Here is a 71,713-nt window from a genome sequence, read left to right as displayed (position 1 = left end):
CAAAATATTCAAAAGGATTAACTGTCAAGTGTAATGAAGATCTTCATAAGTAATTGCTAAGCATGACGATTAAATGCTTACCAGCTAGTTTTCATCTTTGAAATTTTGTTTTCATATGATCAATGTCTTTCTATTTTCGCAAAAGTTAACAAATTGTTCGTCAAATGAAAATAATTGTTTTTTCTTCCGTTTTAGAGAACCGACAATCACCACTAAAACTCACACATAATTGTGAGGTCTTAGATTTAAATTCAAAAAAAGGTGTCTGATGTGACAATATCGACTTTTGTCAATTAAGATAGAAATGACAGATAAAATAATTTTTTACTCGAAGTGAAAATAATTGGGAAAATAGTCATTTTGATCCCTTAATATGTAATTCACTGTCATTTTGGTTTCTCACTAATGAAAAACTACTAAATAGTCCCTGAATCTGCATTCCGTTAGTCAGTTTAGTCCCTGCCATTAAGTTTACCCGTTAACTCAACAAAAACGCTGACGTGACATTTTTTTGGGCACACGTCAGCTTGCCAAGTTGACACTAGGGACGGGGAAACAACCATTTTGGTCCCTGAATGTGCAACTCTCTATCATTATGGTCCCTAATGTTAAAAATTGTCATTAACTTTATATAAAAAAAAAAAAACTTATGTAACATTTTTTAGTGACACGTGACACACAGAGTTAACGGTCAAACTTAATAACAGAGATCAAACTGACTAACGAAATGCAGATTCAGGGACTATTCAATAGTTTTCCTCAGTGGGGGAGCAAAATGACAGCGAATTACACATTGAGGGACTAAAATGACTATTTTTCCGAAAATAATTGTTGAAGGTCCATAAATTTATTAGTTTTTTTTTTCTTTATTTTGGGCCGGTGAAATATGGATTGTATATAAAAGGCACATGGGCTAAACACAGGCTGAAGGCAAAAAGAGGAGAGTTTTGCTTTTCACAACCCCTAAATTGCTTACGCACCCTTTGAAATTATCATACTAACTCCTTGCTTTCTAGGACGCAAGCACTTTTCGCATTCTATGTAGCGAGTGACAATATTTTTAACTCAAAAAAGCGTATGTGTCCCCCTAGAAGAAAAAAATCATGAAAAAAACGAGTTTCGCATTCTAAAAAGTGAACTATATAGTAGAATAGTTAGTAGAATAAAAAATTGTACGAAGGTTTTTTAGAGGTGCTAAATCAGTACAATGAAGGTTTAGGAATAACCTAAGCTTCACTTATAGAGATATATAAGTAACATATGTCAGAAAAATACAAAGCCTACCTCCCAATTTGTGTTCCAGAAAGATTCAACTGAGATATCCCACACCCATTTTTTTATACATTTCAGATTCTTTGGAACTGAATTAAAAGTTTTTTAAAAAAATCTTTTTTACTTTTTGTTCTACCTATAAGCGTTCTCGAAATTTACGATTGAAGCTATGTTTATTTGGGGGGCCAGGAAGCATATAGGGGGTGTAATGAGCAATTTTCCAGAAAGAGATATGTAGTGTCTAAGAATAAGACAAACAATGAAGAATAAAAATATCGGTGTTTTTTTTTACGCCATGTGTTTCTCCTGCACGATGCTATACTTAAGTAGCGGATGAATCAAATTGAGAAATTTGAGAAAAAAAAGAAAAATGTTGAGAAACTTCGCGGGCACCAAAAGAAACACCCAAAAAATATTGAATATTGGATGGTTATTCTTTGCCACCTGAATTGCTCACACTAAAAAAAATGCTACCGAAAGATATCTCCTGGTAAGATTTATACTAGCGGAAGATATTTTCTGATAAGATTTATACTAGCAGAAGACATCTTTTCGGTAAGATTTATACTATCAAAAGATCTATTCCGGTAGATAAGAGACGCATCATCAGAGATTCTAACATCATCGGAGCTTCTAATGAATCAGAATCTCCGATCATGTTATCTTATCTACCGGATGAGATCTTTTGATAAAAAGCAACCATAAAAAAATTGACAACTTTTTCCAACTCTATGGTTCTGTTTTTTTTTTACAACAACCTTTATCATTCTAATTTACTCCTTCAAAAAAAGAACAGAAAAAATATCATTTTTTTTAATTCATCCTGGACGAGAGAAAAAATATTTTCTTTTCCTTTTCGGGGGTGTGATTTTTAAGAAATAACATTTTTCTTTTCCTAAATCCGACGTGTATGTCAATGTCACCCCCATTCCTTGTTAGCATACAGATTAATGGGTATTTCTTAAAAACCTATAATTTCTACACGTCGGAAATAGATTCTTCTTATCCTAAACATTTTTTTATCAAGTCTACTTTACCTTTTTGTTAATAGGTTCATTGTATTTTCTACATTACTCTACAATTTTATTTTGTTTTGCACAGTATGTTTAGGATAATTTCTGAACCCGTCTCCCAAAAATGCGGGGGCTTACCATAACCGTATTTTCAGTACTTCTGTCATTCGATAACTAAACACCCAAAAATATTGTAGCTTAACATCAAGTACTATAACATCACTATACTATAACAATGTAGCTTGACACCCAATATTCTATCATATAATCAGTATATTTATCCCATATTTTGTACCGGAGGAATTTTATTCTTGAAGAAGACGTTCAAGCCGAAAGGTTTTTGGAGATAAACATCACTGATAGTCATGTAAATGGGAAAAATATCTTGGTAACAATATAGTTTTTTTTTTTTAACATTTGTCAAATTGTTATATTTAAAAAATCTTATGTCATTATTTAAATATATAAGCTATTTGTCGCCCGTTGATGGCGAATTCAGCAAGTGTACTGAATCGTGCAAGTAATATATTTAAAACGGTAAGACCGAGTGTCGAACTCAAGGATCGCGTTATAATGTTGAATTGTGATTTTTACTCGATTGAACAAAAGGTTTTAGTTTAATTGGTTGCAATAGCAATAATAATAATGACAACGAAAATTCCTTTGTATTTGATAATAATAAAAATGTCAGGGATGAGTTTCACTAGACTCCTATTTTGAGTTTCTGACTTGACTATAACAATTGAATCTATTTATCAAATTATTACCGAATTCTCTAAATTATTCGTGCCCTAATTCCTTAGTGACAGAATCGTTAATTCTAAAATAACCCCTAATTCCTTAGTGAATTTAAGATTAGAATTAAGCATGAGTGAACAAGAATTCTTAATTGGTTTCAAGGGTTTGCATCTATTCCTAGACTACAAAGGCAAGAATTTCTTATCTCAAAGCATTCATAAATTCAACTCCCGTATCACAATATGAACCACAAATCAATTTAACGGCGGCCAAGCGATAAAAGCATTAAGCGCGGAGATAAGTAAAATAATTCAATAAACTTCTTCAATAATCATAAATCAAATCATAGAACAAGAATAGTCATCTAGATTTACTCATCCCTAACAATGGAAAATTAGCTACTCATAACAATCAAAAGAGGAATTAAGAATTACACAATTGCACTTGAATGGTCGAAAGAATTGTTCTCCAAAGTGCAAGTAGATTCTCCTCTCTTTCTCGTCCTGTGCTGCCTTCTCTTCTCTCAGTCTGTGCGTGGATCCCCTTAGGTTCCTGTACTCGTCCCTTATATATCAACACAAGTAGCCAAGACCTATATTTTTCTCTCCAGTTCCGTGTAGTGCTTTTTTTCAATAATCAACCCAATGTTTTTCACTTTGTGACATGGGCCAGGCTCACATTTTCTATTCTCACCCCACAAAGACTTTGCACTTATGATATATACTTGTTTTGTACAAAATTATGGGACTTTAAATTGACTATTTTTTCATTCAAACTTTCTTACCTGCTGACAATTCAAATAAAACACTAAACTTTGGCGGATTAGAGATCAGTCTAAAGAAAACATATATAAATCACACAAATATTTCAAAACCACAATTTATTCAAATTTCCCTTAAATTAATTATTAAACTAATAACAATAAACTAAAACTTAATTAAAAAGACTCTAAAAACTACATTTGACGAGACGTAATCACAACCCCAAACTTATTCTGTTACTTGTCCTCAAGGAACAAAACTTCAAAAAGTGAGTGTGCAATTAAACTTCAAACACGTGATCAAACTTTCCTGTCAATCTATCTTCATAATCAATATTAGCAAACATGTCAGCAAACAAAAATATCATACTCAAGATCACTTTCATCCACAAACAATCGATCAGGAACGCAATGCAATTCATTCAACACTTATCCATCAAACTCATATCTCTCTCTTCACACAATCTCACAAAATTCTCTCAAGTGTTTAAGGGTTAAGAATATCACTCAAATCCTAGATCATGCATCCGCCTACCATAAGCTTGAAAAAATTCTATACAGCAATCACAAAATAATTATGCATACACTTTTAGAGGACTTTTCAGGTTATAACGGGGCTTAGGTGAAGGTGGGATATATATTTTTGGATAGTAGGCTAAAGACTTGGAGTTAGATAGACTATCTCAATATGTCCACTTGTTACAATTCACACCAAAACCTTTAATAAGATAAAACTTGAGAGCTTAGAGAATTGTTGTCTAATCACAACCTTTAGCACAAAAATTTAAATGCATATTTTTGGCTTTTGATTTTCTTTTCTTTTTTTTTTCTTCCAATTTTTCTTTCTTTCTTTCATTTTTTTTTTCAATTCTCTTTTTTTTCTTTCTCTTTCACAGTTCTTCAATTTTTTTGTGTTTGCTCTCTTTTCCCCAAAATCATTCATTCTTCTTTCAATTGTCACCCCAAACTTAAAGGTTGCTATCCCATGAGCAACCCCAAACTTAAAATTTTACCAAGACTCAATGAGAAGTCCCTAATTAACTCCAAGTAAGGTGGGTATTTTTTTTTTTCGGTCTTTGGCTTGTAATGTGGCTCAGTAACACAATAAAAGGGTATCAGGCTCAAAGGGGTTTAGCAAAGGATAATATTATTCATAGGGTGGTCAGAAAAGGCTCAAGGTACCAAACAACATGCCTCAGTGTAATGCAAAAATCATATGCAATGCCGTTAAGAATAAATGCAAGTTCTGAAGGAAAAACACATGTCTGGACAATTCACACATCAAGAAAAAAAATTCAAGTGTTTAGGCTCAAAAGCTTACAGTTGGGATAATAGAGAGAAATAAGAGCATTTGGCATTATGTCAAACAAAAGATATTATTCCATCAAAATCATCGGCAGACTAGTATAATCAAAAAGCAATCAATTGTGCAAGCTAACAGTTTTTTCTAAGATAGAGACAAACTAACAGTTCAATCAAGTCAAGTGTTCAAAATCAAACCACACAAGAAAATTAATATTTCAAACAGATCAAATTCGGGACGTGACTAATTCTCTCAAAAGTATTTATTCAGACTCAACAGGAAGTTTTAGAACTAACATAAACAAGAAAATAAAATTGAAATTAAAGCTAAGTTACCTCTCATGGGTTGCCTCCCATGCAGCGCTTCTTTAATGTCATTAGCTTGACACATCAACCACTATTAAGGTGGCATATATGACACAAAGAACACATCATCCTTCTTCTTCATTTTGTTGGGTAGGAACTCCATGAACTTGAGATATAGATGATGTTTCTTCCATAACTTTTTCAAGTGGAAATTAATGAACAAAGCATAAATGACATCCAAAACTTCATCAATCTCCTCTCTTTTCTCTACCTTGTTGCTAAAAACAATTTGAGGAATGTTTTTATGTTGAGAAATTTCTTGGTCGACATATTCACTACTCAAAAGTTGAGACTTTTGAGTTTCCACTAGATTATCCTCAACTTTTATTAATTCTTCCTCCTCATCTTTCTTTTTCACATCAATGAGGTCATCTCCAATCTTGAACTTCTCATTCATCTTTTCAAATTCCACTATTTGTTCATATAACCTTTCGCATTGGCTTTCAAATTTGTCAATTGAACCTTGATTAATATTCATGAATTCAATCAAAACATCTTTGATGTGAGAGTTCTTGTCATATAAATCTTTCGGTAACACTTGAGGAGGTAACATTTGTTCCCAATTGATCTTTTTCATGTAACACTCCTCCTCTTCTTGTGGTAGGACATTATAATCAACAATATCATCCCTATATTCTTCATCATAAAAATCATCCTTAACAAATCGCACCTGGAGAAGCTCTTGTTCAAGTTCATCTCTCGTGATTTGTCCCTCAAGTATACGACATTGAGCAGTTAGAAGACAAGTATCAAGCTCTTCCAATATTTGTCGTAGGACAGAATCATCAAAGTCTTTCATGCTATATGGTGGATAATTATCTCAAACAAAAGAAAAAACACCACTAGCACACAACATTAGTAAACTCAACAAATAAAAAAATAAATATAAAAATCAAAGAAAAACTAGAATTTTGTTGCAGAGCAAAAAATTTCAATTAAGCAAAAACAAAAATTCAACAATGATTTGGCAATCCCCGGCAACGGCGCCAAAAACTTGATGGCGAATTCAGCAAGTGTACTGAATCGTGCAAGTAATATATTTAAAACGGTAAGACCGAGTGTCGAACTCAAGGATCGCGTTATAATGTTGAATTGTGATTTTTACTCGATTGAACAAAAGGTTTTAGTTTAATTGGTTGCAATAGCAATAATAATAATGACAACGAAAATTCCTTTGTATTTGATAATAATAAAAATGTCAGGGATGAGTTTCACTAGACTCCTATTTTGAGTTTCTGACTTGACTATAACAATTGAATCTATTTATCAAATTATTACCGAATTCTCTAAATTATTCGTGCCCTAATTCCTTAGTGACAGAATCGTTAATTCTAAAATAACCCCTAATTCCTTAGTGAATTTAAGATTAGAATTAAGCATGAGTGAACAAGAATTCTTAATTGGTTTCAAGGGTTTGCATCTATTCCTAGACTACAAAGGCAAGAATTTCTTATCTCAAAGCATTCATAAATTCAACTCCCGTATCACAATATGAACCACAAATCAATTTAACGGCGGCCAAGCGATAAAAGCATTAAGCGCGGAGATAAGTAAAATAATTCAATAAACTTCTTCAATAATCATAAATCAAATCATAGAACAAGAATAGTCATCTAGATTTACTCATCCCTAACAATGGAAAATTAGCTACTCATAACAATCAAAAGAGGAATTAAGAATTACACAATTGCACTTGAATGGTCGAAAGAATTGTTCTCCAAAGTGCAAGTAGATTCTCCTCTCTTTCTCGTCCTGTGCTGCCTTCTCTTCTCTCAGTCTGTGCGTGGATCCCCTTAGGTTCCTGTACTCGTCCCTTATATATCAACACAAGTAGCCAAGACCTATATTTTTCTCTCCAGTTCCGTGTAGTGCTTTTTTTCAATAATCAACCCAATGTTTTTCACTTTGTGACATGGGCCAGGCTCACATTTTCTATTCTCACCCCACAAAGACTTTGCACTTATGATATATACTTGTTTTGTACAAAATTATGGGACTTTAAATTGACTATTTTTTCATTCAAACTTTCTTACCTGCTGACAATTCAAATAAAACACTAAACTTTGGCGGATTAGAGATCAGTCTAAAGAAAACATATATAAATCACACAAATATTTCAAAACCACAATTTATTCAAATTTCCCTTAAATTAATTATTAAACTAATAACAATAAACTAAAACTTAATTAAAAAGACTCTAAAAACTACATTTGACGAGACGTAATCACCCGTGCATTGCACGGGTCCGATTACTAGTAAATTTCACACACGAACACAAATAACTGATTTTATTTTGTTGAATTCAACTATAACTAACCGGTTAGTTTCACATTGACTATAAAAAGACAAAATGTTAAATTTTCCGAACTCTCTAAGATCTTTAGAAAGAAAGGCATAACCACTATTTAGTCACTTACAATCAATCTGAATTTCCACTACAATATTCTTCAAATATACAACAATGATATCTTAGGATAAAAATCATCATCTAGCCTCCAATAATGTAATTGTTATTTCATTTGTGGAACTTAGCAGTTGCTTACTTGTGGATGACTCTCCTTCACTTGAATCTTTCAAAAAGAATCCTGGCTGTTTTGGTTCAGGCAATTCAAAATCACTTACCAACATTAGAATCACACATGACATTATAGGTCTATCCTCTGGATTTTGTTGAACACACAAGAGACTAACATGAATGCAATGTAATATTTGTGATATAAAACAAGAGTCTCCTATGTTTTTATCAATCAATTTTAATGGTCTTCCTTCTTTCCAAAGTTTCCATGCCTGAAAAAATTAAATTAAAATTGCTTGTAATACAAGAAACAATTTTTATGATACATTTGAAATTAGCAAAAGCAAAAACAAAATTTTAGATACTTACATAGCCTATGAGATTGTGACTTTGGTTTTGATTATAGTATCCTCTGCTTCGGTTCCCCGATATAATCTCCATCAACAAAACACCGAAGCTGAAGACATCTGACTTCACTGAAAATAAACCATCTGTAGCATATTCTGGTGCCATGTAACCACTACACAACACATTTTAAAACGAAACTTTTAAGCCTTAACTAGGAGAACATTTGTACTATGAATTCAACACGAATGAAAAATAACTGATTTACTTACTATGTTCCAACTATTCTCCTGGTGTTTCCTTCATTTTGATCTCCTCCGAAAATTCTAGCCATGCCAAAATCTGAAATTTTGGGATTCATTTCCTTATCTAGTAAAACATTACTCAACTTTAGATCTCTGTGAATAATCCTTAGTCTCGAATCCTGATGAAGATAGACAAGTCCCCTAGCAATTCCACATATAATGTCGAAACGCTTTGACCAATCGAGTAATTCACTTTTCTGCTTATCTACAAGATTCCCATCAGAACAAGAAAAGAAGAAGAAAAAAAAATGTTAAGAGATACTGAAAATCATTTAACAACATTTAACAATCTAAATAGACAATTTATTATATGCATACCAAAAATAAAGGAGTCCAAGCTACTATTAGGCATGTATTCATAAACCAACATTTTTTCTTCTCCTTCAAGGCAACAACCAAGAAGCTTTACAAGATTTCGATGTTGAAGTTTCGCAATCAATTTTACTTCGTTTTTAAACTCATTCAACCCTTGGCCTGAGCTTGTTGAAAGCCTTTTCACAGCAATTTCCACTCCATCAGTTAGAATTCCCTAAAATTCAAAAATTTCAATTGTTAGAAAATGCTCATTTTTCTATTTCAACTTCTCAATTCTTAATGTCATTAACCCATTAATAATCTATAAGCTATTTACCTTGTATACAGGTCCAAAACCACCTTCTCCAATTTTGTTACTGATTGTAAAGTTGTTAGTGGCTTTTGCTATTGTTGACAAGTTAAAGACTGGTAAATCTCCATCATCCACCTGCATCCCACTGTTTTGATGATCTTCTTTGATACTGAAATCTGATTTATCTAAGACATTACAGTAAATGATTTTAGATTAAGCATGTCAGCGTATATATATCCTCCATAGCACCGACACTTATTATTACATTTAATTAATCCATTTATCAAATTATTTTCATTGTCAACGTGTTAGTGTCGTGTCCGTGTCAGTGCTTCATAGTATATACTAGTACTATATATCTTGCTGCAACAATTTCTTCTAAGTTTTGAAAGAACTAAAACTTTATATTTTATTAAATAAAAAACTCCCTAATCAAAGAAATTGAACCACATTAGCACCTATATAGTAGTCAAACTGTATGCATACTTATAATGTGATTAATTCTGTGAACATGAACACAACAACTTAGACTTAAAATTTTATTTTTGAGAATAGAAACTATACCTTTTACATAAGTGCTTGATTTCTGTCTATAACACCAACCAAGTATGAGTATACCACAAAATATTGCTATGGCAAGAGAAACTATTACTGCCACTATAACTCCTTTCTTCTTGTGACCCACATTGACATGTTCTAATTCAATTGCATCACCAAACAAAAAACCATAGTTAAAATCAAGGGTTAAATGGTGTTTACCCCTATAATGTTAGCGAATTTTGATTTACCACTCTAATATATATAAGTTTTTTTCGATTACCACTGTAATGTCAAAATTCTGTCCTTTTAACGGCTCATTAATACATTGGCTTAAGATTCCGTATTTTTGCCTCCTAGAAGTTTGGTTTACCCCCTTACTAAACATGTCACGTCATCATTTTTGAGGAATCTTTAGCCAACATATTCAATAAGGGGCTAAAAGGACGGAATCTTGACATTACAGAGGTTAATAAGGAAGCTAAACACTATTTTACTCTAAATCAAATCACAAATTCATAAAGGGAATGTAAATATTCAAAGATTAACATAAATATATCATAAGCTAAGTTCATAATCATACCTAATTCTGAAGAATCCATTCTAACATACAAGTCTTGCCCTCCAGCTGCAAACTGTCTAATATCAGTTAAATCACCAAACCACAAAGCACAACCACTTCCTTCACCTCTTACATCTGAATTTGCATATGCCATACAAGAACAATTATCCAAACACTTCACTCTACATTCCTCCAAACCAATTGTTTGATCCAACCAACTATTTGTAGTGTCAGGCCCTTTCATACCACTTAACTTCACAAATCCATCCTTGTTTTTCTCCTCGCAAAGCAACGCCTTATTTCGTACGCATCCATTAGACCAATCCATCGCATACCATGCTTGCGGCGACTTAGGTTTAAAACCTTTCATACATTGACACACAGGTGAATCAGAAATAACACAACTTGAATAAGCTCCACATAGTGCATAACTATCACATAAATCCAATGGTACCGACGTGTAGATTTCCCATCTTTTCGCCGATTCAATCCACACATAACGATAACGAACAGACGCAGTTGCATTTAAAACTAACCGCGTGACAGCAGACGAGTTTTTTAGGCTATAAGTGTAGTAAAGTTCATCCTTATTGTAAACAAACCTGTAATCATAAATTGGATTCGGCCTAACTTGTGGCGAACCACTTGAATGCAAACCATTCCATGGTCCACTTCTGTAGAACTTTTTATCACCCTTCATCATATATGCATCAGGATTGTTATGTGGAACCATACCGAAAGAAAAATCACTCGGTGATGGATCATCGGGACTTTTCCAAGCAGTTAAACGTCGATTAAGACCGGTTTTGAAGTCCAAACCAAACTTCATTTCTGGTAAGAAAGTATCTGTTGGATAATCAAAACTCTGCCACAAGAAAGATTCTTTGTTTTCTTCATTCTCATCGATTAGCACAAGATTTCCGGTATCTAAAAGAAATGCTACTACCGGTTTCTCTTGTTTTTTCCGAAGAGAATTCGATGTTGTAGACCAAACAACAGAACCATTATTCTTAGTGAGGATAAGGTTTCCAGTGATGTTGTTTAATGATAATGTTCCTGATGAATCATTGATTGGATTGTTTCTGTTTGCAACCCAAACAACTGTTTGAATTGGAATTTTCTTGTACCAAATTCCAAGATAACGTTTGTTGGAATTTCCTGGTGTGAAGAATCCAAGTTCATAGATTCCACCTTTGGAAACTAAGGTGTTTCCATCATCTATTAAGGAAATGGATTGAGATATTGAGTTAATTGCTAGAGAAATTTGAGAAAAATATATAAGTATATGATAAACATGGAAAATTATACTCATTATGATTAAAGACATAATGTTACATGAAGTTTAGCTTGATGCATATATGGTGTGATTGATGGACTAAGGAAAAAGAAACATAAAAATGAAATTAAGAATTTTTTTTAGTGTAAATATGTTTTTAACCTGCAAAGTAGACGACTTTTGGTTTATCCTTTGCAAAATGAATTTTTTGGATTATCTCCTGTAATGTGAAGATTCTCTGGTTTACCCCTCATAAAAAATTTTGACCTAAGATTCCACAAAAATGATGACGTGGCACGATCAGTCAGGGGATAAACCAAAACTCGCTAACATTACAGGGAGCAAAATAACGGAATCTGAAGTCAACATTTTTCATGAGAAGGGTTAACCAGAGAATCTTCACATTATAGGGGAAATCAATTTATTTATTTTTGCAAGACGGTAAATTAAAACTCACCTACTTTGCGGGTAAAAAACTATTTTCGGGTAAAAAACTATTTTTTTATTTTATTTTTATTTAGTTGGTTGTTGTGTTAAGTGTGAACATTGGACTTGACTTGACCATGATGTTTTCCTCTGTGTGGGGGAGCATTTTGGGTGTTTATATGATCCACACATTAAAAAAAGTTGGGAAATCATGTCTAGTATTTGTGATAATTACTTTAACAATTTAATATAAATGTTGAGTTTTACAAATTTATAATATAGATAAATTGAAGCTTATGTAAGTTGAATGGACATTAAACTTTAGAAAGAAAGTACTCCCTCCGGTCCTTTTTATAAGGAACACTTTGAAAAAATCACACAGACCAATGAAGCACATTTAACATAGTTATTTTCATTTAACACTCTTATAAATTTAAATTTATTCCATGTATACCCTTATTTAATTACTCTTTATTCAACTAACTTACTTATTTTTAAATTCTCTCTCATAATAAATAAGGGCATAAGTGAAATTGAACATTTAAAACATTTGAAAATTGGTCAAAGTTTCTTATAAAAAGGACCAAATTTTTTGCCCTAAGTGTTCCTTATAAAAAGGACCGGAGGGAGTATAATATAATGTGTCAATATTACCTTGTGCAAGTGGATCCCACCAAAAGAAAAGACTCATTCAGTAGTAAGCCTTCAATGCAAATAGTGAGGTTTGGTTGTGGAAAATTATGGTTTGCTTTAAATCACAAGCAGTGCTATGTTGGGGTGGTTGGGAGTCTGTCCCGATAATATCAGCAATATACTTTCGGTTAGAATCTAGAGTTCGGTCTAATTTAAATATATAAATTTTGGTTTATACTTTTTCAAAAAAAAATAAAAAAATTTTTGTTTATGTCAACTCACACTCCCTCCAATTTAGTAACAATTTATTTTTAGAAAATGCTAAACAATGTCTTGGAATAATAGTTAAGAAAACAAAAATAGTAATATAATCTTGAAACTACTGCATTCAATTCAATGTTTTGAAATTTTAAAAAAAGAATTTTTTTTCTATTTAAAATTGTCACTTTTGTTTTCATTTTGTTTTCTTAACTATGTCCTAGAGACACTGTTTGACAAGACCTTTTATTTTTATATTCATTAAAAATTTGATATATATATATATATATATATATATATATATATATATATATATATATATATATATATATATATATATAATTTATATTATATTGATGAATGCATTAATTATTTAATAAATTTAAAAAGTAAATTATGCAAAATTATGAGGAGTTTTTGAGGCTAGCTGTGAGGGGTATGCTGGAATGGGTCTCTTGGAGAATATTCACAGGATTCCAAATTTGGATCAGGAGGTTCAGGTTAGTCATGCTTATCGGGAGGCTAACAGTTGTGCGGATGCAATAACAATATATGGTTTGCGAATGTGGTATCACTTTGATTTTGTATATTGTCCTTTTAAGATTAGTTTTTTTTTTTAATGACGTTATTAGTATTTCGACTCCGCGAGTTGTAATGCGGTAGCTTGTTTCCTCTTTTGGACTTCAACCCACATGTTATAAAAAAGAAAAGAAAAAAAAAAAGAATTATTGTTTATATGAAACCGGGAGAGTAATTAATAAACAAGGTATCCAAACATTTCTACTGGAGAAGAAAGAAAAAAGAGTTGGATGAAAAACACTTTTAGGTAGAAGTAGTGGGAGTGGGAAAGAACATTTTGCAAAGGTCTTTTACTGTTGAAATATTGCTTAAGCAAAAGTCCAGTGATTGGAAATTTCAGACTACTAAGTCAAAATTTAAACCTAAACGCAATCCTATATTATATCATATGGGGAAGATTTTTCTAATGACCAAGACTTTTTTCACAAAACTTTACCTTCAATTATTTATTTATTTATTAATTACAATACATTTATCAACGATTTTTAAAATTATATTTTTTTATAAGTAAAACCGATGTTTACTCAAGAGTGATTAGATGTGATGAAACAAGTCTCTTTTAACTTAATCAACGTTCTGGATTTGGTTTGGTTTGGATATTATGCAGCAATGTTCAAACACTTAAAGTTGCGCATATAAAATAACTGATTTATGAAAAATAAAAAACAATTGATGTTTACATCCAAACTAATCCAAAGAAAACCAATCAATATTCCAATTCTGTTTTCAAAACCAAACTCTACCGCATATATAAATTTTTATGCGTAGTGGAAGATACCTTGAACTTGAAGATAACTTGATAAGGACATAAAGTAACCAAAATTCGGAAACAAAGTAAACTCTACTACAATTCATATTAATCTAATTCAGGTAGTAAAAGTTATCAAATTTATTATTGTAATATGATGAATAATATAAATAAAACATATTAAAATAAATTCATTTTTTCTATCAAAGAAGTTCTTTAGATTTATACAAAGACTATGTTTGGGAAGACCAATAAGCTAGCTTATAGTTTTTAGCTTATAAGTTAAAAGCTCTATTTGGTAACAGTTTTTTAAAAAGAGCTTATAGTTTATTTTACTAGTTTATAGTTTATTTTTCAAACGCTATTTCAAGTAGCTTATAAGTTAGTTCAACCGCTAATTTTACCAAATACTACAAATTCAATCAGCTAACTTATTCCCTATAAGCTAAAAACTCGCTTATAAGCTATTCGCTATAAGTTCATCCGTTATAAGCTAGCTGATCAGCTATCCGCTATTTTTAACCAAACATAGCCAAATACTATACGATGTTCCACCAGTAACCATGGTGAGTCTAACGGAATTAAATGGTTGTCTTGGAATAAACTTTCAAATTTCAATCCATGAAACATGAAAGTCGAGGTGGTTTGAGGTTTAGGAACTTAAGGCATAGACTTATGGAATCAGATTAGCCGCAGTTACAGTAGGACGCTGTAACAGATCTGAGCCGTCCAATTTCTAAGACTGATCTCAAATCAATAGCTAGGATTGATAACCGTGTAAAACTGCGTGCTTAGTCTACGGCACTGAATCTGCATTCGAGAATTATGAGTTAGCCTGATGCCATGGTATCACATTTTTTGAGTTTTTTTCTATGGCGTAGTATTTGTAAGGCTAGAGCTGTTTCGAATGAGGGGTATATATGACAAATAGGTTACGGTCGAACAATTAATCTACGGCACCAGCATTGGCTTTTAGCAATTGGTGAAATTATCTTTGATGAGCCTGCCGCGATGTCAAGTCTAAAAGAATTCTATGGTGTGAAATGTTTAGAACTGAATGTGGAAATGCAGAGGAAGAGTGTACTCAATAGATATATATACAACCAGAGGAAGATGAAATCTAATAACTGTCAACTAACTCGGGTTAACAAATCAGAATAAAAATTAACTAGCTTCTAACCAATGTTCAGTTAAATTCAAGTTAACCAACGTATAGCGAGCCTGTCACGACGTTCTTCCTACTATGACTCCGCATCCATGATAAGAGAGTTACTTGATCTATTACTAGTAAGGCTTGTAAAACTCTGGGCATTTATTCCTTACATGTACACAAAGGTATGACTGCAGGAGGATGCAGTCCAAATTCTTCATCGAGCCTGCGTTGTTTGGACGGGATGGAAATTGGGAACTGGTTTTCTTGGTGGTGCCACTACTTCAAGCGTAAGAAGTAGCGTAGCAATGTTTGTTCCCCTTCGAAAAAAGATGAACCAAAGCACCGAGAAGGAATGAAGCGCAACATAGACACTGGCACTCGTGTGAATGAGCGTAAGCCTTGTGATTATGCGCTGAGTTAGCTTCTGCTTCCAGCAGCGCGCATGTGCTACTTATATTAGGCTGGAGCTCTAGTAGCTTATGTTAACTAGCTAGAGTAAGACATTTGCGCCTATGTTTAGTATCACGGTGGATAGGCTAGAATCACAATGATCCACCGTAATTTTTCAAAAGTTACGGAGTGGGATTCTTGAAACATAAGGAAAAAAACATTGAGTAACAATGTGCAAAACATTTAAATACTGAATAAAAATAAGGCAGTAGCAGTAACAATGTAAGACTAATACAAGCTGCTCCAACACAACACCCTTAATGGAAGCTGTATTTGTCTCTTCCTCTAAATAAACCTTAACCTCATCACACCCAATATTCACTCAATTTTCAAGCTCACTAATCACTATTTGACAACACTAGGGCTAATTCTTGTTCTTGTATAAAAGATGGTATCATTTGCTCTCTTATATTTATACAGTCATAGAAGTAATACATGCAAGTTCTACCGATAGGCATTCACCATTGGTTGTACATAAAAAATGTTCAAAATCAATGATGATTGATGTTGCCTTCTAGAAACAAGGTTCGATCTCAACTAAGACGATCATCTCATTGATGTCAATTTAACTAAAATATATATAAATGAATTAATTTTTGAGACACATATCTATATATATATATATATATTTTATTGGGGAGGGATCAAATTACACCGGTGTAACATTTGAGTAATGTTACACCGCTCAATAACGCTTTAACGAATACAAATTTTACAAAATCCACCGTTGGATTGAAAGCTTATATCGTATAGATCATCTATGTTGAATTGTATAAAAATCTAAAATCGTTTGATATGTTTTTGTGATAGATAAAGATTAACGGTATTCAATAAAAACGCATAAACCATTAATCTTCATCGGTCTCAATAACATATCAAACGATTTTAGATTTTTGTAAAATTCAACATGGATGATCTATACGATATAAGCTTTCAATCCAACGGTGGATTTTGTAAAATTTGTATTCGTTAAAGCGTTATTGAGCGGTGTAACATTATTCAAATGTTACAACGGTGTAATTTGATCCCTCCCCTATTTTATTTTATTAAATTGGCATTGATCATGTCATTGTTTCAAGTGTTATAATAGAGGGAATGATAATATGTGCTTTAATTAAGGGCTCATGTTAAGGAAATGAACATAAAATTATGTAACTTCAAAATCCATACATTCAACTCATCACTTCTGTGTTATTACATCAAAACAATAGTCCTATTTATAGGATACAAATAAGGAAGTGAAAGACCAAAGACAATTAAGGTCCACTTCACTAGTGAGAGTTATAGGACAAGGAAGATATAAGGATGAACATCCACTAAGTCTTCCACTAAGACTTATTATTCATAACAAATAGTACTTTTTTTTAATACAAATTTTCTATTTTTGGGTTGTTTAATAGACACATGCTAGCAAGAGAATTGTGAACTCTTCTCTTTTTTCTTAGAACTTTTATATGTCTGAATGTCTGATTAATGGTTTTTTTGGTTGAATTTGAATGCATCTCCAACAATTATGTGACAAAAATTATTTTGTTTTTTGTATTTGTTTATCTAGTGGTCATTATTACTATTATTTAATTATTCTATTAACCTTTTCCTTTCAAATCACAAAATATTGGAAAAGAGTGTTTGTCCCTATATTATCATATTTCAACACGAAAATTTAAACTTTTAGTTAAAAATAATCATGTACTATAAAATAGTATAAAATAATATTTTAAGTTCGGTTTGATAAAATTAAACTATAAGTTGGTTGATAGCTAGAAAGTTAATTGATAGCTGATAAAGTAGCTTTTAGCTAATAGCTGAAAAATTAGTTGAATAAAATTAAAGTATTTAGTAAATTTAGTTGTTGTAAATACAAAATGACATAGTTATTTTATGTAAGTGATTAGTTATTTTTGTGAGTCGGTAATTTTTTTATAAAAGAAAATAAAGAAATTAAATAATAAGGTTAAAATTGAAATGAAATGTAAAAAGTTATAAGTTATATGCTTAATGTTATTTGAAACAACATTTGAAAAATAATAAACTAACTTATTTGTGTTACCAAACAATAAGCTAGTCAATAATGTAACCAAAAAAGAAAAATAAGCTAGTCAATAAAAATTAATACATTTTTTATTAATCCAATGTTTTCTTTTTATTTACGATCGAATGAAGTATTTATTTTGTATTAATTCTATGGTTGTTAAGGAAAAAGGCTCTGGTAATTCAGAGTTCGACCATAAAGTAACTAAAATTTGACTAAAAATTGCACTCACCAAAATTCAAACTCAAATTCTCACGAATAATTCAGGAGTATATTTTGACCACTTGAGCTTGGAGTCAATTATATTTTGACTTGGTCAACAAGTCTAATTTTTATTTTTTGACTCAGTCAACAATTCCAATAAACAAAAACACATTTCTATTTTATTCCTTTGTACAAATTTCAATTAGCCGGCAAAAGCAGGCTTAGCAGCCGGCAATGTAAACACACTGAAAGCTTCAACTTTAACACTAATAATTAATTTATATATAACACTGAAATTAACACTCATAATCCAACTCAAAAACATAGTTAAAGTTAACTCAAAAACAGAGAGAAACAGAGCAAAACAGAGGAACAATATGAGACAAGCAGGTGCATATTCAAATTTACTATGTGGAGGAATATCAGGAAGAACAGGTCCACATTCATTACCATTAGCAAGAATAAAGAAGATAATGAAGAATTCTAGTGAAGATGTGAAGATGATATCAGGTGTAGCACCAATTGTTTTCTCAAAAGCTTGTGAAATTTTCATTGAAGAACTTACAAGAAGGTCTTGGATTATGGCTATTGATGGTAAAAGAAGAACTTTGAATAAAGAAGATATTGCTTCTGCTGTTATAGCTACTGATATATTTGATTTTTTGATTACTTTGGTTTCTAATTCTGATGCAACTGATGATGCTACTGTTATCCAAATGGAAACTATATGAATTTATATTAGGCATATGCAACATTATATTTGAGTTACTTTATTTGGCTATGTAATTTTTATTGTATGTATCTATTTGTTGTGTAAACTTTAGTTGAAATGATGCATACACCAACATATACCTTTTACCTAAATGTTAATGGCAAATTGGCAACAAATATAGTCTTTTTAATGTCAAATTTTATGGTCACGTTACAATATGAAATTCAATCCGGAGATAAAGAAAAAAGTCATGCTAAATAGTATTTTCGGGCACTTGTTAAGCATCCTTAAAAAAATTAAGCATGAAATTAATGATAGAAACATACCGTAACTTTTTATATTTTAAAGATATTAAATGCATACACATGTTTCAATATAAAACTTCCTTATTAATATGTTTAGTCGGTGTTTCGGAAGCATTGTTTAGTATTTTCTTAAACAATTACATTAAATATTATTTAAATTATAGATCAAACTTAATTTTTGAACCAAATCTAAAATTAAGAATTTTATTTTTAATTTAGAAATTTAAATGTTATGAAGATTAATTAAAGAAAATATTAAAAAAAGAAATTAACAATTTTATTAATTTTATTAAATTTTAAATTTAAACATAAATTTTAAATATTAGATATCCACACTCAATTGATTTTCTCTCGTTCTCATGAATTAAATATGACTACAGTAATGCATTTCAATAACAAATAACACCAACAACTATATATCAATTAATCAATATATCTTGTAAAGAATAATATGTATATCATTTTTCATGTATTAAGTATTACTATTTGCGTCATGCGTGTATATGACATTGAATATTATATATAATCGAAATACAAAGTGATTATAAATTTGAACCCTGATTATTTTATATTTACGAAATCTCTATTACATTTATGTACATAGAATCCGTTTGGACTGATTTATTTTTGAGGTTATGCAAATAAAAATAGTTTTTATTATTATTATTTATAAGTTAGTCAAAGTACTTTAAGAAAAAACAACTTATAAAAATACACTTTTCATTAATAAGAATTTATAAATTAACACCATTTTAGCACATGCAAACGTGATTTTAAGGTAAAAATGTGTTTAGAGGATGCAAACGCACATCCAAACATACACTTAGAGTGTAGATTACTTACTTCACAAGTAAGTGTTCTAACTAGTATAAAAAAACCTATTGTACTATAATTCAATGACTCAATAGTGAATGAATAAAGATTTTCTTTTTGCTCTCATAATCGTCTTCTTCCTTCTCTAGTTTCACAACATTCCATTCTTTTTCAGTTTTCTGAGTTTGTGTTCTTGCTCACAAGCTCATCGTGCGCCGCCAAGCCTCACGAGGCCTGCAACCCTGCACGAGCTTGCTTGTTTGCCTTGATTGTTTGGCTGCGCTAATACAACCGACGACAAATGAAAATATAAAACAACAATCTTTCCTTGCTTATCATTAATTAACTATTTATACACTTTTAATTTATGACAGAAGATGCTTTATGTTGAAAAAATAAAATTCAGTTTTGGTTATAATTTATGGCGAATCTTTTACGTGTAACAACCTTGATAACTTTTGGTGTGCATGTAATCCTCGTGTCTAGATAACTCTCTTTTGACACAAAGTTGAATAAAATACAGACACTCCTGACTCCCACCATATGGGTTCTAGTTTCCACAATCCATTACTCTCAATGTTTTCTTCTTCAATGTTTTCTCCCTCACTCAATTCATTTTTAAATCTTCTTCCTTGGATGCAATGCAAGCAATTATCAACTAAAGCTTGTTAAAAATATTAAAAATATAAATGTTACTTGATCACTTGATGCACGAATTAAGAAACATAATTTATTTTGTATGAAATTTTTTTGAATTAACAATAAGGATATTAAAACTGCATGCAGAAATTTTTTATATACTATTTTTTTTTTATACGAGAAGAAAAACGAAAGTTAATAATGTTGTAGAGACGAAAGATTTACTTAATCCAAATATTAATCTAACTGACAATTGGTGGGAAATATTACATCCAATTGGTCGATTTTTAGTACAAAAGTGTCGATTGTTTGTTTAAAAAAAACAAAAAGAAAAAGAAAAATAAGTGTGTCAAATTGTTGGGAGTCCGGGAAATTGTCAGCAAAAGTAGTGGAACTACAAAAAAAAAAAAAAATCGGATGGATCATTTAAAATTGGAATATATAAATTAAATATGAAAATTATAGCAAAATTTAATTTATAATAAATATAAAGTTGATCATCTAAAAATTAAACTAGATACATTAAAATAATATTATACGGATAACTGCAACTTGATGTACTCAGATTGAAACTTGTAATTATAAACAAAAGTTTATATTCTAACATTTTTTTATATAGAAATCCACTTACATAAGATAATAAGGGAAATAACAAAAATACACAAAGGAGAAGAATAAAGCAGGAATTATGAATAAAGGACAGATTTCGGGAGAATACGGGTTTAATTTTTGGGTGAAATAATTTCTTGACTAAACTTTACTTACTTCGCGACCGAACTCTGAACTACTAGGACTCTTTTCTCCTAGAAACCAGAGTATTATAAAAAAAAAATCAATCGTCTTAAAAAAATTCGGGGTGGTTCGTAGCCCACCTTGACTAGCCCCTAGTTTCACCACTGATTGCCCGAGCAAAAACTGGTCAATGCTTCAACGTCTCATCTCCATCTAAAAATTCAAAATCTGGCTAGGCATATATATATATATAATATGTGAAACTTAATCACTTAAATAATTTTCACTTATATGTTCTAACATCTTATATATAACAGCTCGGGTCCCTTTTATATGTATTTAGTAGACAATCTCGGCATTAATTATATATCCCATGATCTTCTCTACCCCCTCTCTAGTAGAGTTTGTGTCTTTCGTGGGAATCGAATTACTTACCATGGAATTCAGGTACATGTTCAATCGATTCTCACTCTCGCTAGCAACAACAAATTAATTATTCCAAGACAAGATCACAAGAGAGGAAAACATACGTTACATGCATCTCCACCCAAAATACTATTATTTAATTAAATTATTTTACTTTTATTATTATGAAGGATAAAAATTAGTCAAAAATTATGATGGATAAAAATATGATTAAAAAAATAGAGGTTACACAGTCCTCATACTGGCCTATATAAGTCATTCAACCATAGCTTAAGTATCACACCTCAGAACTTACTTAATTTCCTTGTATTGACTGCTAGCTAGCTAGAATGGAACTTAAGCACCTACTCATTTTCATTTCGGTTCTGTCTGTATGTTTGTTACTTTTAGTGTTCTCTAAAACCTTTCATTTGCATTACCTTTCATTGTAAGTGATTGTACTCATGTGATATATATATATATATATATATGCAGCTTGCACTTGCAGGAGAAAGCAATGCATTACTTCCTGAAGAAGAATATTGGGAAGCTGTTTGGCCTAACACTCCCATTCCCACTTCTGTGCGAGAACTTCTAAAGCCTGGCCCTCAAGGTTAATTGGTTACATGAATTACTCTCCTAGAAAAAGAACAAAAAAACACAGTTTAATATGTTTTTAATCACTATATTACGTTACTACTCCCTCTGATCTCATATATAAATAATTTTTTTTTCAAGTTTATTAAATAACTGATGTATTTAGTTCGTAATATATAGATTAGATATATCAAATATTCAATGAACCCGAAAAAAGAAATTTTGTTTGTATATAAGACTAGAAGGAGTATTTTTTAAGTTTATTTCTTTCAAAAATTTATTTAATTATATTTAACATAAAATAGTATTATTAATCAATTATCCCTGTGAGCTCTGCTCAGTTGGTAAGGGACATCGCATTATATATGTAGGAGTCGGGGTTCGAACTCTGGATACTCCACTTATTCAACTTTAACGTGGAATTTCTATTTACCAGACTACTTGACAAAACAAAAAAAAGAATTATTAATTAATTTTAATGAAAGAAAAAAATAAATACCTTATTAATTAATATGTTTGTCTGCAAATACCATATTGAGATGTTGAGATGCTGATGAAATATTATATCGATGGAGGTCCATAGTTTATAATAAGATACTGTACATAAATTATTCGATTAAACATATTGTCCCTGTATGTACGCGCTTTTTTGCTTTTAGTATCCTATATCGTTTTTTAGAAAAAAAAGTCCCTGAATGTGCAAATCTTATTGATTTTCCTCCGTCACTTAAAAAACGACTGTATTTGTAGCTAATTGGTAGTTAATTAGCTACCAATTAGCTACAAATGCAACCGGGAAGGACGAAAATCGATCAACAAGATTTGCACATTAGGGGACTTTTTTTAAAAAAAAGTATACATGAACTAAAATAAAAAAAGCGCGTACATATACAGGGATTAATGTGATATTTAAATCTCAATTATTTAATGAATGTGATAGAAGGGAGTATTACTCCCTATTGGTTTAAAATTATCATCATCATCATGATATAAAAGTAAGATTGAATGAATTTTCTAACAATTAGGTTACTGGACAAAAAATAATCAAATGAATGAAATAATTTAAGCCCATTTTATTATGATGCAGGTGTTGAAATTGATGACCTCCCTATGGAAGTTGATGACACACAATATCCAAGAACATTTTTCTATGAACAAGATCTTTATCCAGGAAACACAATGAATGTGCAATTCAGCAAACGTCCCTTTGCACAACCTTATGGTGTTTATACATGGATGCGTGAAATTAAAGACATTGAAAAAGAAGGATATACATTTAATGAGGTATGTGTGAAGAAAGAAGCAGCTAAAGGAGAACAAAAATTTTGTGCAAAATCCTTAGGAACATTAATTGGATTTGCAATTTCAAAACTCGGAAAAAATATTCAAGCACTTTCAAGTTCCTTCATAGATAAAAACGAACATTACACCGTTGAGTCGGTGCAAAACCTAGGAGAGAAAGCAGTGATGTGTCATAGATTGAATTTTCGAAAGGTTGTATTTTATTGTCATGAAGTTCATCGAACTAAGGCTTTTATGGTTCCGTTGGTGGCTAACGATGGAACAAAAACTCAGGCACTCGCCGTTTGTCACACCGATACTTCTGGCATGAATCATGAAATGCTTAAACAACTTATGAAAGCTGATCCTGGTACTAAACCGGTTTGTCATTTCCTTGGAAATAAAGCTATTTTGTGGGTGCCCAACTTAGTTGTGGACAATGCTTATGGTGCCAATATTGTTTAGTACTCAATGATCCATCCCTAGCTAGACACACCTTTTCTAGGGATTGTGTAACATAAATAAGTTGTTTGCTTTGCAATTAATGTATGTCATGCTCTTACCATTTCTAGCTAGAGCTATAGAATTGGACTTGAGCTATGTTTGTGTAATTTGTTGTTCCCTAAAGAGGCATGGTGGATCTTGTTGATCGATGTACTTTGATCATGTTAATGATTAATGAAAATGGAATGCGCCTCATTGTAGAATTTTTATTTTCATGGGTAAATGCTTTTATATTAGTTGTTATTTATGTTAGTGTATTTTATTTTTTAAATTGAGCTTGAGCCCACATTTTTAATTTTTTTTTTTGGCAAATAGTTTAGTGGTTAGAAAATCCACCTTGAAGGTGAATAAGTGGAGTGTCTCTAGTTCAAACTCGAGCTCCTGCATATATAGTACGATATCCCTACCAACTGAGTTAAGCTCATGAGACAACTCACATTAATTTTTAATTTACTTATTCAATTCTTAACTTAAATAAGGAAAAGTCATCAATACCTTTTAATGGAAATTAAGTAAAAGTCACATCTCTCACTTTAATTATTACATTTTTTTTTACTAAAAATAATATTTATTCAAATTGGTAGAGTACATCGATCAAAACCATTAGATATTCAAGTTCGTTAAAAACTAAAAAGGATGAATCTGACAACATGCTGACATCATCCGAGTTAATAGCATAAAACAGCCTAATGTATACATCTGCGACAAAGCCTACAATTGTGGAGTTGATCTACTCAATAAGATCTTTGAATTCAACGGTTGGATTGAAGAAATATAATGCCGATATCGAGTTATTATGCGGAGTAAGTTAATGGAGTCAACCGATCCCTCCTCATATATATATATATATATAGAGGAGGGTTATTTTGACTCCAAAAGTAACTCTTTTGAGTTACTCCACATCCTAACCCTTTATTTTGTTTTAATCTAATGGACCAATATTAATCATCATTATTAATCATGTGACCTCATGTTTCTTAACTATTCTCACAATATTTATGGATTCCTTTAATTACTCTATATTTACATTTCCTTTTATTCTATCAAAAGTATTATTTATTTAATTTTTAAAGTCACTAGGTTTAGTCTATTGATGATGTATTTGGGTAGTACGTTATAGATCATGGGTTCGATCCACGGTCATCGTAAACAAAAAGAAAAGTCTTTTTTTTTTTTTGAAAAAAATAAATCATTATTTTCTTTTCCATTGATTATCATAAAATCATTCACCATTTCTTCTTATTTATCAACCAAAAAAACCAAAAGAAATTAATGATTGCCATACGTCCTAGTGTAAGATCAAAGTAATTTTTTTTTTATGCAAGAGATCAAGATCAAAGTAAATTGGAAGAGGAAAATATCCGATTTATAAAAAAAAAAATAAGAAGAAAAAAATGTGGGAAAAAACAGCACCATTTCTTTCTGTTTTTGTTTTTACCAATAATTAATTTTGGATTCTTGTATTAATATTTTAGGAAAAAATGAATATACATAAAGTGATAAATGGAAACCATAAATTGAAATAAATTAAGAAACATGAGGTCACATAATTACTAATGATGATTAATATTGGTTCATTAGATTAAAACAAAATAAAGGGTTAGGATGTGGAGTAACTCTTTTGAGTTACTCTTGGAGTCAATATAACCCTGCTTATGGGGAGGGATCAAATTACACTGGTATAACATTTGAGTGATGTTACACCGCTCAATAACGCTTTAACAAATACAAATTTTACAAAATCCACCGTTGGATTGAATACTTATATCGTATAGATCATCCATGTTAAGTTTTACAAAAATCTAAAATCGTTTGATATGTTCTTGAGACCGATGAAGATTAATGGTTTATACATTTTTGTAAAATTTGTATTCATTAAAGCGTTATTGAGCGGTGTAACATCACTCAAATGTTATACCAGTGTAATTTGATCCCTCCCCATATATATATATATATATGGGGAGGGATCAAATTACACCGGTGTAACATTTGAGTAATGTTACATCGCTCAATAACACTTCAACGAATACAAATTTTACAAAATTAACCGTTGGATTGAAAGTTTATATCATACAGATCATCCATATTCAATTTTACAAACATCTAAAATCATCTGATATGTTATTGAGACCGATATAATCCTACATAACGTGAACGTTGGTACTTGGTACAGATTATAGTATAATCTCTCCATAAAAATATCCTTTTAAATTTAAGCCATCCAATATATATAGATAGTGTATCAATGGTGAGATAAGCATTTTCCCATAATGGGAAAATTAATGGACATTCCCATCATAAACTTCACCATCAGAAATATCCACAATTACTCGTGTCTTTTGTCTTTTGTTAAAGATGCATGATTTGAACGGTATACTTTGTTTGAAAGTCCACAATTGGACAATGCAAAATTTAAAATTTATGAAGAAACCACCATCTAAGAAGCCATATTCAACACACGAGCTTTTTAAATCCTCCAAACCATAGTGTACTCTCTCTATTTCAATTTATAAGTTAAAAGAATGACTTCTTGTTCTAAATTATAGGTAAAAAAAAATCAAACTTTTATCAATTTTAAGATTATTTTTATTTATGCTGATGAAATTAAATTTACTTTTGTATATCTTTTCATAAAACTTATTTTAAAGAAAACATAAAAAATCATACTTCAAATTATTATATATTTTTTTTATTAAAAATAAACGATATTTATTTCTTTGAATTGATAGAATACATCGATGTAATACAAATTCAAATTCGCTAAAAACAAAAATGATGAATATGCGAACAAGCTCACAACATCCATAATAGCATAAAATTGTTGTTTAGTAATTGTCAAACCTATCATGTTGTGCCAGATGTAGTTACATCTGTCCATATTAAGGTGTAGCGACAAGTGTATGAACATCTGTCTAGCTGAGTCAGTTAGTTAGTTAGTTAGGCAGTTACACATTTTGTTAGGTTGTTACTTAGAGAGTAAGATACACTGTATAGCTTATAAATACAGATGTATACTCTGGTTTTTGGATCAGATCAGTATCAGATCATTATCACTTCATTGTAACTCACAATTACTCTCAAATTAATAAATAATTCTTTTTTCTCTCTTCTCCTTCTTCTCTCTCAAATCAAAGAGTGTGTGTATCTATTTTTTGCTTCAACATTTTGTTTCAACATATTGGTATCTAGAGCCTTTTGGTTCACGGTGTAAAGTGCACAAAGATCCAAATTCTTGGGTGAATTCTCATCACATTCATAAGCTATGTCTGGGAATGGATTACCCAACAGATGAGATCCTTGTTTGGATTTCAAGATACACTAGAAGTTGTGACTAATGGAGTGCAAGAGTTGCAAGCAAATGCAACTCCAGAGCAAAGAAACAGTTATAGAGATCTTAAGAAGAAAGATAGCAAGGCCATGTATGCGACCCAAGCTGCAGTAGATTCTGCGAATTTTGACAAGATTTCAAGTGCTTAATCGTCAACGGATGCATGGGATATCTTGGTCAAGTGCTATGAAGGTGAAGAAAAGGTAAAGAATATGAAGTTACAGGCTCTGAGGAGTCAGTATGAAGTGTTGGAGATGGATAAGAATGAGTCAATTGCAGAATATGTCTCAAAGGTGCAGGGTTTGGTTCATACAATGAAGAATTGTGGAGAAATCATAACAGATCGCATGATCATAGAAAAGGTAATGAGAACTTTAATCCCTAACTATGATCACATTATTGCTGCTATACAAGAATCTGGTAGTTTTCCAACTATGCAATTGGAAGATCTTGTTGGCTCATTGGAGGCACATGAATTAGTGATAAATAAAAGAAAGAATGCTCAAGAAATTGTACAGGCTATGCAAGTAGAAACATTCAAGAAGAATGGTGGGAATAAAGGAAAGAATCATGATAAGTCAAAGAATTTTTCGCAAAAGCACAATAAATTTGATGGAAAATCTGAATCCTTCAAGAAAGGAGGAGGAACATCAAATTCAAAGAAAAAAGATAAGAGCCACATTAAGTGCTATAATTATGAAAAATATGGTCATTATGCATCTGATTACTGGTACAAGAAAGGGAAAGAAAAGGCAACAGACTCAGAAGATGATGAAGCAATGCTTGTGCAAGAAGGTTCAAGTAGTGGAGAAGTCACATTCATGGCTGCAGTTTCTGAAGAGAGACTGCATCTACATCTGTCTCAACACCTGAAGAATGGTTTTTGGATACAGGTTGTTACTTAGAGAGTAAGATACACTGTATAGCTTATAAATACAGATGTATACTCTGGTTTTTTGGATTAGATCAGTATCGGATCAGTATCAGATCATTATCACTTCATTGTAACTCACAATTACTCTCAAATTAATAAAGAATTCATTTTTCTCTCTTCTCCTTCATCTATCTCAAATCACAGAGTGTGTGTATCTGATTTTGCTTCAACATTTTGTTTCAACAAAAACAACAAATTACTTAAGCCTACTAATATGACTATATTGAAATGTCTGAAATGTCCATGACTCTAGATCTGTAGCGTTGATAATACAAAATTCGACATTGAATGATTTGCACTTGATCGGAACTAATCCTTCAACCTGAAATAAATGAACACCGCACAAAGACAGAAAAACAAAATACACCGCACAAAGACATGACAACAAAATACCCCAAAACAAATAAATATGTGAAAATCACACAAACAAATATTTGAAAATCACACTTATTTAATATAACGAGAAAGAAAAAACAATTTAGAGGAGTGATTTCAGGTTTTTGATAAACTAAGAAGGAAAATGAAAGTAACGACGGTTAAAGTTAAACTTAGAAGAGGAGAAGAAAAGAGGAAAACATACGATTTCAAATTATTATATTTTAATTTTCTTAATAAGTATGAATTTTATTTTCCTTATAATTTTGAAAAACCCTTTTTATGATACTTATAGGCACCGTTTGGATTAGCTTATTTTTGAGGTTATGCAAACAGCTTATACAATAAAAATTAGATTTTATGCTATTTTATAAGTTCATACTAGTGAAAACTGTATTTTTATAACCTATTTTATCATAAACTACCTTGACAAACTTATAATAATGCATAAAAATTACATAAACTGTTTACATAAGATCAAAAATAAGCTAATCCAAACGGAGCCTAAATGGAGGAAAAACACTTGACTTTTGGTATTCTATTAACCTTGCTTCCAAGTCTTTTTCACTTTCTTATCTTATGTAAAAAAAAATTATGAAATTAAACATATATAAATATGAAAATCCTGTCTTGAAACTTATGCATTCAATACATTATTTAAAAGTGTAAAAAGTTATCTTATCAATATTAATTTTATCTTTTATTTCTATTTTTAATATGCTTAACAATACATGGGGTTTAACGATACATGGGGTACGCATGAACTTTTTATTATTTTTTTATTTCTAGTTATTCTAAATTTTAGGCCAATTGTTCTAAGAATAACACTAATATAGGTAGCCGCTAATTTGAACTCTAAATCACAACCAATTCACATCACTATAAACTTTGTTTAAAGTTGGAATTAAAAACATGAATTGAATTTTTAAGACATAAAACCATGTTTCATTTTTATTTTTTTTAATGAAACCATGTTTCATGACTAACCAACATTTGAGCATAGTAATCAAATTGAACAAAAGAATATAGAATAATACAAATAAAAATCATCATATCATATGAATCACTTCTTCCATTTCATATCATTAAATTTATCTCTTGAATTTACATAAATATAAGGGAAAATTACCCAAAAAAAAATAAAATTAGAAAAAATCTTTAATTTCTTGTTGAAGCATTTCTTCCAACCATAATTTAGACCCATCCATAAGTTCAGGACTAAGTCTAAACATCAAAACACAAAACTCCAATTGATTAAGAGCACCATCACCATCAAAATCACCTTCAACAATCATTGATTGAAGATCTTCATCACTTAAATCTTGTAATCCAAACAAAGCTGAATTCTTCTTAAGACTTTCAAAAGTAATAACCCTTTTGTTAGAATCCATCAAAAGATTGAAACCATTGCATAGTTCATCAATTAATCCATCCCCACCAAGCTTATTTGCCATCAAGGGTAATGAGTCTTGAAATTGAACTTGTTGAGTGTTTTGTGAAGCCATAGAAAAATTGAAACTTTAGAAGTTTAGAAGATAAAGAGAGATTTTTGGTTATTGGGTTATGAATATGAATGATTATGAAGGAGATTGAAGATGTGTATATATATAAAGATGAAGAGGAAAGAGAGAGGTTTTTTCTGAGAAGGTGAGTGGACATAGATACATTGAAGACAGCTAAGGAAACAGACGAGGAATTAACTTGGTCAGAGACAAACACTGTTTAGGTTGGAGTTGGATTTTGGAGTGAACTTGCCTAGTGTTTTCGTGGAAGGTTCTCAAAAGGGTAGAATTGTCAATTAGAAAATATTTTGATGTGATATTTTTTATTAAATAAATATTTTGGAATTTATAATAGTAACACACCTAGTAGGAGGAAGGTGCTTTTGATTTGAGTTAGTGGGTATTTTTTATTTTTTTTTCAAAGGTAAAGTTATAAAGAATTAATAAAACAATTCCAAAAAAAAAAGAAATAATAAAATTTAAATAATAAGTTTTTTAAATAAAAGGTGAGCACAATTTTTTTCTATGCAAAGAGTATATCTAAACATCAAGGGATAAAGATGACTTCACTCTCATCCTTCGCCTATATAACTTAAATGCATTAAATAAAAAAAATAAAAAATATATATATACAAAATTGAGGATATAAACTTAATCGAATCAACCCACACAAAAGTGTAGGACATCTAGATCGATCTCAAACAATTGAAACAAATCCAACTTCTAGTTAATCATAATAGACATTAATCAGAAGTCTACAATCTAGCAAATGGACCAATCATCAACAACGAATCGATTCAAAACAACACCCTGCAACGAACAACATCAAGCAAAACGACTTTTTCAAGTCAAACATTCCAACCTCTAATGATAAGGATATCCAATCAATTGGAAAGTCAACCACACAGATTTAAATCGCCAACACAAATTGATTCACATATCAACAAATCCCTACGATAGAACACAACAATCATCAAAGACTATTTCGAGTCATACAGTCTAAACTCAATCATGAAAGATTGAAACAGATTTAAGAATCTGAATCCTCTAAGATTAAAGAATGTGCAAAGTATGTAAGATGTTAGGATTACTAGTTTTCTTGTAACCAAAAAAAAATATTACTAGTTTTTTTACCATTAGTAACACTACTCTTAATTAGAAATATGTTAAGAAAATAAAAAGTAAATGTCTAATTTAGTCCTTTTCTTAAAGATCTAATTATGCCCCTTGCATTATTATTATATGTTTTAATTTGGTCTTTCACATTCATTCATAAAGTGTTAAGTTAATCTTACTTTATAAAAAGTTTATCAAGTTAGTCCCCTTGCCATGAATTTGTTAGTTGTCGGGTTTTCATTGATATAAATTTGTAGGCCGATTGTTCACTGAATTGAATATGTAACTTAGACTTTGTTTGGAAGTTTTGAATGAAGATGAAAAAAATGGCTTTTAAGAGGATTGAAAGAGAGGAAACTGAGAAAAATCTTGCAACTTATTTAGAGAACACTTGTTCAAAAACTTATTTAGAGAACATTTTTTTAGAGAATAATAAAAAAAATACTTACATTTAATATATTTTATAATTTAAAAGTATCATAACAACATAAATTCAAATTTATCTAAGCTAGACCTATAATCTTTTAGTTTTCCAATTCTCCTTTAATCATCTTTTCAATTTTCCATTTTGGAGTGGAACTTACATAGCTTTTTCGTGGAAGCTGTGGTTCTCTAAAGGGTAGAACTGTTAAGTAGGAAATATGTTAATGTGATTTTTCTATTTAATATTTAGGAATTAATAATGTTGGAGTTAGTATGACTTACGGGTTTTGTCAAGAAAAAACAAATATTAACACACGATAGTAAGGTGGATGAAAACCTGTGGACCGGTCCAAACTGAATAATCCGAACCAAAATATCAGTCGGACAGGGTGGTTGCAGGTTGTTGAATCGTCAATCTTATATTTTTAATTTTAAACGATTTATATATCGGACAAATTTAGATGAAGAAATTGAGTAATCGGAATTTGCTCCGACCCAAGTCTTTACATATTTGAAACTTGAAAGCAATTGATGTGATGAGTAGTCACTCACCCTAGGAGGAAGGTGCAACTTTTATTTGGGTGATGGGTAGTTAAGTTAGAATATTTTAAGAAAGTAAGATTAGTTTAGGAAGTTAAGTAAGATTAACTTTTTAGAGAGTTAAAGTCATAATAGGTTTTTTTTTTATTATTTATTTATTTACAGTTTAAAGTTATAATAGTTGGAATCTTGTCTTGTCTTATTTAATTGTTGGATTGTTGTTTACTTGAGCTTCTATTAACCTTGTCTTTTAGGGCATTATCCACTATTAATATTATATTGGCTAAATTGTACTTTTGACCCTTTATGTTTTAGAAACTTGCAATTTTGCCCATCCGTTTTAAAATAGCAGTTCTATCCTCTTATGTTTACTCTCTTTTGTAAAAGATCAATTTTGATCAAGTTAACGCTGATGTGACAAGTCAAGTGACTCAGTTGTCACATCAGCTTTTTTTTGTCACTTATTATTTTAAAAACTAAAATAAAAAATAAGAAAATGAAGAATTCACGTGAGACGTTACTATCTTTCGTAAAAGAAAAAACATAATAGGTTCTATTTCAACAATACATTCACTGTTAAGACAATATATATCATGTTAAAACACCTGATATAAGTCTCATTTTATAAGATCATTGTTACAACATCTCATATTGAAGGAATATCATATACAACAAATTTTTAGATGACCAATTTGTTTTATTGATTAATCACAATAATTGAATTCTAGACGACCAATGTTTAGGCTACCAATAACAGGACATTAAAATAGAACAAGTTTTTCTCCATTTTCATTTCAATTCTACAATTACAAATTGATTTGAAATATAACAACACAATTTGATTCATTAATAAATGATGCAAATTACAGTAAAACATAACATCAACAACAACCTCAAGATTACAACGACAATCATAAAATTTTCCTCATTGTTCTTCAGTTCATCATTCCTCTTCAATAAAACTAATATAATCTTCTTTTGTCTTACTCAAACCTCCACCTTCACGTGCAGTACATACAGTCTTCATCTTCATCAAGACACTTTAGGGTTCATAACGAAATAGCAGGAAGAGAGAAATCCAACAACAAAACTTGAGATTGATTCACAGTGGAAATCGAACAACAAACCTTATGATTGATTCACAGTCGAAATCGAACATCAAAATTTGTTTTGAGTTTTGCGATTGAGAAGAGAGAAATTTTTGTGATTGAGAAGAGAGAAGAAACAAAGTTTTGCGTGTTGTTTTTTTTTTTTGTTATTGATTTTGTAAATAAATAATAGAGAGATGGGAAGAAAGCTATGAAGCGCCAATACTCCAAAAATGGCGAAGTGTCGTGTCCGATACCGATACTCGTCCGATACTCGTATCGGAGAAGTATCGAGAAATTAATATTATTTTTTTAAAAAAAATTACTGATACGTGTCGGATACTTCTCCGATACGCATATCAGAGAAGTATCGACAATTAATGTTCTTTGATGATAGAAATGGAGGAGAACAGACTGATACAATCTTAAGTTCTTCTTAAATAGTGAATGTTAGAGTATGGTGTTCTTTATGAATTGTCAACTATGTTTTTTTTTTGGCACTGATGATGTTTTTTGGGATAGTACTAGTTATTTTTTTGGGCAGTACTTACTGATATGTAATTGTGAAATGTTTGTTCAGTTTGAGTACTTTGAATGTTAATTTATTATCATTGTCGATTTTAGTTATGATTATATATTGTGCATTTGTATATTTAATTCGTATATTTGGTGGTTAAAAAAAACACTGTTCACCTTCCGGTAGCATTTTTCAGGGTCGAACTCTGAACTATATACACATTATAAAAAAGCAAGCACCATCTTTTTCCTCTTGAAAGTAGACACAAACTCGGTATTTTTATATTTATATACTCCAGAAATCATGTGGATTGTGGAGTGGGTAAATTTGCTTTCATATCTACGAAGCAATTAGAGAATCTGAAATGGAATAGAGAAGACTAATAACAGGTAAATACTTCAAAATTAGGTCACATTTAGATAATAACTTAACTTGCTGAAAATAGCTTATACACATATCCTTTTTATATTTATGATTATGTTTTATGATAAAACTCAAATGAAACCATCCAAACACTGTCTTAAATACCAATGCTATGATAACTTGTTTTATCTTTGTTTTGCTTGTATATGTAATATGTTTGATTGACATAAAATACTCTCTCCGGTGACTATTATAAGCAAAAAAAATCCCCTTGTTAAGTTCATTAAAAAACTGATGTATCTGACCTATGATATACACGAGATACATGAGACATCAACTTTTCAATGAACCTAAAAAGTTGTTTTTTGCTTATAAGAGTGACCGGAGGGATTACTAAAATATAATGTTAAATTGTCTGTCCCTCAAGCTCATGATTGGACATCTGAAGCGTAACCCGAGTGGTCCAATAGCAGTGACTTGATAACTGGTGATCCAACGGATCTTAGACTTTGGTACCATTTTAGAATCTGAGTTGAACTTAATTCAATCATTATAAACAATTGGCCACATCTTACAAACAATTGGCTGACCATATCTCAGCCAGTGTGAGTCTATTAGCACAGTGATAAGAGTCTGACCTTGTTTGTAACCTTAAGGGTAGGAATTCAAATCTCCTCGGATATGATTGCAAAATTGTCATTTGTGCCAGGTTAATTAATAATATTTGTTCATCCTCAATTTTTATACAAATAAAAAGATGCCTTGCACCAAAATAATTAAGCCTCTAATCAATCTAATAACACTTTCAATGAATTGAAGCTGAAAAATGGTAAAAAGCTAAAGGTGTACAAAGACAAAGAAAATCTTTTACCAGAAGTTTCTTTTGTAGTTAAGTGCTTGTAAACAAAAGCCAAATTAATATTGACAGGAAAATTGGCTTTGGTTTCATATATACTATCTTGCATCTAACAATGTTATGGAAACTTCATTATTTGAATGCAGCACAGTAGTTCCTGATGAAGATCCTAATTGGTGTGGATAAAAGGCTGGTTCCTTTGGCTTCGGCAATGCTTTTTCACCATTCAGCATTAGAACTGCAGCTGACATGTCGGGCCTGTCATCAGGTCTCTCTTGCACACATAAAAGCCCTATCTGAATACATCTCAATACTTCAGCTTCAGCTACAACAATTGAATCGCTTAGAGTTTCGTCTATCAGCTTCAACGGCGTTGTTTCACACCACATTCTCCATGCCTAGAGGAAATGAAAATTAAGATTGTGAGTTTTTCAGTTTACTTGTCAATCATTGTTGGCAAACTAATATTGTCAGATATATAGCCGTGCTATAGCGTAGCGGAATTTTGACAAACTAATATTGTTTCACCATACATGATCTATTTAGTATAAAGTATTGTCAAATAGTAGCGCTATTGCTTTGTATAAATATCTATTTTCTGTGATCTTCGCTTGAAAACAGTGTTTTAAATAGACCAAAACATGTTGTTTTGATGGACTAAAGCATTAGACTTACATATCCAAGAAGGTCAAGATTATGATGGTCACTATATTCCCTGTTCTTTTTTCCACTTATCGTCTCTAGTATAATAACGCCGAAACTAAAGACATCAGATTTCACTGAGAAAAATCCACGTGCTGCATACTCTGGAGATATGTAACCGCTGAAACATAAAGAAAAGATATGGGACTTAGGAAAATGGGTAGTGAATATTTATATTTCATAAAGCAACAAAATCAAGTCATCTAAGCATGCTTACTGAGTTCCTACTACTTTATTTGTTTCCACTTCTGCCTCATCTCCCCATAATGTTCTAGCAAGACCAAAGTCTGATATTTTAGGATTCATATTTTCACCTAGAAGAATATTACTGGTCTTGAGATCTCTGTGGATAATCCTTAATCTTGAATCTTCGTGAAGATAAAGTAGTCCTCGAGCAATCCCACAAATAATTTGAAATCGTCGAGTCCAACCGAGTAATTTTTTTCTAGTTTGATCTGATAATATAAAAGTTTCAGCTTAGTTAGAAGAAGACAACTTGTTGATCAAGGTACATAAAATCAAAACAAGTGATATATAGGATAAAATTTCAAACCAAAAATGAAGTAGTCCAAGCTTCTATTGATCATGAATTCATATATCAAGAGTCTCTCATCATGATGAATGCAACAGCCAAGTAGTTTCACAAGATTTCTGTGCTGAAGATTTGCAATTAGTTTAACTTCATTTATGAATTCTTTTGGTCCTTGTGCTGAAGTATTGGAAAGCCTCTTCACAGCTATATCTTGTCCATTTTCCAATTTACCCTGACAATCATTATTTTGAAATTTAGATAAGCTATTGACACCCAATTCAGATTAGCTGATACAATTTTATCATATCTTGTTCTTAACTCTTTAATAAGCTCTTACAAATTATTAGTTAGAATTAGAATATTCATGGTTATTATAAGATTATCCTAACTTTTTCTTTTCTACAAATACCTTTATAGAACTATACTAACATTAAGTCGGTTCAAGTAGAACTCAACTCAGATCCATTAAGCAAGGTCTTGAGTCCGAGGCTAGTGTATACTTTGCATCAATGACATGGTTACATAAAAAAAAAAAAAAAAACTAGCTCTATTATACCTTGTAAACTGGTCCAAATCCTCCTTGCCCCAATTTGTTATCAATGGAAAAGTTATTGGTTGCATTAGCTATGGTTGGTAGATCAAATATTGGTATGTCAATATCTTCATTTTCTTTGTTATCAGTTTGATTATTGAAGCTAAATACTTGAACCAGCCCTGAAAAAGGATAGAAGAATGATTGTGAAAGCATATTAACATTTGCTGAACAATCATTTGTACATAAACAAAATAAGTCAGTTTCGAATAACTAAAAAAGGTTACCTGGATTCTCTAGTTTCTTCCTCCGATTCCGATATATGGAGACTCCAAGAATTATCATGATCATAATAAACAAACTTAAGCTTGCTAGAATTCCAGCAAGCTTCTTGTTGATGCCTTTTTTATGGTCTGATATAGGTTAAGAACACTGTTAGTCAGCACCAAAATTTTGAGCAGTTCAGAATTGCCAAAGTTAGGGAATTTAAAGAACGTCACATTTAAAGGTATTGAACAATGCACTTTCTGTTTTCTACCTATTCTTTCATGTTCTGTTTTCTACCTTAAACTAAAGGATGAAATCTGAAATCTATATATAACATGCATCCTCAAAACTGTCTGCTATGAAAAATTATCTGCAGCTTAGTAAGGCTAAGATTTTATATATTTTATTTCTGCATTTTAATGGGAAAAAAATAATTAAGGAAGCTAGATGGTATTGGGAAAAGTCCTATTTTGAAGATAAGATGTGAAAAGTGTTTATAAACGGTGAGACGCATCACCTAGCAAGCTTATTTTATAAGGGTGAGTTATGTCCGATATAAACCTAATATGATATTAGAGCCTATTCATCACTATTGTCCTTGGCAGATGGCAGAATGCCAAAATTCCGCCATATAACACATTGTTAAGAGTCTCACATCGGATGTGAGATGGTCCTGAACATGAGTTTATAAGTAGAGGCAATCTTCACCTTAAAAGCCTGTTTTGTAGGGTTGAGTTAGGCCCAACCCAAATCTAAGATGGTATGAGAGCCATTTATATTCACACACACCGATAGTGCTGGGTGTGAGGGATGGGTTAAGAGTCTCACATCAGATATGAGATTGCCTGAACATGGGGTTTATAAGTAGAGACAATCTTCACCTTACAAGCCGGTACAAATTAGTTTTCTTAAGGATGAGTTAGTTACAATCCAATATATAAACACATAACAGATGAAAACAAAGTATTAGCACCTAGTTCTGAAGCTGCAACTCTGATGTAAATGTCTTGTCCTCCAGAGCTTAGTTTTTTGACATCCATAATGCTATTAAACCAAAGCAAGCAACCACTTCCACCATTTCTGACATCTAAATTTGCATATGCTGTGCAATTACAGTTTCTCTTACAGAATCTCTCACATTCATCAAGGTTCATGCTCTTATTAAACCAAGATTTTGATGTATCTGGCAACTTCATTCCCACAATCTTATAAAATTTATCCCTGTTGTCACAATCTAACTTAACTCTCCTAACACAACCATCCGACCATTTCTGCAAATTCCACTTTTCTTGAGACTTTGGAATGAAACCTTCAAGACATTCACATATTTTTGATGGTGTGTTATTAGGATCACAATTAGAATTTGCACCACAGGTAACATAATGATCACAACTATCTGAAGGGCCAAGAAATGAAAGACTCCAATTCTTTGTCTGCTCATCCAACACGTAACGTGCTATTTGACCGGATGAAGTGAGCTTGTATCTTGAAACAATTGACTTGTCCAAAAGTTGATATCCATAAGAAACTTCCTTATCAGTAGTCACTAATGTAAAATTAAGGAAATCGTAAAGTATCATAGCAGGAATTCCGGCTAACATATTTCCATTCCATGATCCTATTCTGACATAAAATGAGTTTCCTTGTTCAATCGCTACTTGAGGTAAACCATTAGTATCTATACGATACGAATATAAACCAGTTGCAGGATCTTGTGTATCTCTCCAAGAAACCAAACCCTTTTTATCACTATTTACTAAACTGCTTCTAACTTTCATACCAGGTAGTAAAGTATCACCAGGAGTATCGAAACTTTGCCACAAAATATCATCTGGGTTGGTTTCATCTTTCACAATAAGGTTTCCATTTTCCAAGAGTTGAACAATTGGTTTTGTAACATTTGTTGCTGTTTTTGATGAATCAGAAGACCATATAACCCCTTTTGAATCAAGAACAATAAGAGTTCCTTTATCTGTGACATTCAAAGTTCCTGCTGAGTTTCCTAATGGATCATCTCTATTTGCTATCCACACAATAGTTTGTGGTGAAATATCCTTATACCATATACCAAAATATTGGTTATTTGAATCTCCAAAGTTGAAGAAACCAGCTTCAAAAGTTCCATTTTCTGAGATTAGTGTCTCATTATGTTTGAGAGATTGTCCTAGAACAATGGTTTCTAAGGTGTTAAAGGTTGGTATGAAGTTGAAGAATAGAAAGCAATAAGCTAGAAGCACCTTGAAGCTTTCCATTCATAACTCCTCAAAAAATTTGTTACAACTTTAAAGAGTTTGTGTCATATTTGAATTATTTGAAAGTTGATGATTTTGTGCTTTGGCTATAGGATCAAAGAAAATGTCAAAAAGATTTCAAGTGGAACCAACCAAGACTTGTAAAGTCAAAAAGATTTTTCATATTTATGATTTATGAATATAATATAACAGCATTAATTTCTAGCCACAAAGAGCCAAGTCTTACTCTTACCTAATAATTTCTTTTAATTTAGTGGGAATAAGATATTGATGGGGTAACCAAACTTTTATGCAAATAATGTTTTTATTTAGTCAACATAAAGATGTTTTCAATGTGTCCACAAATCCTAGCTCAACCGGCAGAAATGCCAAAATTGCTAGTGTTGGATGTCAGGATCGGGGTTCGAACCTCAGTCACTCCACTTTATGTGTGTGAGTTTTTAATGACTTTGTCATTTCGTCAATCAACCAAAAAAAAAGATGTTTTCAATGTTTTGATTATTTCAATTTTGCAAAAAAGATCCAAGTTGAAATAATTGATTATTTTGTACGTAACACATGTTTTGAATAAAATAGCTATGTACACATTTAGGTCGAATTGATGAGATTGATGTTGGACCCATGTTTGAACTTTGAATGTTCATAAGTAATACAACATTTTGGGAAAAAAACACAATTTTGGTTCTCCTTCTAACCATTAACAATTCATATAGGAATGTCAATTTATATTTTGTGGGTTTTTGTGAGGTTCTAGAGTTTTTAAATTTGAGTTATGGAAGAATGAAGAAAATAAGGTGACATGGATATTATGACTTTGCAATATTTTGCCACTTTTTTTTTTTTTTTTTTAATTTTTTTATACGCAATATTTTATGACTTGTCAATATTTTACCACTTGTGTTATATAGCAACTTAATTTAAAAGACCAATCAATAATAAAATTAAAAAATAGTAGATGTAATTATGCCTTGATTTTTATACTTTATAGGTCTCATTATTTTAGTTCAAAGATTGTCGTTGCTGTTGATGTATTATTTGACAAATCAAATTTGATGTATTTCATTGATAGAAATGTTAACATGTTTTTAGAACACTTGTTAGTGTATTATACATAGAAATTTTATATTAAAACTTATGCACTTTATTTATTTTAAAATTTAAAATAATTTTGTTCAAGATATTAGATCTTAATGCTTTATATGATGTCATATTATGCCAACTGCATTATTTTGTGAAATCATATATGCAATGATTTATCAAAGTGTTGATAAATTATTGAACAATAAAAATGTTTTTTTTAGCAAATCAAGGCACTGATACATGTAAGTGTTTTTTTTTTTTTTGCAATAATTTGATGAAAAAGAGGCAAAACCAAAAAATGAAAAACCAACATCTAATAAAAGGCACCATGTTGCTATCAGCTAGAAAACCCAAAAACCCAATGATTTTTTGTCTCCCCACCTCCCATGAATTTTTTATACCCCCAATATTCTAATTTTGCTCTTGCAGAAAGATTCGGTTCGCAGAAATCGAATTTTTACTAGTGCAAATTCAGAGTAAATTTCAGTTTTTAGAAACCGAAATTTGTTTTCAAGGCAAAAAAAAAAACTTCGGTTTCTACGAGCCGAAGTTTTTAAAGACAAAATTGGAAATTCAAGAGAGATAAAAGATTCACGGGGATGAGAAGAGAAAACATCAAACTCAATAGCATTGAAGATGGCCCTATAACATGTTTCTTTTTAATATTACATTTCATCATGAATTTGATGTTTCTAGAAATCAAAGTTCCTCTTTCCTCTTTCAGGTTTGGCCAAACTATTTTCTTAAATAGAGCAAATTAAGGTTTTTTAAAAACATCTTTAGGTAAAAATGAATGACTACAAGCCATAAAAAAAACATTTTATGCTCTAAAAGCCAACTTGCTTAAATAAATAAATGTCACAACAATTTCTTAATAAATTTGAAAAGTGATTTTTTTACCTATAGTAATAACCGAAAGTAATATAGAATTACAAAACCTAACTCCACTTATCCTATTTTGACCCCTGCTTGAGACATAAAAGTCAGTATAACAAACACATCCATACATAAAAGAATACATATTAATTTCTGAATTGAAAAATACCATAAGACTTTTTTTTTGACAAAGAAAATACGATAAGAGTTATAAATACGGATAGTGAAACTCTGAGTTTGCTTGGTCGCAAGAAGTTAATGTTGCTGTTGTATTATTTTGACATTTTTTTTTTTTTTGAAAAGTATATTATTTTGACAAATTAGAAACTTTATTTGACTCCTAATCTAAACACATTTCCTTTAATCATCAAATGAAACCACACAATAATCTGTCAGAAAAATTCAATTACAACACCAACTCTAGAAGATTTTACATCTATTTTATACTTAAAAAAACAACCAAAATTTTTAGACCAAATCCACCAATTGAGAAATGAATGGAAAGCTTCAAGGTGCTATTAGTTTATACCTTTCTTCTCTTCAACTTGATACCAACCTTCAACACCTTAGAAACCATTGTTTTAGGACAATCTCTAAAACAAAATGAAACACTAATCTCAAAAAATGAAACTTTTGAAGCTGGTTTTTTCAACTTTCAACAATCAAATTTCCAATATTTTGGTATATGGTACAAAGATATTTCACCAAAAACACTTATATGGATTGCCAATAAAGATTCTCCATTACAAAACTCATCAGGATCTTTGAATCTTACTGATAAAGGAACTCTTGTTGTTCTTGATTCAAAAGGGGTTATGATATGGTCCACTAATTCATCAAAAACAGCTACAAAAGTTACAAAACCAATTGTGGAATTATTGGAAAGTGGAAACCTTATTGTGAAAGATGAGACCAACCCAGATGATGTTTTATGGCAAAGTTTTGATCTTCCTAGTGATACTTTGATTCCAGGTATGCGACTTCGAACCGATTTAGTAACTGGTGATTATAAAGGGTTGGTTTCTTGGACAGATACAGAAGATCCTGCTACTGGTTTATATTCATATCATATAGATTCTACTGGTTTTCCTCAAGTAGTGATTACTAAAGGAAATAAATTATTGTTTAGAGTTGGTTCTTGGAATGGAAATATTTTATCTGGAATTGCTTCTACAACACTTTACAAAGCTTATAATTTTTCATTTGTGATTACTGATAAAGAAGTTTCTTATGGATATGATCTTTTGGACAAGTCAGTTGTTTCGAGGTATATACTAACTTCAGCCGGGCAAATATCGCGTTACACTTTTTCGGATCAGTTAAATAGTTGGCAAATTTTCTTTGTTGGCCCTTCAGATCAGTGTGATAATTATGCTCTATGTGGTGGAAATGCTAATTGTGATGCTGCTAACTCGCCAAAAGTATGTGATTGTCTTGAAGGTTTCATTCCAAAGTCTCAAGAAAATTGGGATTCGCAGAAATGGTCGGATGGTTGTGTTAGGAAAGTGAAATTAGATTGTGATAACAACAGTGATGGTTTTTTGAAGCATGTGGGAATGAAGTTGCCAGATACATCAAAATCGTGGTTTAATAAGAGCATGAACCTTGATGAATGTGAGAGATTCTGTCTGGGAAATTGTTCTTGTACAGCTTATGCAAGTTTGGATATCAGAAATGGCGGTAGCGGTTGCTTGATTTGGTTTAATAACATTTTGGATGTCCGAAAATTACCCTCCGGAGGACAAGACCTTTACATAAGAGTTGCAGCTTCAGAACTAGGTGCTAATACTTTCTACCTTATCTACCTTAATTTTTAGTTTTCATTTAAATACAGTAGTATAATATATGAATTCAAGTGGCCGCATAGTTAAATTGGTCCTTAAAATTGTGAGCATCGATCTAAATAGTCCTTGAATTTTATAAATAGGTAGATAAATCCCTAAAGTTGCATCAGTCAAATTGGTTATTTTGTTAACTTCTGCTGCTAGAGGTTAATTATATGACATGTTAAATGAACACGTGGCCTAACACTTCGATCCTACGCGAATGTCAAATCATGAAAAACTTGTATAGCGTGTTGAGTTAATGCATTTCATGGCAACTCTAAAACTGTGATATGGGATTCAGACACGTCAAGTTTTGCTATTAGAGGCTAATGATATGACATGTTAAATGAACGTGCGGTCTATCACTTGGATCCTACGTCAATGTCATATCACGAAAAACTTATATGGCGTGTTAAATTGATGCATTTCATGGCAACTCTAAAACTGTGACATGGGATTTGAAAACGTTAAACAACTTTTACCGCGTAGATTTCTTACTCAATTTTTCCTCTGGTCATGTGGCATTAGTTTGGAATCCATGGGAGACGTCACTTGTTCGTTTAGCGTATCATGTTGTAGCATCTAACTGTAAGAAATTAGTGAATTGACTATTTTGACTGATGCTTTACAATTTTAAGGTTGTAACTTGTAACTGTTAATTTGCAATATTCGGAGATGATTTTGACTGACTCACAATTTCGCGACCAACTTCCCTATTCATTGAACTCATTCTAAGCCTTTTTTATTGTGAAGTGCATTATATACCTTAACTTTTGGATTTCTGAACTGCTCAAAATTTTGTTGTGACTAATAACAGTGCTTTTGACCAATATATCAGACCATAACACAGGCTCGAAGAAGAAGAAGCTCGCTGGAATTCTAGTCGGATGTATTGTGTTTATTGTGATCCTGATAGTATTAGGATTCTTATTGCATCGTCGGAGAAAGAAACTAGAAAAACCAGGTAAACTTTTAGTTAATTGAAACTGATTTATTGTGTTTATGTCAAAATGATTGTTCAACAATTGTAACTAGGCATTAACAATCATTCTTCTATCCTTTTTCAGGGGTGATTCCAATATTTAGCTCCAAGAATCAAACTGAAAGCAAAGAAAATGATGATATTGACATACCAATATTTGATCTACCAACCATAGCTAATGCAACCAATAACTTTTCCATTGATAACAAATTGGGGCAAGGAGGATTTGGACCAGTTTACAAGGTATAATAGAGCTAGTTCTTTTTTTTGGTAACCATATCATTGGTGCAAAGTATCCAACAACTTTGTCGATGACTAATTTCTGTCAGAGAATCTGGTTGATTGACCACCTTAAGTGAGGTCTCCTCTCCCAACCACGTATTTGTCCTTCCACAAGGCTCCAACTGGAGACCTTGCTTATAGATCCGAGTCCAGTTCCACTCGGAGCAACGTAATCTAATCTTGCTATAATTTTATAAAATTTCTAGTGTTAAGAAGTCTCACATCGGTTGCGAGATGACATTGATATATGTTTAAAAAGTAGAGACAATCCTCTCCTTACAAACTGGTTTTGTAGGGTTGAGCTAAGCCCAACTCTCAATTCGAAGACGGTATCAGAGCCTTCTGCTCCACCTGCTGGGCCGCCTGCTATCAGGTTTCTGATCAGGTCAGCCACCATTTATATCCGCTCCTCAAGCCCAATAGTGTTGGGCGCGACGAGGTCATCGGATGCGAGATGGCATGACTATATGTGTACCTCAATTTTTTGATAAGCTATTTCACTTAAATTTTTCATAACAGCTATAAGCTTTTAAGAGTTTTTTTATGACTTTAAGAACTAAATATGAAAAATTTGTAAAAGCTAGAACTTAAAATCTATTCTTAATTGAGTTTCATTAGCTTCTCTAACATTCCAAATAATGATTTTATCAGGGTAAATTGGAAAATGGACAAGACATAGCTGTGAAGAGGCTTTGCAATACTTCAGGACAAGGACCAAAAGAGTTCATAAATGAAGTTAAGTTAATTGCAAATCTTCAGCACAGAAATCTTGTGAAACTACTTGGCTGTTGCATTCAAAATGATGAGAAACTCTTGATATATGAATTCATGATCAACAGAAGCTTGGACTACTTCATTTTTGGTTTGAAATCTTATCCTATATCTATCACTTTTTTTCCGATTTTTTGTACAATTCTTTTCTAACTAAACTGAAAACTTCTATCAGATGAAACTAGAAAAAGTTTACTGCATTGGACTCAACGATTCCAAATAATATGTGGAATTGCTCGAGGACTTCTTTATCTTCACGAAGATTCAAGATTAAGGATTATCCACAGAGATCTCAAGACCAGCAATATTCTTCTAGACGAAAATATGATTCCTAAAATATCAGACTTTGGTCTCGCTAGAACATTATGGGGAGATGAAGGTGAAGGCGAAACACGAAGAGTAGTAGGAACTTAGTAAGCTTGCTTAACTGACTTTAATTTGTCACTTTATGAAGGAAAAAAAAACATTGATATTCACTACCTCTTTTTCTAAGCTTCGTATGTTTTTTCCTTGTTCTGTGTTTCAGTGGTTACATATCTCCAGAGTTCGCAATCCGTGGATTTTTCTCAGTGAAATCTGATGTCTTTAGTTTCGGCGTTATTATATTAGAGACAATTAGTGGAAAAAAGAATCGAGAATATGTTGACTATGACGATCTTGACCTTCTTGGATTTGTAAGTCTCAGAATATAGTCCATTTACAATAACATATAGGCATATTCAAAAAAGTGTTGACGATCGCATAAAATTGTGGTTTGTTCAAATTTCAATACGATATAGTGCTATCTATAACAACATTATTTGACAACACTTTGTACTAAATCGCATATATCTGCTATTTGATACTCAACTAATAATCTTAAATTTTTATGTCCTCTAGGCATGGCGGATGTGGTCAGAACAAACACCATTGAAGCTAATTGACGAAACTCTACGCGATTCATTTGTTGAAGCCGAACCTGAAATATCGAGATGTATTCAGATAGGACTTTTATGTGTTCAAGAGAGAGCTGATGATAGGCCAGATATGTCAGCTGCAGTTCTAATGTTGAATGGTGAAAAATCATTGCCTAATCCAAAGGAACCGGCCTTTTATCCACACCAATTAGGATCTTCATCAGGAACTAGTAAGCTGCATTCAAATAATGAAGTGTATTCAAATAATGAAGTTTCCATGACATTGTTACAAGCAAGATAGTGTATATGAAAAATGAATAATCTTATGTATAGGAATTAATATATTTTTGTATTTAGAGAGGGGATACCAATTTTTAGTATAGTTTTTTTTCTTCTGATTTTACCATTCATTTAAACGGATTTATTAAAATTTGACGATTTTAGCCCCTTAGCTTCATCCCCAATTACAAAAGAAATGTCGCCCTTGAATTTGTCTCGATGAATACTTATGTGGACATGTCTTTGTAAGTATTAGATGCAAATTATGGTTATTAATACAAATAACCATTGATTAAGTGAGTAATCATATCAGCAATAATCATATCAGCAAGTGAGTAATTCCTGTTTACAAACATGGAGGAGTCGAAACGATTTGATATTTAATAATGTGGCTGCCGTGGTTGAAAATGTGGTGATGTTGATACAAAGATTGTCTTGGCAGTGGTTTGCATGTAATACGGCAAAAGGACCCTTCTTATTGTATGAATGGATTTGGAACCCGGGAGATTGTATGCTAAGGTGAGATTTTATTGTTGCTCTAATCCAAAGGACCCTTCAGGTTTTTTGATTTGTTATGGTTAGAAGTAGCTCTTTGTTTGTTTTATTTTTTTAGCCTGCTGTGACATCTGCTACTTCCTTTTTGCTTTGGGTTGTTAGTGCACCTAAGATTATGCTTTTTGTAATTTGCCAGAAACTTGGCTCTTGTATGCTTTACCTTTCTTTTTTAGCCTCATAGTACTACTTGTACTGTGTTTGTGCTTTATAATATTTGTTTGCAGTTCAAAAAAAAAACATGGAGATCAAAATTGTAATTTTGAAAATTGAGGGGTTAAAACTGTCGGATTGTGAAAATTGTGAAACTTGGAGACCAAAGTGCTACTCCCTCTGTCGCAAAACTTTAGTCATTTTGAAGTTTTACACGGAGATTAAGAAATAATAAAAAATGATAAGTTAAGTTATTTTTACCCTTACTTTATTAATTAAGAAAGAGAAAATATATTTAATTAATGTTTTAACTTTAGTAAAGGAACAAATGGTAAAATGTCACTAATTGTGCATTGATTTCTTAAAATGACTAAAGATTTAGGACAACACAAGAAAGATAAAAAGGACCAAAGATTTGAGACCGAGGGAATACTTTCAAACATTCAGAGGTAAATAATTGAATTTTTCATTCGATATATATAAAGGGGATATTAACTTTTCATGTAAATATGGGCTCTGCCCTCTTTTTTTGACAAAAAAAAAACAAAAATAGTGAGTTTATGCATGCAAATTGTAGATATATTTTTTTAAATCACTTTTATTATTTTAATAGTGTTTGTTATAATGGCTTGTTCAACAAAAAAAAATAGTGTTTGTTATAATTTTTTTAAAAAAATTAGTATCTTGTTCAAAATATCATTTTTAACCTTAAAATAAAATTGTACCAAAATTTTTTTAAAATAAAACACTAATTTTAATACGGTAGTTTTTTTTCAAAAGAACAAGAAACATAACTCTGGGAATCTCAAAAAAATAAAAATAAAATATTTTTTAAGCTGAAAGAAATTTAAAATGTACCAACTAATCACTCTCATCCATACCTTTTATTTTTATTTTTGTGGCATAGTGACAAAGAGTTAAACTTTTGCAACTGGTTATTAACTTTTTGGGACATGGATTCTTCCAAAAAAAAAGTTCTATTTATATGTTTAATTAATGAAATTGGGCCACGAAAATGCAAGCCCAATTATAGTTTTTTACGAGTTGTACTTTTAGCACCCCATGGAATTCCTCAGTCACCCCATGAAATGACAAAATTAGCCCTCTCACTTTATAGGATGCAAGCGCACTTTTCGCACTCTAAGTAGCGAACTCATTTTTTCATGATTTTTTCCATCAAGGGAGGGGGGAGTAAAAAATATTGTCATTCGCTACTTAAAATACGAACTGAAATCCAGTTCGCTACGTAGAGTGCGAATCGAAACACAATTTGCCATTTAGAGTACGAACTATTGTGACATATTAAGGTCATAGCATTAAACACGTTGACATATATATATTTTCTTATTTGGTGCATTAATTTTTATTAAAATTATATCACTGTAAATATCTCTATGTATATTATTAAACTTTATTATGAATGATTACTCATTATATGATTTGTAATGGCATGGAAGAATTAGTTGTCGTGCCTATTATTGCTTTGACCATTCACATATATACAACAATTGTATCCTAAGATTTCCTAATGATTCTCATATAATTAAGATTAGGGTCATGTTAACATGTACACCAAAAGCACATGTTGACATTCTCCTTAAGATTAATCTTTCATAATAAAGTTTAATAACGTAGATAGATATATTTACATAGATAATTTTTTTTTTGGTAGTGTGATAATTCTAATTAATAGTTTTACTATATATGTAGATGTAATCTCTTAATATTAATACAATTTAATTCATAGTATTGCTGCCTTATAAGATGAAGGGGACAAAAAAATTGATTTTTACATGGTGAATTAGTTCGCATCCTAGGATGTTGTTGGATATAAATTTGGTATTTATCAATTAAATATAATTGGTGGGTCCAATATTTATTTGGAGGTGATATTGTCAAAATAAAACTTTCAAAGGTGGCGTCGAAAGCCAGCTAGGTCGAAGCCAAAAAGCGCTTCGAGAGATATGGATAACGCGTCCAATTTTGGTTTTGCCAGGAAGCTATCGAAAGCGCGAAATCGAACCGATGGAGAGTTGGGCCAAGCCCAAAGAAGGAACAACGAACGGCCCAAGAGGTCTTGGCGCGCGCTGAAGGAATGAAAGATGAAAGTGGAGAACGTGGTCGACGTGGCAAATGGAGGAGCGTCCAGATGATCGAGAAACAGTTACCACTTTGTAGTAGTATTTATAGTAGTTTTTCATTCAGAACAATGGTCACAAAATTTTATACAAACACTCTCTCTAAAATTCTAAGTACTCAGCGATCGAACGAACGGAATTCAGAAGAGAAATGTATGTTTTGTGAACCATCTTTATTTGTAATTGCTTTTCATTCAATGCAATTTGTTTCCAGTAATCTTCTCCAAGTTTAAATTCAGATACTTGCTTGAGAAACTGCTACTTCGAGGCGATTCGAATTAGTTTCTCTTGTATGCTTTGAAACATTTTAATTCCTAAGTGTTTGTTTCCCTATTAAAACGAACATTCAAACAGTTTTCTTACAACGAATAAACACAAAATTGTCCTGAGATTTACTAGTTGATCTCGCGAGTTTAAACACTTAAACTAGCGGTTGTTTACCAAATTCCAACGTAAACAAATTGGCACACCCAGTGGGACGGGTTTTGTGTTTATTAAAGTTGTGTTTATTTTTATGTTGTGGAATAAAAACTTGTTACTTGCATATAACTGATGATAAGTTAGGTTATGGTTAAAACTACTGAGAGATCTAATCCTAGTAAAACTCCAAATTCTAGTGCGATGAGTAGCGAAGCAAGTTCGAGTGGTGGAGTCGATCCACCTCCACAAAGTTTGGTAACATCTGAGTTGGTGAATGTTCCAATATTCTCCAGTCCAACCATTTCGACTGTGCATGATGTTATTCCAACTTTGCCAATACCAACTATGGCAATTCCGTCCGTGACTGCTGGTTTTGGACGTTCGAAACCACCATCAGGTCAGGGTTTTATGTATGGGCCTCCCCCTACACTTGGCTTAGGGATGCCAAGTTTCGAATCTGATAGGTATACTTCGCCAAGGGCAACTGCCACACCCTTAACGACTGCGTCTGTGTTGTCTTTGAGACAGCAAATGGACGAGAGCAACCATGAAATGGTTAATCTCTTAACACAACAAATTGGTACTGTGTTTAATCCATTAATTCAGAATACCAACGAGAGTTATCAAATGTTGGCATTTCAAATGAGTCGAATTGCAGATTTTTTTGGGACACCCCCACCACCTCCTAGAGTAAATCCCATTACTCCACAAGTAATATTACCTGCAATGTCTTCGACTCCAGTGCAGCAAAGGCCAACTTATGTGGCTACTGAAACAGTTCCTAACCCAACACCTACGCCAGTCGTACAAGAGGAAACCTATTATCCTCACGAGGTTAATCAAATGCCTCAAGTAGTAAATCAAAACCCTCCTGTTATGAACCCAAATCCACAAGTGGTACATCAGAACCCCCCAGTGGTAATGGTTAGGAGGAACCAGGATCCTGACGAGGTAGTGCGAGAGGTGCAAAACAATAATTTGCTTGGCCAACACAATTTGGCTAACATGGTCGAAACGATTTTGGCCCAAAACGGCCTAAACACGGGTTGTCGAAGGCCAAACTTTGTCTCTGCCTTCACTGAATATGCGCTGCAAACCGAGTTACCAAGAGGTTGGAAAGTCCCAAAATACACTAAGTTTGCTGGGGACACTAATGAGTCAACCGTAGAACATATTGCTAGGTATCTAGCTGAGTCTGGGAATTTGGCGAATAATGAAAATTTGCGAATGAAATATTTTCCTAATTCGCTTACCAAGAATGCATTTACTTGGTTTACAACTTTGCCTCCCAATTCGATTCATAGTTGGGCCCAATTGGAAAGAACTTTCCATGAGCAATTTTATATGGGCCAAACCAAGATAAGTCTGAAAGAGTTAGCCAGTGTAAAAAGAAAAAACCAAGAGTCAATTGATGACTATCTAAATAGGTTTCGTTTGCTGAAGTCCAGGTGCTTTACTCAAGTGCCTGAACACGAGCTAGTGGAAATGGCTGCTGGTGGGTTAGATTATTCAATTCGAAAGAAATTGGATACCCAATACCTTCGAGACATGTCACAGTTGGCTGACAGAGTGAGACAAATCGAAAGGTTAAAAGCTGAAAAAGTTAGAAATTCTAAGTTTCAGAAAAAGAAAGAAATAGGTTTTGTTGATTCCTATGATAATGAAATTGATTATGAAATGAGTGATGAATACTTAGATTTCGATGGTAGTGATATTAATGTGGCGGAATTAAAGCCCGGGCCTCCTTACACTTGCAAATTGTTGAGGCCGTCGAATGGAAAAAATCCTATCGAACCAAAAAATGATAAGTTTGTTACGAAAACTTATACTTTCGACATTACTAAATGTGATGAGATTTTTGATTTATTGGTAACTGACGGCCAAATTATTGTGCCAAAAGATATGAAAATACCACCAATAGAACAAAGAAAGAAAAGAGGTTATTGTAAGTTTCATAATTATTTGGGACATAAAACTTATCAATGTGTTGTTTTCAGGGATTTGGTGCAAAAAGCGCTGAATGAAGGAAGGCTGAAGTATGCTGATAAGGCAAAGCCTCCAATGAAGGTAGATTCAGACCCCTTGCCACCTGCAGACGCTACCTATGTCGAAGTCTATGACTGCAACATGGTTGAAGTGATAGATGCTGCTGCTCCAATCAAGGTTGTGCCTGAAGAGGAGTATGAAAAGAGGGTACGGGAGGTATACCCCAATGCTGAGGAAGAATTGGTGGACTTCCTAAATAGGTGCAAGCTGAAGAATGCTGAAGTGATGCTTTGCCCTAGATGCAGTGCTGTGTGTGACAAAGAGGCTACTGCAGGCCTTCAAAGTGTTGTACCGTATGCTGAAAACAAGAGAAGATGGCCAAAATCTAGGCCAAATCAAAAAGCTTGGCCTTACAAAGGGGCCAATTGGGGAAAACCTATTATCAACGGCCTTTCGATCCAGCAAAGGCTAGGCCCCCAAAACACTTTCAAACCATCTGGGAGAGCACCTGTTAACCAATGGGTGAGTGGACAGTACGTCACTTTTAATCGAAGGATGATGGAAAATGGAAGCTCTAGTAATGTTAACGTGAACATTGTAGCTGAACCCAAAGGTTCAAAAGTGGTAGCTGGGAAGGAAACAGTGAATGCTGCCACTGAAGTCAACAAATACTCTTATAGGAATAACTATAAAGGGAAAAATCCTATGACCCGCACTCAGTGGCGAAGGTTCCAGAGGAAACAAAAGTTGACAGCCAAAGAGGCTGAGGCTGGGGGCAAGGTTATTGCAACCCAGAAGGCTGAAAAGGTTGAAATGGCCAAGAGGCCAGTAAAGGAGAGGCTTTCCATAATATTGGAAGAGCCAATAGCTGAAAATGCCCAAGGAAGGGCAGAAGATGAGGATGACATGGAGGATGATGATCTCCTAGATGAGGGGTCTGATTTTGATGTCATGGTCAATGTGGTGTCTATTCTGCCTGTCGCGGCGCGAAAAATACCCTCGAGTGTGAACACTCGAAAAGAAACAGAGTCGCCACCGAATTTTATTTATCCCAAAAAAGGGAAAGGAAAATATCGAGAAAACCTTGGGGTAGAGAAAAAAGGGTTCGGGAGTTGGTTATGCGAGGGGAAGGTATTAGCACCCCTCACATCCGTTGTACTCAACGGGAACCTTTTAGAGGGAAATGTTTGTTTGCTTTAATGTGTTTTTTAATGTTTGCTTGATTACTCGTTTCTTGCTTCATCGATAGAAAAAGTTTGTTTTTATTATTATTTATGTTATTATGAATGCGGGGAAAAAGGTTTTGTTTTTTATTATGCCCGACAAGATGTTGAATCTCGCTCCTACGTATTCCCAGGTGCAATGGGAAAATCAGGGTTTCGTAGTTCAGGGTAAAAAATGTTTGTGGGTGGGTTGTTTTTAGACGCATGACGCCTAAGTCGCATTCTCGCATTTAAACGCTGCTTGTATGCTCGCACTTTGGAGGCTTAAGCGTGGTTTGTATTACGGAGAAAGGACGAAAACGTCACCCGTTTTATGAAAAGAATTTTACTTTTACTGCACGCGTGGGCAGAGAAAAGGTTTGACTGTGTTAAGTTGATTTTAGGAGTTTTAATGAAAACGTCCGAGAATGAGGATAATCCGAGTCACGAGCCATACGTCAGGGCCTCGAATTATCCGGGGAAGAAAGCCATACGTCAGACTAACCCCTTTTCACTCTAATTATGCTTAAGTTCTTTTATTTGATTTAAGAAAATCAAAAGGAAAGATAAAGCGGATGATGAAGTGTTTTAATGTTTTTTAGCGTTGGGGAATGAGAATGATTCAAGTCACGAGCCATACGTCAGGGTCTCGAATCATTCGGGGAGAGAAAGCCATACGTCAGACTAACCCTTTTTCATTCCAATTATGATTTGATTTGATAAGTTTAAGCAAGATAAACAAAAAACTAGCCAAGCAGACATAATATAACAATAAATATATGCGTGGACTGAAGCCTTTGCCAACCGGTCAATTTTGCTTAATCGTGATTGTCTAGGAAAAAATAAGAATGAGAATAATTCGAGTCACGAGCCATACGTCAGGGTCTCGAATTATTCGGGGAAGAAAGCCATATGTCAGACTAACCCTTTTTCATTCCATTTATTTTAATTGTGGGGTTTTTCAAGTAAAGAAATGCTTTTGAGAAACAAACTTGAAATAAAAGTATTAAGTCAAGTAAACAATCCAAACACTGCATATGAACTTATTAAAATAAGCTTGAGAGGTTTTGATTAATTACTCACCTAATTAATAATCACTTATTTAAGTGTTTAACCATTTAAGCACTTAGTAACTTAAGCACTTTTAATCAAACAACTTAAATGGTTACTCACTTAATCAGGTGTTTAATTAATTGACTAATTAATCAACAACTCAAATAATCATTTCCAAATGATAAGCACTTATCTAAATAAGCACTTATGTGAATAAGCTCTTATTTGAATAAGCACTTATATAAATAAGCACTAAAAAATAAGCAAAACGTAACTGGGGGTGCGAAAATGGGTTTTGGGGACTGGGCTTAACAAGTCAAGGCCCAACAGTAAAGTCAAGAAGGAGGTAATCCAGTGTGGTATGAAAGCAGAGGCACGCAGTAGACGTCATGGATCTGAGCCTTTTGATTAAATCATGTGGCTGTGATTTAAAAATCACAAAAACAGATCTCAGTCGCTGGATTAATCTAACAGTCATGTTTTAAAATAAATAAACAACCAATACAGGGGTGACACGTAGCCACCCCACCATACATCTTCTTCTTCCTCGTGAAGCAGTAACAAGGAACGGCCATGGAAGAGCTTAAAGGAGCTCGCGGCCAACAACAACACACGTCAAAACAACACCAAAAATTACAAATGAGTATATGATTTTGCTCGAAATTTCACATAGATCATGAATATAAACTTAGATTTTTCAATATATGTTTATATCTCAAAAAAAGTTCGAAACTTTAAAACCCAAAAAAACTTTAATTTTCACATTTGTACGATTTAAGCAAAATCAAGGGTTGGAAAAGCTTCAGATGATGTTCAGGAGTAAAAATCGTTTAGAATCTTACTGGTTTCGAGCCCTGTTTTGGTGGGTTAACACCTACTCTTTTCTTTGCTATTTTGAACTTTGAGTAAGCTTCTCTCAACGGTTTTCCTTCGTTTTTTCTTGTGTGTTTCGCTACTGGTATGTGTTAGAAGCTTTTGGGTGAAGAAGATTGAAGTTTGGAAGGTGTTTGAGTCAATTTCGGATTTTGGAAAAGTGATGAAAAAATGAGATTTTTTTGATTTTTTCTCTTCTCTCTGTTCCTCCCAAAAATCGCCTCCTGTTTTCTGAGTTTCGATTGCTTTATTTATACCCAAAAATTAGGGTTTATGTTTGATGGAAAAGGGAAAAAGTTGACTTTCAAATTTTTTCTTGTTGGAAGTAATGGTCCGAATGGGAAAGAGGACAATCCTTTGAGTTGGCTGTGCAGGTGTTGCAGTGGTTCAGTTTTACACTAAAACACAAGAATGGCAAAGAGAAAAGGTCAATGAAGAAAGAGGGCAAGATTAGAGCTCAAAGAAGGGGATGAGATGGAAGCGGCAGCAGCAACAACGTGCTGCTCTGTGTTTGTCCTCTTCTTCTTTGTTTTATTGCCTCTATTTTTATTTTTTTCAATACTTAGATGATCATGATAATAACAACAAAAAGAAAAGGGGTGGGGGACGCCAGCAACAGCTTTTGCTGTTGTTGTGTTTTTTTTATTTTTTATTTTTATAAAAAACATATTTTTTTTGATTTTGAATATTAAACATAAAGAGAAAATGGGAGAATATGTGAAAATATGATGAAAAATAACTTATGAAAAGGGTAGGACAAAATTAGGGTATGACAGCTGCCCCTATTTAATTATCTTGGACCCATGAATATGTATGACCTTTGTCTTCATATTCTTGTGGTGCAAGGTAATTAAATACCAATGCCCTAATTTTGTTCCAAGGAGAAAAGTGAATTTGATGATGATAAAGAATGAGATTCACTTTCCTGGAAAAGTCGGATACTTAAGGTAGAGATGATTATGATTTTATTCAGCCGCCCACACTGAAGGTCAATCCCTTGATCCATGATTCGATCTTATTCAGCCGCCCACACTGAAGGTCAATCCTTGGTTTGATCTTATTCAGCCGCCCTCACTGAAAGTCAATCTTCTGTTTTGATTTTATTCAGCCGCCCACACTGAAGGTCAATCCTTGGTTTGATCTTATTCAGCCGCCCTCACTGAAAGTCAATCTTCTGTTTTGATTTTATTCAGCCGCCCACACTGAAGGTAAATCCCTTGATCCATGATTCGATCTTATTCAGCCGTCCACACTGAAGGTCAATCCTTGGTTTGATCTTATTCAGCCGCCCTCACTGAAGGTCAATCTTCTTTTGATCTTATCCAGCCGCCCACACTGAAGGTCAATCTTCTGTTTGATTTTATTCAGCCGCCCACACTGAAGGTCAATCTTCTGTTTGATTTTATTCAGCCGCCCACACTGAAGGTCAATCTTTGAAAGTGATTTTATCCAGCCGCCCACACTGAAGGTCAATTCCTTTTGATCTTATTCAGCCGCCCACGATGAAGGTCAATCTTCTTTAGATCTTATTCAGCCGCCCACACTGAAGGTCGATCCACTTTTGATCTTATCCAGCCGCCCACACTGAAGGTCAATCTTCTGTTTGATTTTATTCAGCCGCCCACGCTGAAGGTCAATCAACTTTTGAATTTGTTCGCCACTTCACTTTGTAAGTTTCGAAACCTAACACTTGTTCTCCACTTCGCTTTGAAAGTTTTGAACTCAACAGTGGCTCTCCACTTCGCTTTGAAAGTTTTGAAACCGGGATGCTCCGCTTTGATAGTTTTGCAACTTGAATACTCCGCTTTGAGAGTTTTACAACTTGGATACTCCGCCTTGAGAGTTTTGCAAGTAAAGTGATCTTGAGATCCCATTGGGGATAAGACAATCTTGTTCAGCCACTTTCGCTGAAGGTTGATCCTTACTGATGAGGTGATGCTCTTCTAGGAGATTCTGCTGGGGATGTGCTTTTAAGATGTCCTGTCTAAGGATTCTTCAAAAGATTCGCTGGGGAGAAAGCTGAACATCTTTCAATTCAGACTTGCTGGGGAAAAGGTGACTCCACCTTGCTCGTGCTTGAAGGCTGAAAGTTATACTTTGTGGGGAGAAACCTTTGAATCTGTTGCATGCATATCTTGGATGTTGCAATGATTGTTTATGCATGTCTTAATGCCTAAAGATGCAAAGCTATTGCAAATGAATTTGTTGATTCATGATATGCATGATATGTCTTTGTTTGTTGGGCATATTGTTGATGCATGAATGCATGAAGTGGAATGCATGACTAGTGCATGTGATGATCATATTGGTTGAGTAGGTTCAGCAAAGTCGATATTTGGAGTGCTAGTAAATATGGGATTTTGATGGGTGCCAATAACGATTGGACTTAGAGTGGGTGCCAATGACGATTGAGCTTTGAGGGTGTGCCAATAACAATTGGACTTTTGATGGGATACCAATGACAATTGGATTTTTAGTGGATGCCAATAACAATTGGATATTTGCTGGGTACCAATAACGATTGGATTTTGAGCTGGTGCCAATAACAATTGGGTTTTGGGTGTGCCAATGACGATTGGACTTTTGAGTGGGTGCCAATAACGATTGGGCTTTGACAGGTGTAAATGGTGATTAGGTTGCAAAGTGGGTGCTAATGACAATTGGGCTTAAACAGGTGCCAATGGTGATTAGGCTGCAAAGTGGGTGCTAATGACAATTGGGCTTAAACATTGCCAATGGTGATTAGGCTGCGAAGTAGGTGCTAACGACAATTGGGCTTAAACAGGTGCCAATGGTGACTAGGCTGCAAAGTGGGTGCTAATGACAATTGGGCTTAAACATTGCCAATGGTGATTAGGCTGCGGGTGGTGCCAAGCGAGGTTGGGCTTTTGAGTGTGTGCCAATAACGATTGGATTTTGGGTGCCAATAACGATTGGACTTTGCTTGCGGATATTTGATTTTGCTGTTTAGTCAAGAGGTCATTGGGTTTGTGGTATGTGGCATACCGGATGAATGAAATGACATGATTAATGCGTGATGTCGATTTGCTATGATGAAATGACATGACTAATACATGATGATGATTGATGTGATGATTTGCATGTTACTATGAATGCCCCTGTAGTGGGTGAGGATTGGTTTAGAACCGGTAAATGCTTTTCGGTGACAAGGCTTTTTTGTGGAAATATGGTGATGTTGTGTTAACATAATTCCCGACGCCTATTCCGGACTCAACAGTTGTAAATGTATGCTATTGACTGCCTTGAAGGTATGAGGAGGAACTGCCCCTGTGTATCCTGTCTTGCCCCATTCTGTTTGATCTTTGAAATGATTAACCAACTCACTGATATTGGTGCCCCTTTTCTGGGAGTTATGTCCTTGATTAAACAGGTGTTTGGAAGTGCAACCCTAATTGCCCCATTCTTGAAATGTTTTGGCCGGACCAACGAGATCTTCAGGTGCCCCTAGTCACAAGGGTTCACTCTTGATTGTCAGGATCCCAAGGTGGTTTGCCCCTAATTAGGAACATCTCGAGCTAGTTTGATAGGTCTTGAACACCTGGGTTTTGATGCAGCTTCCATGATATGGTCTTGAGCATTTTTCCCGTACTGAATGACCCTTCTAGGGAATGTCCCTCTTGGTTAATTGAAGTTCCGAGATAGTTGCCCCAGATTGGATCGAACTTCTTGCTGATCACTTGGTGACTGCTCATAGCTGAAACTCCCTTTTTGTTAAGTGCTGATTTGCAGATAAACCTGTTTATTCAAAATTGTAATTCTAATGCAATGTGCATGCTAGTTTTGAAATTAAGATTGAGATGAGATTGATAAATGTTGTGAAAGAGGGTGTGAGAATATGATATCAACACTGATGATCAACAAAAAGATATTGGGAGTCAGGTTAACGCAACCTTGCTACTGTATGCTTTCAAAATAAACCTTGCTTCAATTAGGTCTTTTGAGGGTTGTAACGTGGCCTGGTTCACGGTTTCTGAATAAAAGGATATAAGGCTCAAAATTGTATTTTAAACCCAACCCATTCTCCTTGATGTTCTTCAGTCCTACGTTCAATTAACTCAACTCATGCTCTCAAGTTCCAAGAGATTTGATGGTGAGGATACGATGGCTTAGAGGTCAATGATGCTTCTTTGACCTGACAGTCACTTACTTTTTGTTTTGGTCATATGACTTTGATTTCATTGGTGACGCTTTTTTTTTTGTAATCCCTAATTTTTGCCTGAACTATTTTTTTAATTCTTTAGTCCACCGGGATGCCCTAATTTTTGCCTAAGTCATTTTGAGTTTTGACTTAGCGGGCTTTTTTTCTTCTTTTTTTTGTTTGAAAATTGTGGCTGCCTCGACAAAGGTCGATGAAAACAAGTTCCCTTTTTGACTCTTTCTTATTTCCTTGACATCATGTGATGTGCTCAAGGAAGAAAATGTGATTGATCCTCAAATGCGATATTCTTCTCTTGAAACTCGAACGCATGGTCGAATTAACTGAACACTACCCTGCCCCGGGTTAAAAATGCGGGTTTTTTCGTATAGAAAAGAAACACCAACTTCTAGGCTCAACAGGGGTGACTACGGATTATCTTCCTTATTTCTCCGGTGTTTGAGGATTGAAACAATGCCTTACATCATCAGCAAAGTTTTATCCGAAAGCATACTGTAGCAATTTTGGTCATTTCATCATCCTCCCTCCAATCTTTATTCAAACAGATTTGATAATGAAAGAAATGAAATGAGTGAAATATATAATTATTGCTTTTGTGGAGAAGAAGAGAAAAGTGAATGAACATGAAAAGATTAATTCAAAACATGCATTATTATTCCATTTTTGATTACTATTGCGAATAAACAAGTTTAAACACAAATCAAACTCTTGCAAATAGGAGAATTACAAACATGAGAACAGTCTAACGATAATTAGCCCTTAAGCTTGTCAACTGGCATCCATAGATGGGTCCGCATGGCCGGGCAACGGATTGTCTTGTATGTTTGGCCCTCCCTCTTTGAAGGTCAACAATTTCTTAGTCACCAGATCTTGAACCTTGTTCTTGAAGGACTGACAGTTATCTACCGAATGACCTTCTGTCCCAGCATGATATTCGCACTTGGCTTGAGGATTGTACCACGCAGGGAATGGCGCAGTTCTTGGCTTTGTGGCCCTTGGGGTTACCATCCCATTGTGCACCAAATATGATAAGAGCTGGCTGTAAGGCATTGGGATTGGCTCAAGAACCCTCCCCTTGGGAGTAACAACATTGGTTTCCCCCTCTTCTTTCTTGGCGACACTGTTTGCAGGCTCCTTCGAGGTATTTTGGCTGCCCACATTGGCTTGGATCTTACCACTTTTGATTCCATTTTCAATCCTTTCTCCTATCTTCACCAGATCCGAAAAACCAGATGAAACACTACCAACCATTCTTTCAAAATATGCCCCTTGCAGAGTGTTAGTGAATATATCCACTAGTTCAGCTTCTAAGAGTGGAGGACGTACTTGCGCCGCCAATTCTCTCCAACGTTGAGCATAAACTCTGAACGGTTCACCCTCCTTTTGGGACATGTTTTGTAACTGAGTACGATCCAGAGCCATGTCAATGTTGTATTGGTACTGTTTAATGAAAGCATTTGCCAAATCTCGCCATGACAGGATTCGGTTCCCTTCCAGCTGCATGTACCAGTTGAGTGATGCCCCGGTGAGGCTATCTTGGAAACAATGCATCATGAGCTTGTCGTCACTAGCAAAGGAGGCCATCTTCCGGCTATACATAATCAGATGATTCTTTGGACAGCTGAGGCCTTTATACTTCTCAAAATCAGGGACCTTAAATTTTGGCGGGAGCACCAAGTCTGGAACTAGACACATATTGGCAAAGTCTAGGGAATCACCTCCTTCCATCATACTTAGACGGTCTTCAATAGCCTTGAATTTCTGATGAGCTTCCTCCAGCTGAGCAACATTAGAATTAACCTTTGGCACATCATCAAATAACCCTGGACTCTGATAAGCATTTCTGGGATCATCCAGATTCTCTTGTTGTGAAACAAAACCTTGTTGGATCAGAGGGACCCTAGTCTGGGTATTCTGAGGAGACTGTTGAATTTCAGCCTGATTCTGTGGAGTATGCCCAACGGGTAAACCAAAAGTTGGACAAACTGTGTTCACTGCTGAAGTTCCTCCTTGGGGTGCAGGAACCGATGTTTCAACCACAACTGGTTGTGCTGGTTTATTCATATTAATCAACAACTCAAGAGCCTTGTCCAACTTTTCAGTCAATTGTGCTACCTCGCCCTTCAACGCATCGTGCTGGTCTTGCCAATTCTCCATGACTTGTTTGGTGACGTTTCTTGTCCAATACCGGCGCCGGGAATATGACTGGTTATAGAACGAATGGAATGAGATGCAAATTATGAATGAAAATGCATGCAAAATTCTTTATTTCTTTTTTTTAGCCACTTTAGTTTAACGGAATCGTAGACACATAGTTATCATAAGTGTTTCGGGATATAAGAAAAATTCAAACTTTTACTTCCCATGATTTAAAAACCTTATGCTTATGTAACTAGTGTCTATTTAGTTCCTTGAAAATCAAAATGTATATGTATGACTATTGTCATGAATGCATGGATGAAAATATTATGTCACGTAGTAGATCGGGCGAACCAGAACATATTAGGTGTAAATTTGGAAGGCCAACGGCTCAGAGTTACCTGCAACCCATCCCATTCTCACATGTTTGTTCTAGGTTTAACACGGGTTCTAGAATCATAGATAAATCTCATCTACAAAAGTTCCTAGTAACACGTTTTGGGTTCTAGGTTAATTAAGAAGGTTCCTAGAGTCACGGACCCCACAAGAAAACATCGGTACTACGAGCCATACGTCAGGAGAACCGACATCGTCAAGGGAATCTACTCTAGGTGGGGTATCATGCCAACCTTACGAGCCATACGTCAGGAAGGTCAACAATGATCCACCGTTATGTCCTAAGTTTTCCTCAAGTCCGGGTATAAGACTTTTCACTCAGTAGCCAGTAACCGGCCCAAGTGGGCAAAAGGAAAAAGAAAGGAGATGAAGCAGAAGAGCAGATACAGCAGATAATATCCAAGCAAGTATGCAATATTAAAAGCAGTAAAGCAAAAAGCAAATATGTAAATAACATACACATTAAGGCAAACAAACAAAAACCCCCCTAAATTAGGCTTAACTCTCAAAAGGTTTTAGTCCCCAGCAGAGTCGCCAGCTGTCGCGGCGCGAAAAATACCCTCGAGTGTGAACACTCGAAAAGAAACAGAGTCGCCACCGAATTTTATTTATCCCAAAAAAGGGAAAGGAAAATATCGAGAAAACCTTGGGGTAGAGAAAAAAGGGTTCGGGAGTTGGTTATGCGAGGGGAAGGTATTAGCACCCCTCACATCCGTTGTACTCAACGGGAACCTTTTAGAGGGAAATGTTTGTTTGCTTTAATGTGTTTTTTAATGTTTGCTTGATTACTCGTTTCTTGCTTCATCGATAGAAAAAGTTTGTTTTTATTATTATTTATGTTATTATGAATGCGGGGAAAAAGGTTTTGTTTTTTATTATGCCCGACAAGATGTTGAATCTCGCTCCTACGTATTCCCAGGTGCAATGGGAAAATCAGGGTTTCGTAGTTCAGGGTAAAAAATGTTTGTGGGTGGGTTGTTTTTAGACGCATGACGCCTAAGTCGCATTCTCGCATTTAAACGCTGCTTGTATGCTCGCACTTTGGAGGCTTAAGCGTGGTTTGTATTACGGAGAAAGGACGAAAACGTCACCCGTTTTATGAAAAGAATTTTACTTTTACTGCACGCGTGGGCAGAGAAAAGGTTTGACTGTGTTAAGTTGATTTTAGGAGTTTTAATGAAAACGTCCGAGAATGAGGATAATCCGAGTCACGAGCCATACGTCAGGGCCTCGAATTATCCGGGGAAGAAAGCCATACGTCAGACTAACCCCTTTTCACTCTAATTATGCTTAAGTTCTTTTATTTGATTTAAGAAAATCAAAAGGAAAGATAAAGCGGATGATGAAGTGTTTTAATGTTTTTTAGCGTTGGGGAATGAGAATGATTCAAGTCACGAGCCATACGTCAGGGTCTCGAATCATTCGGGGAGAGAAAGCCATACGTCAGACTAACCCTTTTTCATTCCAATTATGATTTGATTTGATAAGTTTAAGCAAGATAAACAAAAAACTAGCCAAGCAGACATAATATAACAATAAATATATGCGTGGACTGAAGCCTTTGCCAACCGGTCAATTTTGCTTAATCGTGATTGTCTAGGAAAAAATAAGAATGAGAATAATTCGAGTCACGAGCCATACGTCAGGGTCTCGAATTATTCGGGGAAGAAAGCCATATGTCAGACTAACCCTTTTTCATTCCATTTATTTTAATTGTGGGGTTTTTCAAGTAAAGAAATGCTTTTGAGAAACAAACTTGAAATAAAAGTATTAAGTCAAGTAAACAATCCAAACACTGCATATGAACTTATTAAAATAAGCTTGAGAGGTTTTGATTAATTACTCACCTAATTAATAATCACTTATTTAAGTGTTTAACCATTTAAGCACTTAGTAACTTAAGCACTTTTAATCAAACAACTTAAATGGTTACTCACTTAATCAGGTGTTTAATTAATTGACTAATTAATCAACAACTCAAATAATCATTTCCAAATGATAAGCACTTATCTAAATAAGCACTTATGTGAATAAGCTCTTATTTGAATAAGCACTTATATAAATAAGCACTAAAAAATAAGCAAAACGTAACTGGGGGTGCGAAAATGGGTTTTGGGGACTGGGCTTAACAAGTCAAGGCCCAACAGTAAAGTCAAGAAGGAGGTAATCCAGTGTGGTATGAAAGCAGAGGCACGCAGTAGACGTCATGGATCTGAGCCTTTTGATTAAATCATGTGGCTGTGATTTAAAAATCACAAAAACAGATCTCAGTCGCTGGATTAATCTAACAGTCATGTTTTAAAATAAATAAACAACCAATACAGGGGTGACACGTAGCCACCCCACCATACATCTTCTTCTTCCTCGTGAAGCAGTAACAAGGAACGGCCATGGAAGAGCTTAAAGGAGCTCGCGGCCAACAACAACACACGTCAAAACAACACCAAAAATTACAAATGAGTATATGATTTTGCTCGAAATTTCACATAGATCATGAATATAAACTTAGATTTTTCAATATATGTTTATATCTCAAAAAAAGTTCGAAACTTTAAAACCCAAAAAAACTTTAATTTTCACATTTGTACGATTTAAGCAAAATCAAGGGTTGGAAAAGCTTCAGATGATGTTCAGGAGTAAAAATCGTTTAGAATCTTACTGGTTTCGAGCCCTGTTTTGGTGGGTTAACACCTACTCTTTTCTTTGCTATTTTGAACTTTGAGTAAGCTTCTCTCAACGGTTTTCCTTCGTTTTTTCTTGTGTGTTTCGCTACTGGTATGTGTTAGAAGCTTTTGGGTGAAGAAGATTGAAGTTTGGAAGGTGTTTGAGTCAATTTCGGATTTTGGAAAAGTGATGAAAAAATGAGATTTTTTTGATTTTTTCTCTTCTCTCTGTTCCTCCCAAAAATCGCCTCCTGTTTTCTGAGTTTCGATTGCTTTATTTATACCCAAAAATTAGGGTTTATGTTTGATGGAAAAGGGAAAAAGTTGACTTTCAAATTTTTTCTTGTTGGAAGTAATGGTCCGAATGGGAAAGAGGACAATCCTTTGAGTTGGCTGTGCAGGTGTTGCAGTGGTTCAGTTTTACACTAAAACACAAGAATGGCAAAGAGAAAAGGTCAATGAAGAAAGAGGGCAAGATTAGAGCTCAAAGAAGGGGATGAGATGGAAGCGGCAGCAGCAACAACGTGCTGCTCTGTGTTTGTCCTCTTCTTCTTTGTTTTATTGCCTCTATTTTTATTTTTTTCAATACTTAGATGATCATGATAATAACAACAAAAAGAAAAGGGGTGGGGGACGCCAGCAACAGCTTTTGCTGTTGTTGTGTTTTTTTTATTTTTTATTTTTATAAAAAACATATTTTTTTTGATTTTGAATATTAAACATAAAGAGAAAATGGGAGAATATGTGAAAATATGATGAAAAATAACTTATGAAAAGGGTAGGACAAAATTAGGGTATGACACTGCCACTAGAATATGATGTGCCTACTGAAGTCAATGAGTTGGAAGAGGACTTCGAAGCCCTTAATTTGGCTGATCATAAGCCAATGTGTTATTATGTTATGCAAAATGGTTGTGTCGAAGAGCAAAAAGCTGTCTTCGAAAAGCCAGATCTGGGAATGCAGAACCATTTGAAGGCTTTGTTCATTAGGGCAAAAGTCAATAATGTGGGAATCAATAAAGTCTTAGTGGATGGAGGAGCTGTGGTGAATATCATGCCACACTTCATGTTGAAGAAATTAGGTCTCTATGACACAGACCTTCATTCCCACAATGTGGTGTTGGCCAACTATGAAGGAAAAACTGGCCATTCCCTGGGGGCAGTGCAATTGGAAGTTTGTGTTGGTAGTACAGTTCGAAAGACCTTGTTCATGGTTATAGCTGCCAAACCTAATTACAATCTGTTATTAGGCAGAGAATGGATACACGGTGTTGGAGCTATTCCCTCAACCATGCACCAAAGATTAATCATCTGGAGAGAAGATGGTTTAGTCGAGAATGTAGAAGCAGACCAAAGTGCATATGTTTCAGAGACAGGCACTGTGACTTTACAGAACTTCGACAAAAACTTGGCTTTGATTGCTCCTTGTGGTGAGCAAGATGCTGCCTTCGATCCAAAGGAAGTGGTATCAAAAAATGTATACCACTCAGTTAAGTTGCATCCAACCCATGGCTTTTGTTGGGAAAGGGAAGACATAGAGGAACCCTTGTGTGAGGATGCATACCCACCAGTGTCTGGATGGGTCAACCATGATGAGTTTGATGATTGAGTCCCCAGCATGGGATCGAATTACGGCTTACGCAGCCGAGAATAGAATCAAAATGGCTCTTGAGGCCATCAATGTTCAAGAAAATATGGCTGTCGAAGCCAACGATGACTTAAGGGACAAACTGGCCTTGGAGGCTAGTGAAGTAAATGATGGAAAAAAGCAAAGGTTAGATTGCATCTATGATGATGAGCCTTTGGGTTTTGAGAAAGATCCACATAGTTCAATTCAGAGAATGCAAGCCCAAGATCCTTTGCAGGAAGTTGATATTGGGGATGGCTTTGTTAAAAGGCCAACTTACATTAGTGCCAATATAGACCCAACCCTAAAAGAAAAAATGGTCGAGTTGCTTAAGAAATACAGAGACTGCTTTGCATGGGACTATAACGAAATGCCTGGGTTAAGCAGAAATCTTGTGGAGCATAGGCTACCCCTTCGACCAGATAAGAAACCTGTAAAGCAGCTTCCAAGGAGGTTTGCACCGGAAATCATGACAAAGATCAAAGCAGAAATTGAAAGGTTGCTCAAATGCAAGTTCATTCGAACAACCAGGTATGTGGAATGGTTAGCTAATATTGTTCCTGTTATTAAGAAAAATGGATCACTTAGGGTTTGCATAGACTTTAGAGATTTGAATAATGCTACACCTAAGGATGAATATTCCATGCCTGTAGCCGAAATGTTAGTTGACTCAGCAGCAGGGCATGAATATTTGAGTATGTTAGATGGTTATTCAGGCTATAATCAAATCTTTATTGATGAAGATGATGTGCCAAAAACCGCATTTCGTTGCCCTGGTGCTTTAGGCACCTATGAGTGGGTGGTGATGCCTTTTGGATTAAAAAATGCTGGAGCAACGTACCAAAGAGCCATGAACTTAATTTTTCATGATTTTATCGAAATATTTATGCAGGTTTATATTGATGATATTGTTGTGAAATCCTCCTCCCAGGATGAACATATCGAACATCTTAAAAAATCGTTCGAAAGAATGAGAAAATGTGGATTAAAAATGAATCCACTGAAATGTGCTTTTTGTGTACATGCAGGAGATTTCCTTGGCTTTGTTGTGCATAAGAAGGGCATAGAAATTAACCAAAATAAGACAAAGGCTATCATGGAGACAAAACCTCCAGGAACGAAGAAACAGCTTCAATCTTTGCTAGGAAAGGTCAATTTCTTGAGAAGGTTTATATCAAACCTAAGTGGCAAAGCTCAACCTTTTTCTCCACTGCTAAGGCTCAAGAAAGGTGATGTATTTGAATGGGGAACGGAACAACAAAAGGCATTTGATGATATCAAGGCATACTTGTCGAAGCCTCCAACTTTAATGCCTCCTATTCGAAACAAAGAAATGAAGTTGTACATCGCAGCATCAGATTCGACTATTGGAAGCATGTTCGCACAAGAGGATGAAAATGGCGTAGAAAAGGCTATTTACTATCTAAGTAGAATCTTGAATGATGCTGAGACTAGATATAGTCCAATTGAAAAGCTTTGTCTATGTTTGTATTTCTCTTGTACCAAACTTAAGCAATATATCAAACCAGTTCATGTTTATGTTTATTCTCATTTTGACATCATTAAGCATATGTTATTAAAACCAATTTTGCATAGTCGAATTGGGAAATGGGCTTTAGCTTTAACTGAATATTCATTGACTTACCAACCCCTGAGGGCTGTAAAAGGTCAAGTAGTGGCTGACTTTCTTGTTGACCACTCGGTGGCTGAGACCCCAATAACATATGTAGAACATGAACCTTGGATGTTGTACTTTGATGGCTCGAAGCACAAACGTGGTACAGGAATTGGAATCTTAATCATTTCTCCTTTAAAGATTCCAACAAAATTTAAGTATAAGATTAATGGAACATGCTCTAATAATGAAGCCGAGTACGAGGCTTTAATTGCAGGTCTAAGGATTATTTTAGACTTGGGGGCAAAACATATTAAAATCAGAGGAGATTCTGAGTTAGTAATAAAACAATTGGCAAAGGAGTACAAATGCATTCAAGAACATTTGATGAAATACTTTGTCATTGCCTTCTCGTTACTAAAACGATTTGATTCGTGTGACATTCAACACGTACCTCGGATCGAAAACCAAGAAGCAAATGACTTAGCCCAAATTGCTTCTGGTTATAAGGTAACAGGGAAAAAATTAGATGAGATAGTTGAAATCAAAGAAAAACTAATCTCATGTGAGGTAATACCCCATCAACTGGGGGCAAATGAGCTAAATGTCGAAAGGGAGTCCGAAATGGCTGATGCACACCTTGATGAAGTAATGACTGAAGTCTTCGTGATCGACAATTTGGCTGACAAGGATTGGAGACAACCCATTGTTAAATACATAGAAAATCCAACAGGTATAGCCGATAGGAAGATTAAGTATAGAGCCTTGAATTACACAATCATGGGAAATGAGCTATTTAAGAAGACTCCTGAAGGGGTTTTGTTGAAATGCCTAAATGAAAATGAAGCGTATGTAGCAGTTTCAAATGCCCATAGTGGAGCCTGTGGTGCCCATCAAGTAGGCCACAAAATGAAATGGCTTTTGTTTCGACAAGGTTTGTATTGGCCTTCCATGCTTGGCCTTTTAGAGGCTGGGCTTTAGATTTAATTGGTGAGATTAGGCCCGCGTCATCCAAGAACCAACGTTATATACTAGTTGGGATTGATTATTTTACCAAATGGATAGAGGCCGTTGCCCTAACAAACGTGGATCAGGAAACAGTGATCAATTTTATCCAAGACCATATTATTTATAGGTTTGGGCTTCCTGAGACGATCACTACGGACCAAGGAACGGTGTTTGTTGGTCGAAAGATGCAAGATTTTGCTGAACAATTAGGTTTTAAGCTAATGACTTCGACGCCTTATTATGCTCAAGCAAATGGCCAAGTTGAAGCAGCCAACAAGGTTATAATTAGTTTAATTAAGAAGCACGTTGCTCAAAAGCCAAAGAATTGGCATAAGACCTTGGACCAAGTCCTATGGGCATGTAGGAACTCTCCTAAAGAGTCAACAGGTTCGACACCTTTTCGACTAACATATGGTCACGATGCTGTGTTACCTGTTGAAATAATGATGCAGTCAATTCGAGTGCAAAGGCAATGGGAACTACCTCCTGATCACTATGGGAACATAATGTTAGATGAATTAACAGACGTGGATGAGGAGAGGTTGCAGGCGTTAGATGCTTTGATTCGACAAAAGGAACGAACTGCTAGAGCATATAACAAAAAGGTTAAATCCAAACTCTTTGACGTAGGAGACTTAGTTTGGAAAGTCATCCTCCCCATGGACAGACGAGATCGAGTCTTTGGAAAGTGGTCACCCAATTGGGAAGGACCATTTAAGATTTCTCAAGTTTTGTCAAATGGAGCTTATGAGATTGAAGAGTTAACCCCTGAGAAACGTTCAGTCAACATGAATGGCAAATATTTAAAGAAATACAAGCCAATGTTGCAAGAAATAACCATAAAAAATGAATAACGCAAGAATAAAATTTGCGAAATGGTAAAAGGAAATGCCAAGAATCAAGTTTTATTTCATATAAAATCAACAATACAACCAATCATTCAAGAATGTTCAAGAAAATACAAGAAATGGTTGAATGTTGAAAGATAACCATTTAAGGTTTACTCTGAACCCGAGTTCCCTCATCCTTTGAATCAGAATTGGAAAGTTCTGAGATCTGAGAGTCTTCATCCTCAGAAGAAGGAGTCGGAGTTCCTGGGTATTCTTCGTCAGGCTCTAGGGTACTGAGGAACTTGAGGTAGTCTTCATCTTCGTCATCTGAACTAGAGCCTGAGGAGTCAGAAGAGAGAACGATGGTTTCTACTACCTTAGCCGATGACAGCCTAGGGCGAAGGATTCTAGTGCGTGGAGGTTTGGAAGCTGGAACCTTGGTTCGTCCCCTTCCAGGAGGATGTGGCGTGCCTGAGCCCGGGATGGGAGAAGGAGGATTTTTCTTGTTATCCATTCTTTGTGGAGAGGTGTTGATGCGTTAGTTTGTATAAAGTGATGAGCAAAAAGAGTTGCAAGGCATGAGTATTTATAGAAGAATTAAGACGCGTTAATGACCAGGCAGTTACAACTAACCACGGTCAGTTTACATAGGAAATGCCATGGCATTAATGCTCAAAGCCATCTAGTTAACTGTGTTGACTACTTTGGAAACATGTTCGCTTCATTCCTTACAAAGTGCCATTAATAAGGCTTGGGAGAATGGCCCAAAAGAAGGAAAGCAAACAATAACAAAAGAATAAAATACTCAGCCAATATATGAACATGCAGCATTAAAAAAAAAAAAAGGCCAAAACGGGCATACATTCAAAAGCCATGTACGAAATTGTTTGACAGTTGCTAGTGTTAAGAGAGTTACAATACGACATCCAAAAGAAAAGAAAGAAAAAGCTCGAAACTAAAAGGAAAAACTACAAAGTCAAGGTTGTGGTTGAGATGTCGAAGGAGGTTTTCGATTGGCCGCTTGAAATTGGTAATACTGAGTTCGAATGGACGCCAGTTTACGTTGTAGCATTTCCTTATCACTAGCAAGGTGCTCGACTCGCTTCTGGACAGCTAAACCCTCACTGTAGTGTTGGATACCTTCACGTGCTAGCTCATCAAGCTTAACCTTTTGTGCTTCGATAGCCACTACAGCTAGCTTTTCCATCTTAGCCTCTTCCTGTCGAACCTTTTCCTTTAGCGCTTCAATTTCAGACTGCCATTGAGCGATATTGTTCTCACAAGCCACAAGTTGCTCAAGGGCTTCATCAGAGGCAGCCTTGATAGTGGTGACAAGTGTCCAAACCCCTTGATAGGTGGGAATAAAAAACAAGTTTTGGAGCCAATCCAAAGTTTTGAATGGCAACTTAAACGATAGGAGAGATAAATGGAAAAGAAAGTTATCCATTAGTACCTTCAAAAACGCCACTTCCTCTTTCGATAGACACAGTCGAAAATGACTTTTTTGGGGGGCAATTTGTTGGATATAAATTTGGTATTTATCAATTAAATATAATTGGTGGGTCCAATATTTATTTGGAGGTGATATTGTCAAAATAAAACTTTCAAAGGTGGCGTCGAAAGCCAGCTAGGTCGAAGCCAAAAAGCGCTTCGAGAGATATGGATAACGCGTCCAATTTTGGTTTTGCCAGGAAGCTATCGAAAGCGCGAAATCGAACCGATGGAGAGTTGGGCCAAGCCCAAAGAAGGAACAACGAACGGCCCAAGAGGTCTTGGCGCGCGCTGAAGGAATGAAAGATGAAAGTGGAGAACGTGGTCGACGTGGCAAATGGAGGAGCGTCCAGATGATCGAGAAACAGTTACCACTTTGTAGTAGTATTTATAGTAGTTTTTCATTCAGAACAATGGTCACAAAATTTTATACAAACACTCTCTCTAAAATTCTAAGTACTCAGCGATCGAACGAACGGAATTCAGAAGAGAAATGTATGTTTTGTGAACCATCTTTATTTGTAATTGCTTTTCATTCAATGCAATTTGTTTCCAGTAATCTTCTCCAAGTTTAAATTCAGATACTTGCTTGAGAAACTGCTACTTCGAGGCGATTCGAATTAGTTTCTCTTGTATGCTTTGAAACATTTTAATTCCTAAGTGTTTGTTTCCCTATTAAAACGAACATTCAAACAGTTTTCTTACAACGAATAAACACAAAATTGTCCTGAGATTTACTAGTTGATCTCGCGAGTTTAAACACTTAAACTAGCGGTTGTTTACCAAATTCCAACGTAAACAGATGTGAACTCTAGTTTCTTCAATTTTTGTAGTTTTACGCACTCACATCCTAAATAGCGAGAAGGGTAAATTAGGAATATCAAGAGGCGCATATGTATGCTGGAGGGTGCGAGAAGTAGAACTCGTTTTTTACATTTTGTACTTTAATAACACTTTTTTTAAGCACAAGGAGGAGATGCTTTACCATATGCAAAGTTTTAG

At 33.9% G+C, this 71,713-nt stretch overlaps 7 protein-coding genes and 1 long non-coding RNA gene across 10 annotated transcripts; 5 read left to right on the top strand and 3 right to left on the bottom strand.

Moving 5' to 3' along the window:
• Positions 1–7,804: 7,804 nt before the first annotated feature.
• LOC123894740 (G-type lectin S-receptor-like serine/threonine-protein kinase At4g27290) lies at positions 7,805–11,757 on the bottom strand. 2 transcript variants are annotated; one of them, XM_045944806.1, is made up of 7 exons: positions 10,344–11,757; positions 9,788–9,919; positions 9,248–9,408; positions 8,935–9,145; positions 8,584–8,821; positions 8,336–8,486; positions 7,805–8,238 (listed from the first exon to the last, which is right to left on the bottom strand). In XM_045944806.1, exons 1-7 carry the CDS (start codon positions 11,647–11,649, stop codon positions 7,936–7,938), a joined length of 2,502 nt encoding a protein of 833 aa, XP_045800762.1. In that variant the 5' UTR covers positions 11,650–11,757; the 3' UTR covers positions 7,805–7,935. The 2 variants fall into 2 exon arrangements, with proteins under 2 accessions (XP_045800762.1, XP_045800761.1); XM_045944805.1 differs by having other exon boundaries at positions 9,248–9,399; positions 10,344–11,727.
• A 6,701-nt stretch (positions 11,758–18,458) lies between these two features.
• LOC123894744 (nuclear transcription factor Y subunit C-1-like) lies at positions 18,459–18,836 on the top strand. Its single transcript, XM_045944810.1, has one exon. It carries the CDS (start codon positions 18,459–18,461, stop codon positions 18,810–18,812), a length of 354 nt encoding a protein of 117 aa, XP_045800766.1. The 3' UTR covers positions 18,813–18,836.
• Positions 18,837–22,037: 3,201 nt separating this feature from the next.
• LOC123894742 (embryonic abundant protein USP92-like) lies at positions 22,038–24,030 on the top strand. The gene is made up of 3 exons (XM_045944808.1): positions 22,038–22,079; positions 22,183–22,300; positions 23,372–24,030. Exons 1-3 carry the CDS (start codon positions 22,038–22,040, stop codon positions 24,028–24,030), a joined length of 819 nt encoding a protein of 272 aa, XP_045800764.1.
• Positions 24,031–27,609: 3,579 nt separating this feature from the next.
• Positions 27,610–28,302, top strand: LOC123896499. Its single transcript, XM_045946876.1, has one exon. It carries the CDS (start codon positions 27,610–27,612, stop codon positions 28,300–28,302), a length of 693 nt encoding a protein of 230 aa, XP_045802832.1.
• A 1,458-nt stretch (positions 28,303–29,760) lies between these two features.
• On the bottom strand, positions 29,761–30,367 carry LOC123894743 (calcium-binding protein PBP1). The gene has a single exon (XM_045944809.1). The coding sequence runs from the start codon at positions 30,209–30,211 to the stop codon at positions 29,852–29,854; it is 360 nt and encodes a 119-aa protein (XP_045800765.1). The 5' UTR covers positions 30,212–30,367; the 3' UTR covers positions 29,761–29,851.
• Positions 30,368–34,092: 3,725 nt separating this feature from the next.
• Positions 34,093–37,314, top strand: LOC123894745. 2 transcript variants are annotated; one of them, XR_006803897.1, is made up of 3 exons: positions 34,093–34,281; positions 35,258–35,533; positions 37,300–37,314. It is a non-coding gene; the product is annotated as an uncharacterized LOC123894745 (long non-coding RNA). The 2 variants fall into 2 exon arrangements; XR_006803896.1 differs by lacking the exon at positions 37,300–37,314 and having other exon boundaries at positions 34,106–34,281; positions 35,258–36,269.
• LOC123894741 (G-type lectin S-receptor-like serine/threonine-protein kinase At4g27290) lies at positions 34,827–39,570 on the bottom strand. The gene is made up of 7 exons (XM_045944807.1): positions 38,118–39,570; positions 37,165–37,290; positions 36,902–37,059; positions 36,367–36,577; positions 36,031–36,268; positions 35,787–35,934; positions 34,827–35,509 (listed from the first exon to the last, which is right to left on the bottom strand). Exons 1-7 carry the CDS (start codon positions 39,394–39,396, stop codon positions 35,210–35,212), a joined length of 2,460 nt encoding a protein of 819 aa, XP_045800763.1. The 5' UTR covers positions 39,397–39,570; the 3' UTR covers positions 34,827–35,209.
• A 2,015-nt stretch (positions 39,571–41,585) lies between these two features.
• Positions 41,586–46,491, top strand: LOC123895680 (G-type lectin S-receptor-like serine/threonine-protein kinase At4g27290). Its single transcript, XM_045946154.1, has 7 exons — positions 41,586–43,131; positions 44,017–44,142; positions 44,246–44,403; positions 45,094–45,304; positions 45,389–45,626; positions 45,740–45,887; positions 46,093–46,491. The coding sequence occupies exons 1-7, from the start codon at positions 41,850–41,852 to the stop codon at positions 46,408–46,410; spliced, it is 2,481 nt and encodes an 826-aa protein (XP_045802110.1). The 5' UTR covers positions 41,586–41,849; the 3' UTR covers positions 46,411–46,491.
• The last annotated feature ends 25,222 nt before the right edge of the window (positions 46,492–71,713 follow it).

The sequence above is a fragment of the Trifolium pratense genome, linkage group LG7 (assembly GCF_020283565.1).
Source record: "Trifolium pratense cultivar HEN17-A07 linkage group LG7, ARS_RC_1.1, whole genome shotgun sequence".
Classification (NCBI taxonomy): domain Eukaryota; kingdom Viridiplantae; phylum Streptophyta; class Magnoliopsida; order Fabales; family Fabaceae; genus Trifolium; species Trifolium pratense.
The sequence above is the reverse complement of the archived record's forward strand: the minus strand, read 5'-3'. Positions and strand labels throughout refer to the sequence as shown.

Bases quoted from the DNA above. Each gene is read 5' to 3' on its own strand.
- LOC123894740 (XM_045944806.1), bottom strand. From the start codon at position 11,649: ATGTCTTTAATCATAATGAGTATAATTTTCCATGTTTATCATATACTT. The intron at 9,920-10,343 runs GTATGATTATGA...CAATTGAATTAG, and splicing joins AATGGATTCTTCAGAATTAG to AACATGTCAATGTGGGTCAC. The intron at 8,822-8,934 runs GTATGCATATAA...GGAATCTTGTAG, and splicing joins CTTGGACTCCTTTATTTTTG to ATAAGCAGAAAAGTGAATTA.
- LOC123894744 (XM_045944810.1), top strand. From the start codon at position 18,459: ATGAGACAAGCAGGTGCATATTCAAATTTACTATGTGGAGGAATATCA.
- LOC123894742 (XM_045944808.1), top strand. From the start codon at position 22,038: ATGGAACTTAAGCACCTACTCATTTTCATTTCGGTTCTGTCT. The intron at 22,080-22,182 runs GTATGTTTGTTA...ATATATATGCAG, and splicing joins TTTTCATTTCGGTTCTGTCT to CTTGCACTTGCAGGAGAAAG. The intron at 22,301-23,371 runs GTTAATTGGTTA...ATTATGATGCAG, and splicing joins TCTAAAGCCTGGCCCTCAAG to GTGTTGAAATTGATGACCTC.
- LOC123896499 (XM_045946876.1), top strand. From the start codon at position 27,610: ATGAAGTTACAGGCTCTGAGGAGTCAGTATGAAGTGTTGGAGATGGAT.
- LOC123894743 (XM_045944809.1), bottom strand. From the start codon at position 30,211: ATGGCTTCACAAAACACTCAACAAGTTCAATTTCAAGACTCATTACCC.
- LOC123894741 (XM_045944807.1), bottom strand. From the start codon at position 39,396: ATGGAAAGCTTCAAGGTGCTTCTAGCTTATTGCTTTCTATTCTTCAAC. The intron at 37,291-38,117 runs GTGCTAATACTT...AACCTATATCAG, and splicing joins AGTTGCAGCTTCAGAACTAG to ACCATAAAAAAGGCATCAAC. The intron at 36,578-36,901 runs GTATAATAGAGC...AATGATTGTCAG, and splicing joins GATTTGGACCAGTTTACAAG to GGTAAATTGGAAAATGGACA.
- LOC123895680 (XM_045946154.1), top strand. From the start codon at position 41,850: ATGGAAAGCTTCAAGGTGCTATTAGTTTATACCTTTCTTCTCTTCAAC. The intron at 45,627-45,739 runs GTAAGCTTGCTT...TCTGTGTTTCAG, and splicing joins CGAAGAGTAGTAGGAACTTA to TGGTTACATATCTCCAGAGT. The intron at 45,888-46,092 runs GTAAGTCTCAGA...TATGTCCTCTAG, and splicing joins ATCTTGACCTTCTTGGATTT to GCATGGCGGATGTGGTCAGA.